Source organism: Arvicola amphibius, chromosome 5, assembly GCF_903992535.2.
Source record: "Arvicola amphibius chromosome 5, mArvAmp1.2, whole genome shotgun sequence".
Classification (NCBI taxonomy): domain Eukaryota; kingdom Metazoa; phylum Chordata; class Mammalia; order Rodentia; family Cricetidae; genus Arvicola; species Arvicola amphibius.
In genome coordinates this window covers 82,873,230-82,934,177 of record NC_052051.1, presented here as the reverse complement: position 1 = coordinate 82,934,177, position 60,948 = coordinate 82,873,230, and the positions used below count along the sequence as shown (strand labels likewise).

At 49.6% G+C, this 60,948-nt stretch overlaps 2 protein-coding genes across 9 annotated transcripts in view; both read right to left on the bottom strand.

Moving 5' to 3' along the window:
* Positions 1-10,848: 10,848 nt before the first annotated feature.
* On the bottom strand, positions 10,849-39,772 carry Cry2 (cryptochrome circadian regulator 2). 5 transcript variants are annotated; one of them, XR_005285393.1, is made up of 13 exons: positions 39,545-39,772; positions 31,858-31,966; positions 29,460-29,602; positions 27,838-28,022; positions 27,217-27,305; positions 21,571-21,711; positions 19,109-19,420; positions 18,777-18,928; positions 18,460-18,662; positions 18,176-18,268; positions 17,194-17,335; positions 15,482-15,642; positions 10,849-10,938 (listed from the first exon to the last, which is right to left on the bottom strand). XR_005285393.1 is itself a non-coding variant. In XM_038329888.1 (12 exons), exons 1-11 carry the CDS (start codon positions 39,754-39,756, stop codon positions 17,196-17,198), a joined length of 1,779 nt encoding a protein of 592 aa, XP_038185816.1. In that variant the 5' UTR covers positions 39,757-39,772; the 3' UTR covers positions 10,849-10,938; positions 17,194-17,195. The 5 variants fall into 5 exon arrangements, 3 of the variants coding, with proteins under 3 accessions (XP_038185816.1, XP_038185817.1, XP_038185819.1); XR_005285394.1 differs by having other exon boundaries at positions 10,854-10,934; XM_038329888.1 differs by lacking the exon at positions 15,482-15,642.
* Positions 39,773-48,941: 9,169 nt separating this feature from the next.
* Slc35c1 (solute carrier family 35 member C1) overlaps positions 48,942-60,948 on the bottom strand; it is a 24,326-nt gene continuing 12,319 nt past the window's right edge. For 3 of the 4 annotated variants that reach the window (XM_038330557.1, XM_038330558.1, XM_038330554.1), the window contains one exon: positions 48,942-49,679. In XM_038330557.1, the coding sequence (XP_038186485.1) occupies positions 49,534-49,679 (146 nt within the window). In that variant the 3' untranslated portion in view covers positions 48,942-49,533. Of the gene's footprint in view, positions 49,680-58,737; positions 59,380-60,948 lie in introns of those variants that run through there. The other variant, XM_038330556.1, reaches the window with a different exon arrangement.

The following is a 60,948-nucleotide window of genomic DNA, read 5'->3' as shown; positions in this document are numbered from 1 at the left end:
TGAAAGGTTTCATCCATTTAAAAACCTTGCTATCATTACCCTTGTCTTCCTTTGGGGTGATTCTTCTAAGCAGGGTGGGATGGCAGAATGACCCTACGTCAGGCCTGGTATTGAGAGCAAATCCTCCCTCGTCTTCCAAGGTGCCACCAATGGGGCCACCAACCTTGCTACATTTCTTTACCACCTTGGGATAGAGTTCCAGGCCATCTCATAGAGGAGGCCCCCTAAAGCACATGTGTAAGCTTCGGTTTCCTTTCTGCCTGCCACCTCAGGATGAGATGGAGTGCCTGAATTACAGAGTGCGGGGAGGAGGCCGCTACCAAAGGAGGAGAGGTAGGGCTGGCCAAGGGCTGCCCTCTGTTGGCACCAATGGTCTCAGTCTCCCCAGCAGAGCCAGGAGACACAGAACAGAAGCGGACTGGCAGCTCTGTGTTCAGGGACACCAATAGTGAGGCAGAGAAGGCTGGAAACAGGAGGTCCCTCATGACCTTGCCTAAGGCATTTTCTTGGGAATCAGCCATGGTCTGGGCAGTGGCACAGGAGAATAACAATCACGCAGCCCTGAGGGTTCTCAGCTTCTTCCCAGGGCTTGGACCTTGGGCAGCCTCCCAGGGTAGTAATCCTACTTGCCCGAGTTGTGTAGACACACAGCACAACCATGCTTGGTGGTCCTGTGGCCGAGTTTGGTCACTGGATGCTGCACTGACCTTGGCATCTGTCTTCCTGCAGTACAGACCCTCTTGCGTGTTGGCTCCCAGCAACACCTTGCACAGGTTCTGGCCATGACCACACCCCATACTCCCCACGCTGTCCTGGACTAGGCTGAGTTCTGCAATCCTGCTCGGAATTCTTATGTGGCTTCAGGCTGCCCTGCCACCTTGGTTCTCTTGTCTTAGTGTTCCTCTGTGCCACAGGTCCAGCTGGTCCTCACTTCCTCATTTTTGCAACCCAGGAACAGGCTGAGGCGCTGTACCCAGGAAGGGAGAGCCAAGTACAACACTGAACTTTCATTGACTAAGGCCAGGTGCCAGCTGTCAGAAGCCACACTTGAGCGTTGGTCTTCCAGCTTCCTATCTACGTAGAAGAGACTAGCTAAGGGACATTTGGCCCCAGTCATGGCGCCCCCACCGGCTTCTTGTGATAGAGTCCACCAGATATCCAGGGGTCCGGCCTGTTCTGGCAGCCATAAATCTTCCTGAGGGAACCCCACTGTCTAGCCTCCTGCCCTACCTCAACAGGGCACTCCACCTTCCTGGTAGCTCTTAGCCCTGCCCAGTGGCAGTTATGGAATGACTGAAGCTTTCCCTTTGGGTTGTACGACCCATGCAGGCCCCTCAAAGGGCAGCTGAGCAATACTGTAAGTTGTCACTGGGTCAGGGTTCCGAGTGTTGAACAAACTACAGTAATCCTGAGCCTTGACATTTTTGCCTTGCAAATGTCTAGGCGAGTTCCCTTTAGGATCCAACCTCCTGTGTTCTCAACAGAGCATCTAGGGCAGGCCATCTGGACCTCTGGGAACACAGCCCTGGCTGAATCTGGAAGGCAGGATAAGCCAGGTTCTCAGGGTACCCTCATCCCCATGGCCAGTGGACCAGTAGTCTGGCTGCTTCTTTATCTAGAATTAATTCCCTTCCATAGTGGAGTTACTACCACCACCACCAGCAGCAAAATGTCAGCCAGAGAAATGAGTTCTTCCACGGGACAGCCCCCACTCAGGGTTGACCTGCTAAATTTGTTCAAAGTGTTCAGAGATATGTGGCAAGGATTCTGTGAATAGTGGGGTGACTCAGCTTGGACAAAACACCCCCAAACATACAATTCCACATGTGGAAATCCCTTACACACAAAAAGTATATGATGTACGGGGTTGGTTCTGCGGACCCAATTTGTGGGACCCTTTAGGCACCAAGCTAGAACTGGGTTGCTAGAGCCATGGAGGAGAGTCTAGCCCAGAGTGAGGTCAGAAGAGCGGGTCAAGGCATTCCAGGTTATGCATCTTCTGAAATGAACATCATAGTGTCTGTGTGTGAATGTGGAGAGGGACGACCAATAAAATAAGCAGAAGGGTAGGCTGAGCCAAAGACAGCTCCACCCACAGAGCGCTGGCCTCACAGCAATGAGGTTCTGCGCTGGATCCCCAGCACATACCTGTAACCCCAGCACTGGGAAGGTGACAAGAAGAGGATCAGCAATTCAAGGCAAGTTCCAGGCCAGTCTGGGTGACATGAGTCACTGTCTTTTAAAAAGATGGGGGTTGGATCGGGGGAGGCAGGCTGGATGACCCATGGCTTCCCTGGGAAGACACAAGACCCACAGGGATGGGAGTTGTGGGGCAGGTGAAATCTGACGAGTTTGCCTTTGCTTGCTGGGCAAACTTCTGGCTATATCCCCCACATCCTAGCCCCAGACTCCTAGTCTCTCCACTGCCAGTTTCTTGAGGGTGAGGCCAGGAGCTAGCCTCAGTCTCCTGACCTCACCCCAGCCAATGCAAGCTATGCAGACACTAAATGAAGACCCTCAGATGACGGAGGGAGGCCTTGGCTGCCTGGTTAGGGAGGCCCCAACACAGCCAGCACCCAGTAGAATGTGAGCAAGGCCAGGGGACAAAAATGACATTCTAGAAGACCCCTGAGCAGGGGCCGGGGTGGTAACACAATTTATAGGAGTGTTTAGTTCCCAAGGCAGAATTAGACTGTGACATTTCCCAGGGATCCAGAGACCCAAAGGAGGGCTGGGATGTCAGAAGTCTGGAGTAGAACTCCCTCCCTGGCTACAGGTGGACTGTGTGAGGTTAGCCATCTCCTCTGGTCTATACCACAGGTTTACCAGAAGCTAGGCCAGAGGCAGCAACTGCCATTCTGCCTCCTACCCTCGCCATACATGGTCGGTGGTTCCCAGCCTGGCTGCTGGGCCACCTTGTTCTCCACCATCTCTGGGTGACAGCCATCTTCTCGAACACTTGCACTTCCAGGACCATGGTTCTAGCCCAGTACCACCTGTCCTCCCCCAAGCACACCCCAAGCCAACCACCCTCTTGACTCCACAAACTGGGTCACAGAGATCACCAGTCTGAAGTCTGGAAGATGCCAAGGGGACTGGACCACTGCCTGCCTAGCTCGCATCACCCAAGGAGCCCTGGCACCAGGTGATCACCACTGTGTCTTCTTCAACCTCCGACTAAATTCCTCCCTTCCAGTAGGAGGATCTGGTCTGTCCCATCCTCTATCCTGACCCCAGGCCTTCTCACCTGCCTGCAGGAAGAGCAGGATGGCTGGTTAGATCACTAGTCTCCCGGCCATCTCTTCACCCTGTCCTGCAGCCAGAGGGAGTGCAGAATACCCACCTAGGCCAGCAGGGACCGCTTATGGCTGAAGAGTCCAGCATCCTAACACAGCCTCCAGCTTCCTGCACAACTTTGCTCTCCACACTGCCAAACAGGTGTCACCCTGCATGCTGTCCTTCCCAGTGTACCTTCCTCCTCTGTGAGGATTGCTTGACCTTCTCCTGTGGGACCTGAACCTATAGACCACCACACTGTCTGTCTCTCCCTACATTGTTGCCTGCATGGGGATCAAACCCATGTCAGGACCTCCCCTACTGCCCTCCTGGTGAGCCTGGCCAATGAAGGTCATGCAGACAGCTCTGCACAGAGGTGATGAGCCCCTGCCATGAGCGTCTCTCACACTCAGGCAGTGCAGGAGGTCAGTACACACCATACAGGGACTCCGGGTCCTCTACTCCATCCCAACTGTCTCACTAACCTGCTGTGTGTTCTTGGGGAAGTCACTGGACCATTTTCCTTTTCTCATTTCATTTCCTTCCACAGTGGCAGAGTTGAAGTCGATGCCCCTCTAGCACACCAGGCAAGCACTCAGCACTCTATCATACCCCAGCCCTGAGGAGTCGATATGTGAGGTCTCCCTTCTCCACATGAATGCCCCTTTGTCCTGCCAGTCCTTCCACCCCTTCATTCCACACGCCCAATGGATCCATTGTGTTAGGCTCCAAATTCTTTCCCCTAAAGTTTCCTTTATGAAGAACATGGACCAGTTAAAAATATCTTTTTGCTATGCCGTAAGTAACTCAGTAACTTCTACACATACTAATCCAGACATAAAAAGCCAAATGGTACCCAAACAGGTAAAGCAAAAAACAAAAAAGTTCTCGCTCCACCCTGGATACAGACAAACCACTAGGGACCAGATGGAAGATTTCTATAATCAGAAAAACCACCCAGAACACACTCATTTAAATTAGCTTCCCACAGGCGCTCCCTCTTTCAAGTCCACACATGCTTACCCCTCCAAAGGTGCTCCCTAGTATCTCAGGGTGCTCTTGTTTGGTGGCAGGGCTGAAATCAGACCTTCTGGATTCACATCAGCTCCACTACCTTCTACGCCTTGGTTTCCTCATCTGAAAGCAGGGGCAACACTAGCCTGTCCACGTGGTTACAGGAAGACACACTCTTGTATACAAAGTTCTTAGTATGTTGCTTCCCTCAGGCCAGCATTCACAGTACTCTGCTCTCTGGGAGCAACATGACCAGGACACCCATCCTTAATTCACTAATACACCAGTGAGGCTGCTCTAGGAAGAGTAGTGGGGACAGCCAAGTGTAGACATGCAGCCCTTACACATTCCAGAAGCTCACAGTAGCCACACACACACACACACACACACACACACACACACACACACACACAGTTCTAGGACCATCCTGAGCAGAACCTAAAGAAGACATTTGGAAGAACAAAGACTCAAAGGACTTAAGGGCCCAGTCTTGGAGCACATGGCTAAAAAGAGCAGTTGAACCCAGAACCCTACCAAAGAATCATAAGACAGCTCAGGGTTGCATGGAGCTGGACCACTGGCTGCTTAGGTAGGACCGGAGAAAGGGCAATGGAGCTGCTTAAGTAGGCAACAGGCCATGCAGGGCCCAAGCACTGCCCAGTATTCTTCCCACGAGCTTGCTGTGTCTCACAGGCAGGCCAGTGTTCTGGAGGGCCAGCTCACTCCTCCACCTTTTGGTACACTGTTGTCCTCACTCCCCATAGTCCAGATTTGGTCGCAGAGTTCCTTGCTGGCATCCTCCTCCTCAGCTTCTCAGTTAGACCTGTGTACTAAAGAGTGGGGGTGTGATCCTGTCCTAAGCCAGAGGTAGGGCCTGTAGGGAGGGGGAACTGAGCAGGCTCAGACCTGGTCTCAGGGTCCAGTCCTAACCCAGTTTCACTTGTCTGTGGTCCTTAAGCTAGCCCCTCTGCCCTCCTTGTTTTCCAATGCCTCAGCAGGACAAAAAGCAGACCAAGGTCCGCCCTCAGGGTGGTTGTGAAGGCCCAGTGAACGACAATGGAGAAACACTTTGACAGAAACAAGGTGTGCAGGCCCCTGCCAGTGTGCACAGTTAATGCTGAACAGTGACTTCATATGTGCTATCATCTCCTTCCCAGGCTGGAATCAGTACTAATTTAGCCTACTCAACAGATGAGACCAAAGAAGGCAAAAGCATGCTTGGATCAGGCAGCGAGAAAACAGCAGAGCTAGGATTTGAACCCATGTCCCTCACAGTGAATTCTCTTGCCCTGCAAAGTTCTGACCTGCTTGGGGAATGGAATTCTTAGCCCAGAGGCTGCAGCCCTCCAGCCTTCCTTCAGGTCTGGAACCTTCCTCCAGCCCCCTCCTTCTGGTTCTCTCATCTGGGCTCAGAGCCTTCTTGGAGGACTCGGGCTGATTACACGGTTTGAGATCCCTGGGGGTCTCTGCCTACCTGAGGATCTGGGAGCCAGAGACCCCTTCGCAGATGATGAGTTGGCGCCAGAGCCCAGCTGGGGCCTGGCTGGGGCAAGGGCCCCAGGAGAGAGAAAGGCACCCTGCTCCTGATACGGGGAAACAATGAATATGTCTCAGCTGCTTTCTCCTAGATTCTGGAGCTGTGACATACACTCTTCTCTTCTTCCTCATTCACACTCTCTCCCTCACCCCCCACCTCCCCCACCTCTCTCTTTCTCCTTTCTCTGTCTCTGGCTTGCTCCTGTGTGTGTGTGTGTGTGTAAGCGAGAGTGTGTATACGTGTGTAAGAGAAGCCATCACTGACCCAACACATTACACCTTATGTCTCTGAAATTTACCTGGTCTGATACCAGATTTGAGAGTGGACAGAACCAGGTCAGTGTCCTCCGTATCTATTACAGTAGGGACCCCCAACGGTATCCTTGGATATTCACAGGCAGATTCCCCTCCCACAAGCAGGTTGATACCACTGGTTGAGGCCCATCCTTCTGCCTATACAACTGACCAGGTGGTAGCTGCCCAAATTCAGAAGACCTTGCCCACGAGAGCCTAGCAATCTGGCCAGGCAAGCTGGGGGAGGGGCTCATGACTCGCTCCTCTGGCCAGAGCATCAAGGTTGTTACTTGAAAGAACTGGGGCCCACGGACCCCAACCCCTAGTCTGCTCCCACCTTGGGTCAGAAACCTTGGGTAAAGTCTGGGCGGGTTGCTGCACCGGGAATTTCATCCAAACCCTAAGCCCATTCTCAGCGTCAAGGTAGAGGGGAAAGGCGACCTCTCCGGTCTCTGTTCCAGATCCATCCGAGCATCCCGCTCCAGGACATGGAACGGTGAAGGAAGATGCGGGGGAGGGTAGATACGCGGTGGCCACAGCCTGGACCAACCTGGGTTGCAGGGGTTGGTGGCTCGACCGGGAAGTGAAGTCGCCCTCGGGTCCCCCCACTGCCCCCCTCTCCCGGGATTCCGAGGCTCCAGGCCAAACCGAAGGGCGGGGCGCCCGCGGCCGCTATCCTCACCTGAAATTGGGAGGCGACGCGATGTGCAGTCCCAGGAATGGGGAGGCGGCTGGCGGGGACGCGGCGCCTCCGCCCAGGCCGCTCTCTCGCTCCGCCATTCCCGGGCGCAGCCCTGGCCATCCGGGCGGAGCGCGGCGCGGGAGGCAGCGGCGGCGGCGGCGGCGGCGGCGGCGACTGAGGAGGAGGCGCGGCGAGGAGGCCGCCGCCGCCGCGGGGCTCGGACTCTGCTGGGGCGGGCGCGGCTCCGGACCGCGCGCCCCCGCGAATGCGCCCCGCGCGCGCCCCCGGGCAGGCTGGGGTCTCGTGGCCCCGCCCCCGCCCCGCCCCCGAGCTCTCCGAGGTGCTGACGCTGGGTCCACCCGGCCACCCGCAACATCCCACCGGACTCTACAGGCACCCGCAAAGCTTTGCTCGCCAGAGAGCGGGACCTAGATCCAGGACATTAGGTGGCTAATGGTAGGGTCTTGCTCCCCAAGTCCGTTTTTGGCCTCCTCAGCAATGAGAGCGGGAAGGAGGGTTTCGGAAGATAAAGGAGAGAGGATAGTGGAATCCAAGAGTAGTCAGTCAGCTTTGCGGCCAGGTGGCCTAAGACCACAGTTTGGTTCCCCCAAGTAAACAGACAGCGGGGACTTGCATTGGTGACCTCACAGCTCGAACGAAGGCTTGTCTTTTCCACCTGTGAAACGGGGCATGATCCCTCCATGACTGTGGTGAGGAAGAAACAGAACAGAAATGCTTCTAGGAACACTGGGATCTAGTCTCACCGCTCCCAGGATTCTCCCTAAAGGGGCACCTCTGTCAAGACCCCCTTGAGCCTCATCTACCCCCGAAGTCTCTATGCCAGCACTCAGGTTGTCCCTGACTTTGAACCGGCAACAATCCTCTTGAGTGTCTTGCTAAGCCTGAGGATTAGCGTGAACTCCCGCGCCCAGTTCCAGTTCCCCAACACATGTCTTCACAGGCACACATTCCTGAGCTGGCTTCTCCCACCCTAAGGCCCAGGACCTTCCTCTTGCTCCCGGAGCTGGCTTCTTGGGGAGGGGGGGCTGTTGGTTGTTTCTGTTCCCCACACCCACTCTGGGTTGAGCTGTGATTTCTTCCTGGCCCTGTATTAGGTCTTCTCACACTCCACAGGCTGCCAAGGGCAGGGACCCAGCTTTGGCGTCTCCCACCCATCTTCACTATTTCTCTGGCCACAGACCGGCCCTTAAGATAGGTAGAGCAGGAGAAACTGGGAACATTGCTTCCTTTTTTTTTTTTTTTTTTTTTTTCTGGAAGAGGCTGCAGCCCTGAGAACATTCAGAGGCCTTGGCTGCCTCTCCCCTCCCTGCCATTGAGGCTTGAAGAGGTGGTTTGGCCACTTTAACTGCCTCTTCTGGCCCAGGCCTTTTACACTAGGCCCTACCCTAAAAGTCTGCTGTTATGGAGCCTTCCTTCTTCCCAGGAAAGCAGTCTTGCCTAGTTATTGTGGCTGGTGTGTGCTTGTTTCAGACGGGCAGCATCCCCAGGAGGTAAGAAGCATGAGTATGTAGGGCAGTTCTCTCTTCAAGAGACTTCTGTCAAGAACAAAGGTCTCTTAGCTTCTCCAGCCCAGTCAGAACTACATGAGAAGCCCAGAGAGGGAGGCCAGCCCTGGACTTGGTAGGAGCAGGCCAGCAGGCGCTGGAGGCAGAGCCAGGGATGAGAGGAGTACTGAGTAAAGCCCCTCTTCCGTCTGTAGAGCAGACTGTGGTTTTCTTTGGCTTTGCCTGAGCTCCTCTCCCACCGGGAACACCCATGTGCACAGCACTCTGGCCGGATAGTCCAAGATGGAGCCAGCATCCAGGCCTTGGCTTCCATAACTGTATCCAGAGGACACATATACCTTCTTAGAATATCATAAAGAACAGATGCCGGGCCAGTGTGAGGTGACGTTCAGGAGCCCGTCTCGTGCCCTGTATTGCTTCAGCTACCTGATTCTGACCAAGGTCAAGGGCTGTGCCAGCCTGCTACAGTAGCTTACACGGCCTCCTCTAAGGGGAAAGAGAGACTGGACTCCAAGAGAACCAGCTTAAAGCTTCACCAGGTTCAACCTCAGCAGCCGCAGGTCCCAGACCTCCCACAAGATCGACTACACAACACAGCTTTCTCAGACAGGATCAGATGTTTATAAAACGGGAATATTCACAAACAAACTGTGGGAGAAACACAACCTTCCCAACAACAGGGAACACTGTAAAGTGCTTCTTGCCTGCGACCATCTCTTCCCCATTCTAGGTCACAGGAGGACACAGGGTACTGCTCTGTGTGACAGCCTCAGAGCCACTCAGGCTAGGCATGGAGTCACCCCAGGGCTCCAGGCCACTCCATTCTGTAGCTCTGGAGTGGGTGGTCTGCTTCCTTCATTGGAAAGCTATCCTGAAAATGGGCCAGCATGTCAAGGCAGTGGAGGGGCAGGTGATCTTGTCAACTTGTACCTTGAGAAGAAAGCCATCCTCAAAAGAGAGGGCACTGTCCCCATAGCTGAAAGTGTTGCAAAATAAATCCTGGACCCAGACTAGCTTTCGACCCTCTCAGACCAGCTCTCCAGGCTCACTCTACTTCCCTCCAGCAAGATCCCTTGGCTCTTTCCTCTGAGCCTGGGGCTCAGGAGCAGGGAGGCCAAACCCCAGGGCTCTAAATACACATCACTTGTGCCGTTTCTCCACTCGATCATAGGTTGTTTATAGTCAGAATGATGGACTAAAGGCAGCTCTCTGCTGAGAAAACCTGAGGTCATCTCAAAAAGAAGCCTGTCAGATGTGCTGGACAGCAGACAGCTGGAGGAGAGGGGAGCCTGGCCCCAGGTTCTGGTCTGACACAGTGAAGGCCAGGGCCAAGGGCATCAACAACTCTGAGGCTTGGCAAGGTCACAGGGGAGGTAGAGAGGAAAGGGCACAGAGGCCAGCTTAATGATACATGTGAGGACAAAAATTCAAACAGACACACACACACACACACACACACACACACACTCACTCACTCATTCCACACGCATACACTGTGGCTCATGTGCATGCCACGGGGGTGGAAGGAAGACTTGCTCAGTTACCCACAATCCTTCTTTTCATAACTGCTTTCTCCACATGACCCAACAGCATCCCCAGGAGGTCAGAAACGTGAGTATGTAGGACAACATGGGAGAGGAGGCTCCCCTGGAACACAGGCCTGGCTTCTCTGGGCCAAACCTTCCACTGCCACTCTGGGAAAGGGGATGGTGTGCCAGGTGTCATCTCTATTTGACCTTTCACCAACTGCCTGTGGTAGTGCCCCAGCCCTCATGAGGTCCCTCTGTCTAAGTTCCTTGAAGCCCAGTCCTAAAGAGCTGACACAGCAGCATGGGTGCTGACTAGTCCAGGGTGGGCCCTGGAAGCCCGCAGAACACAAACTGGCCAGCTTGCCTGGCTGGGTAGCAGCAGTACTTGCTAGAGCATATGCCTGGGAATGTGGCCAGAGGAGCTACGGCCTTTAAGCCATGGGACCTGGTTTCCTCTACCAGCCCTGACCCTGGCCTGTCTACAGCTCCTGGGAGGCCGAGGCTGGGCCCTAGCAGCTAGGGAAAGAACAGAGGACTGGAGTCTAGTCCTCACTTGGCTTCTAGAAGGTCCTACGCAGACAGATGAGTGGCATGGGATTTAAAAGACTGGTCAGGCTACTCCAGCTTGCTCAGGTTCTAGTATCACAAGGTATGGATCTAAGCCAGTAGGACTCTGGCTACCTCTGGAAACTCACACTTTAGGTAAAAGTCAAAAAATGCGGTTCTCCAGCTATCTGAGGGGAGGAGGGAGAGTCTGGGGAGGCAGAGACCAGAATTCCAGCTAGGGTCCTACCACCACTTTCTACTGGGACAAGAAAGGGGTCTCCCAGGAACAGATCTGGGCTGAAGGTCACTGCTGTGGCTTCTAGTCCTGAGTCTGGAGATGAGGAAGCAGCTCTGGTGACAAGGATGATCCAGAGAGTCTTTCAGCGGAGGCAACATTCAGGATCATGAGAGTGTAAACAGATGCATGCACACGCAAACGGCACACCACTCGTCCGCTGTCTGTTGGTGACTGGGTTCTCTGTAGGCCGTGGCAGTTCAGGCACCCGGGCTTTGTCACGGAGTGATGACTCTCTGGCTGGAAGAGAAAAACACATGCAAAAAGGGTGCTCAGGAGGCTGCTTAGTCGCCAGGCACCACTCCTCTGGCTGCCTCCCTGGAGATTCCCAGCCGGCGAGTGGGACAACTCAGTGAACACGCTGCTTGGGCCACAGTCCCTAGGGCCAGGCTGTTGCTGAGCAACCATGGGGTAGCTGAATACTGGGTCTCTAAGCCCAGCACTATTGTTCCCTGCACACCTTTTACCAGGGATGAGAGCAGCAGAGGACAGGGCTACATGGCCACCACTGGACACCTTGAAGGATATTTGCTCACAAATGACAAGTACAGCCGCTGCTTCAAAGACGGAGGGCCAGGAAAGCAGCTGTGTGGGGAGTGTCCTGGCTCTGTGGTTTCTGAAGAATAAGGCGATGACTGGTTCAGAACCAGCAGTGCGAACTTCCACACACCAATCACAGAACCTGGCACAGGGCTATAACGGTGCGGGAATGGGCGAAGAAGAAAGGAACACACGATGACTCATTTTAAAGATTTGGAACATTCTGGATCTAGGGCAGAGAGAGATACCAGAGGATACGGTAAGCTCACTGTAATTACTGGGCTGTCTGTAGCAGCAGGCTGATGCAGTGGCATTTATGTGGCTCACGTCCTGACTCCCAGCACCTTAGGTTGTGACACTATTTAGGTAAAAATGAGATGACTAGGGTGACCTAAAATGGAAAAGGAACTTTGACCCAGACAAAACAGAGACCATGATCTTGAACTCCCGACTCCAGAACCAACGACTGCTTCTGTGGAGCTTTGCTCTGATGGCCCTCACAGACCCTCACAGGCCAAGACAACCTGCTATACCTCCATTTTCATAATGAGAAACTGAACTGACATGAGTGTCCACACAAGGTGCCAGGATAGGAACCCCAGGCTCTCAGGATGTGTGAATTTTGCCTGCATCTATGTCTGTGCACCACATGAGTACCTGGTGCCCCCAGCAGCCAGGATCCCTGGAGCTGGAGTCACAGACAGTTTTGAGTCACCATCTGGGTGCTGGGAATCGAACCCTGGGTTCTTTACAGGAGAAGCCGAGGCTTCTCTGAGCATCTCCTTCCGGCCCTTGTTGTTTGGATTTTAACCAGTAAGCGAACTTTGTATTATTCCTCACCAAGACTATTTATAAGATGTAAAAAGAAAGAAATTCAACACACTGGCATGGAGATTGATACTGACACAAAATAAAATGGAAGGTGTTAGAGATGAGCAAACACACTCTTAAAAGTCAGACGTATTTGCAGACATGAATTCAAACTCAGCCTTCTAGCACATTCCAGCCTATTTTGGGTATTTATCTTATGCAATTGAGGCAGCCTGGACTCCCGATCTTCCTGCTTCCACTTCCTAGGTATTAGGACTATGGGGGTTCAGAGCTCAGGCAGTTCTTTTAGGGCCACACACTCCATTGGAAGCCGCCTGCGTCTGGAGAGTGATACTCTGTCATATTCTCTGGATTAGAGAAGCTGGGCAGAAGCGGATACATGTGCGGGCAGTTCCCGGGGCCCTGTCCTTTAAACCAAGTGTAACTGCAGCCATCCACCTTCCCCTTGGAGAACATGCTGCAGCAGGCAGCCATGCTCTTCCGTTAGGTACACTGTGTTTATGGAAATACTTCTAAGTACAGTTTCCAAGCAGAGCAAGCCTGCTGTTAAACCTGAGATGAGCTTCCCCCGAAACACCAACTCCAGTGCCATCTCCATTTTGTTTCTTTTGCTCTCAACTCTTGGGGTTCACGGAACTATGGACATATCTTTTTAAAATTTAAATTCATTTTAAGTGATGCATAATGGCATATCATGTGATTTTTAAAAACTATTTTTTGCTCCTTCCCTCTTCATTCATAGACAGGAAGATTTCATATAATCAGGCTGGCCTTGAATTTGCTATGTAACTAAGAACCTTGGACTGCTGATCCTCCTTCCTTAGTCTTCTGAGTGCTGGGATTCCAGGCATGTGTCACTAGGCCTAGTTGACCCTGTGCTATTCTAACACATGTACACATTATGTATTCCTGAGATCAATTCAAACCTAGTTCCACCAACATTGATCATTTATGGAACACACTCAGCTCCTTTCTTATGGCTCATTTCCATGTCAGGAGCTAAGAACCAGAGCTTAGAAATACCTGAACATTCTCAAGCCATGAACACAGGCCTGGGAAGCAGAGCCAGGCTCTCTGGAGGGCTAGGCTACCTCCATCTTCACACTGGATAGGCTTGGAGTAAAACGGGGGATTCTGAAAGTTGCGGTCTAGGCAGTGAAACCTCAGCACTAACAAAACACAGGCCAGTGAGGGACGGCTCCGTGACTGGCCCTCTCTGCATGGGGGGCGCTCACTAGAGCGCTGCGCAGAGCTGGAGTGGGAAGCCCATGTGCAGTCCACTGTAAGATCATGGATGAAAGAGGAAGCAGTGCGGAACTGGACAGTGACGGAGCCGACCCTGTGTGTCAGCAGCCGGGGTCTCGTGACCTGCCGACATGACTGCTATTTGGAAGCTCACTGTTTTCTTTGTTCAGTTTAGTGAGCTTTGTAAAAACTATGTAGAACATTGGGCTGGTATGGAACCCAATGATCTTAGAGATGTTTTTCTACATGCTGACAGCAAGTGCCAGAGACAGCCAGGTCACAATGCCAATAGCACAGAGCTAAGAGACTAGAAGCAGGGAATGATTGCTCAGGCCTTGGCCTGCAGCCCAAGACATGTGACTAAAATGGACAGGGATGGGCAGGAAGGGTACATCTTCCCATTCACACAGCTCTGGCTGCACCTACAGCCTCCTCTCTGTGGCCCACCAGTCAGGTGATTAGAAGTCACCCGGAAGCACATGCAAAGACTGTGCCCGTCTCCGCCCGGTGTGCTCCACTCAGTCAGACCTTTCTCACAAAGGGTTTTATTTCCCTGACATACTGATATATGTGTCCCAGCAGCAGGGCAAGTGACAAGAGCTACCAAGCATTTCACAGCTGTGAGGGTTAATCTTGGTTGTCACCTTTCCCAGGGCAGCCCCTGCCAGCAGCAGCCCAGTGGAGGAGTCCCAGAGAAAGGCAGGCTATTCCTGTCTGTCTGCCTTCACTCCTTGCTGTTAGCGCATTTATCCTACTGCTGCTGCCCTTCTTCTTTGACATGAGAACCCTTCCTACCCTCCGACTCATACTGAGGAGCAGTGTTCTCCAGGAGTCCCTCTGGCCTTTAGCACCAGCCTTGCAGACTCTGCAGTTCCTGGGTTCTTAGCCTCTTTAGTGTGCAGATGGCCATTGCTGGAATACCTAGCCCACTATGAAGATAATCTACTACTTTCTTCTGTCAACATGAACATCCTGTAGGCTCTGTTCCTCCAGAGCACCTAACAAAACAGGTGAGGCCTAGACGCCCTAGCCTGCACACAGGAGGCACTTTTCTTTTGGGGTTTCCAAAAACATGGCGCTCCCACTCTGTGTCTTGGAAAGTGGTCTGTTCCTGTCACATCCTCTGACTTCCTGGCTCCTTTCCACCTTCAAGAGCTTTGCCTGGCTTAACTACCTAAATGAAGATGCAAGGCAAAGTCATTAAAAACAGCCCCCAAGATCTCCACAGGTGATACATGGGTACCTAAACTATAGGGCAAGAAAGGCACTCTGCATGGCTGGCATCACTTGGCATCAGCATCAGTCTCCCAAGTGGCTCTTGCGCACCTGATTCTCTGTTAGGGCCCCATCCAGTGTTTAGTTCTCCTCCAGATGCAAGGTAGACCATCCTATTCCATAGGAGGCTTCTCTCCCAGAACTCCCTCAAGGGGCCCCTCTGCTTCTAGGAGCATCAGACTGCACAGACAATAATCCCAATAATGCCCATCCCAGCAGGGAGTACCATGCTCCAGTGCTTCTGAGCTAGCCCAGGCTGTGAGGCCCCCACACTGTGTGACACTGCTGATGCCCACCAGGATCCATACTTCCTAGCTAACTGTGCCCCCGCGCAGGCCTCCGCCACAGGCCTGTTCTAGACACAGTCCAAGCCAGTGATCCTTAAAGCACAGCAACCCCTTCGTGTCCCTGCCTTCCTTTCTTTCTTCTCAGGCAGGAATTTTTTTTCTGTTTAACACTTATGGCCCCTTACTAAAACACCTCTGCTTCACTGTCTCCTCCAACCAATATCTCCCAAGGTGGAGGTGGGGCTGCCAGTCCAGTTCACAACACGCCCCGAATCTAGGGCCCATCGTGGGAACATGAATGTTTATTAACAGAGTGAGTGAGCACAGCCAACCCTGTCGTCCTGTCCCCGCCTTGAAGAGGCACTGACAGCTGAGTTGGAACAGCCATCTTCTACCTGCCAGACCACAACCCATAAGCCTCACCTTTGAGCCCCCTGGAAAGTAAGAAAAATGTTCCTATCTGTTTTAGCCAAGCAGGGGGCTTGGTATCACAAGCTGAATGTCCATTATCTGACTTTCTGAATTTAGGAATATCCGCACAGACTCCACTGCTGACACTCAGACAGCTATTTTGGATCTCGGTGCTTGGATTACAGGACGCTCACCTGCACCCGCACTTCCACACGTCCGTGACTGACCGACACCTGCATGCTTTCTTGGGAACAGCAACCACCGTCCGAGAGAGTAAGTCATTTGTATAAGATCGGGCAAACGCTGATGTTTCTGGTGTTCAAAACACCCCTGAATCCGGTTCTTCTCAGGTTCCCTGGGGTAGAGTTCAGTTTCACGTTCCTTGATCACACAGCCCCCTCCATAAGCTGAAGGTCTCACTGTTTCGTTCTGGGAACTATAGGCTGTTAGTCTTCCTCTCCTGAGCTGCTCTGCTGTGTTCCACACTAATATGACTTTACATGTCACTCTCCCCATATATCTGCACACAACAAGCCCATGTTGTACCATATGTCATCAGCTTACTGTGTAGTCTGGACGCACACACCTAACCTTTCTATTTGTTAATCTTTCCTCAAAATCAGGGCATTAACGAAGCAAGTTCACGAGCCATAACATGCTATGCTTAGCAGCACACACAGACAGCATGGCATCTATAGCTTAGCAGCACACACAGACAGCATGGCATCTATAGCTTAGCAGCACACACAGACAGCATGGCATCTATAGTGGGCAGCACAGCCTTGTCCTCCTCCTCGCAATGTCTAGAGGGAAAAGGCACCAAGTGCCTGCCATCTCACTGAGCACACAGACTGAGAGAGACACCCCACACAGACAGACCCAGAGAGGCCTTGAAGTGATTAGGACCAGAAAAAGAACCAGACAGCTCTACAGTGAAAAGCCCCCTCCAACCTACTGATGCAGATGTATGGAATAGCCTGACATAATGACTAAGGGGGGTGGCAAGCTACATTTCTCCAATATTGGCATACAGCCTTTCCTGCCTCAGGGAAGGAGGAACAAGGAGACAAATCTGTTTGTCAGTCTGTCTGATGTGAGCCCTGACTGGGCTGTGCAAAGCTACAAGGTCTGTGAGAAGACCAGAGACCCTGGAAGCAGAAGCAGAGAGACAGCTGGGCCCTCTGGTCCTTCCAGGGCTGAGCTCTTTCCTGGCGTCTGAAGCTCAGTGTTGCCCTCATCTGGCCTGACTACAGAACACAGCCTCCGCCTGCCAGCTTCACATCTGGGTATCAGATTTGACTCACATGAGCAAACAGAAAAGGCAAGCAAACAAACCAAAACAAAGCTAACCCCCTTTTCTTTTCCGCTAGTCAGAAAACAAAGGACTTAAACTTTTAAATTTCTTTCTTCTAAAATAAAATCTTCTTTCCTTAAAACATAATAATCTTCCTTTAAATTTTATGAAGAAAACTGGACATGCTGGCTCACATCTGAAATTCTGGCACTCAAGAGGATAAGGCAGGAGAATTGCTACAAGTTCAAGATTGTCCTTAGCCACACAGTGAGGCTCTATCTCAAACAATGGTTCTCAACCTATAGGTCTCGACTGCCTTGGGGTCACATATCAGACATCCTGCATATCAGATATTTACATTACAATCATAACAGTAGCAAAATTACAGTTATGAAGTAGCAATGAAAACAATTTTATGATTGGGGATCACCACACCCTGAGGGTTATTAAAGGGGCTTCAGCATTAGGAAGGCTGAGAAGAGAACCACTGGTTTAGAAGTTATGAAAGTCAGACCAGTGGGAAATCCTCCCCCTTAATCTGACTTGCCGTTTGAACCTCCAGTTGGCAAGCAACAGCTTTCCAATCACGTCACCTCCTTCTCAAGGACTCACCCTCAGGCATCCTTGCTTGGTGGCTCTTGGGCAGGCATCTCTGTCACCCTAGCCCGCTTGCTCAGTTCTTCACCGGGAGGCTCCTCAGCTGCTTCCAGCTTGCGTTTGGGGGAGGCTGGGCCACTGGCTATGGGTCTGGGGCCTGCGAAGAACCACAGAGTCAAGTATAGTTCCGCTTCACAATGGTGTCATGCTGTGCAATGCCTGCTCTTTAGAGACAGGGAGCCCTGCCCTAGCCTCCTTTTCAGCAGTGACCTCACTTGGGAGCGGTGTGAGGAGGGCCTAGCCTGGCCTGCTGGCAGCAGGGCCAACTTCTGGTCTTGAGTCCCTGGCGCCAGGCCAGAGACTAATGCGGCATATCTGCTGTCCTTGCTCTGAAGCCCTGGGAAAATCCCGGAGTTCTGGCCATTCCGCGTTATGGAGCATCACCAAGTCAATCAGCACCTTCACTCTCTCCCTGCTCCTCCTATCCAGACCCCGTGCCACCTTCTTCTGTGCCCCTATCCCTACACTGCTACTCCCTGTTCACTGATTATGCAGCGGGCAGTTTTAGAAGCTCAGTGCCCTGCCCTGCTGCCTCCCTTCAGTGCAGGAAGTCAGAGCAATGGGGAATATGAGCGTTCTGCTCCACTTGTGGCCTGCTCTGGCTTCCTTCAGTTCCTACAGTGGGCTCTGCTTGCTCCTGTATCTGGGACTTTTCTTGCTATTTCCTTCCCTAGTTCTTATAGGGACATTGCTAAACAATATTTACAGAGATGCCCTTGGCAGCTCCTATTTAAAGTGGTCCTAAAGATACCCTATTCTTAGCCCCACATCAAGCCATTCAATGCCCTCCAAACTTCTTATCTGAATGCTCGTATCTGATTGTCTTACAGCATGCTTCATCAGGCATATGCTCATTTTGGCCTTGGCCCTGAATGACTGAAGTGGTGGCACAGGTCACAGAAGGCCAGGGAGGTGAGAGGCCAGTGTAATAACTCACCTGTGTTGCTGATGCTCCCAGCCTGGCTAGAGCTGGGATCTGCCACTGGGTGACTGAGGTCTTCCACACAGGAAGGGACAGATGCTAGAAGACCTTGGAGACAAAGGGATGGTCAGATAAAGAGAGCTATAGACCATGAGAAACAGAGGGGCCAGGAGGGCAGGACCAGGGCACAGCCTCCACCTTTTCCCAGCACCCCAAGCTGGTCAGGGAGCCCAGTCTGGCCTAGTCTGCAGTGTCCTCCTCAGGGTGAGTGAGATGTCAGTGGGGTAGGAGCTCCTTACAGAGTCCCCGGTATCGTGACAGCTGCTGGTAGATCTGCTTCATGCGCTCGATGTTGAGCCGACTGGTCTCAGCATGGTTGACGATGGGTCGCGGGTAGTCTACGCCAATGATGCACTTGGCGGCCTTCTGAACCGACTCGGGGGCATTCCAGGGCTCGTAGATGTAGCGAGAGGGGAACCCTTTCAATTTGGGCAGGTATCGCCTGAAACACATACGGGGTGATGTGTCAGCACACTGTGGCTCTTCTTAAAAGGGTCCAGAGTACCAAAGGAGGTCACAGTGGTTCAAAGCCAGACAGTATGGCTTGCATCCTCACCGAATGTAGTCCCCACTGGGGTCTGTGCGTCGGCCGAAGCCCACAGGGCAGTAGCAATGGAAGAACTGCTGGAAGAAAGCACTGCAGGACAGCCACATCCAGCTGCCCGCATTCACGCTGAAATCTGCATCCAGGAGCAGTTCATCAAATACCTGGACAGGGGACAACCAGCCTCCTTGGAGACCTGACGCTCTGGGTCTTTCCAAGGAGCCAAAGTTCTTCTGCTGAGGACATAGGATCCTAGACCCAGGGATCCCACCCCAGCCCCCAGCCTAGAAGGGGGCTGACCTTGGCTAGGCCTGGTCACAGGGTACAGGCCAGCTTGCACTCACCCGGACCCCGCTCTCCCAGCTGACCCAGAGGTCCCCGCGGGTAAGGAAGCAGGCCACGGCGTGCCGGGCCAGGTGGTGGATCCAGCCCTCCTGCCTCAGTTGGGTCATGATGGCGTCAATCCAAGGGAAGCCTGTCTTGCCCTCGGCCCACTTGGCCAGGGCTTCAGGGTTGCGGTCCCAGGGGATCTGGATGCAGATGGGGTTCCCCTCCATTCGGTCAAACCTGGGGTTATTGGTGGCCGCCGTGTAGAAGAACTCTCGCCACAGGAGTTGTCCAAACAAGGAGAGGGGGGGTGTGCTGTTCTTCTTCACCTGAGGAAGGTGTGGGCATAGCACACAAAAGTGAGCACCTGCCTGGTTCTTAGTGCTCTGATGCTCAGGGCTCCTGCACAGAGCAAGTGCAGTGGTTCCCAGTCCCCTATGTGTGCAGAGGGACCAGAATCACAAGGCTCACAGTGTGTGACATGCAGGCCCTGCTCTGAGCACCAGGAATGGCTTCAGATGGCTAGCAGGATTCTGTGGCTCTGTCTTCTAGAAAGCTAAAGGGATTTTATACATCATCAATTAAAAAATGTGGTCTAAACACCTAAATATCACTGAACCCAGAGAAGTTGAGCTGGTACTTACCTAGGGCCTTCATCCCTACTGACTGGTTCATGGTACTGGAAGGTACTCTGTGCGCTACCAGAGGAGAACGGTAAACACCATCCCAGCTGCAAACTTCAGCCTACGATGGTGACCTGCCTGCAAGGTGTGCTAATGCAATAGTATCACAAAGCTTTGTGACAAACCAACCACTATGATTGGATTTAAGGCCCACGCCATGAGATGGAACCCTTCCCCAATTCTGCTCAGGTGGCCAATAACCTAAGAGAAGATATGCCAGGGACCTAGGGGGATGCCAAACACTACTGTTCTGCTGGAGGAACACAGCAATAAAATGCCCCCTAACAGCACTCTGCCATACTCATAGGTCAGTGTCTCACTCAGCCATCATCCGAGGAGCCGCCTCCTGCAGTATCTGGGAACTAACACAGAGACCCACAGCTGGACAGTGTGCGGAGTGAGACCTCAGACTATTTAGAGTCCTAAATAGTACGTCTCCATCAAACCTCTCATCAGGGCTTGGGAAGAGAAGGTAAAAAGGGTTTAAGAGCCAGTGGGATGGAGGACACCAAGGGAACAAAGCCTCTGGACACAACAGGACTGAAGCACGTATGAACTCACAGAGACTGTGGCAGCATGCACAGGGCTTGCAGGAGTCTGTACTGCATGGGGTCCCAGCTCTGAGAGAGGAAGTAGACACAAGCCCTCACCCCAACTCAGAAGTTACCTCTAATTGATAATCACTCACAAGGGAGAAACAGTTTTCTCCAATGGGGTCTCATTGGGTATACAAATCATACTTAAGGGCAGGCCCCATCCCCAGCAGTGGATGAGTAGATGGCCAATACAAAACAAACTCAATGGTTTTAGGAGGGTGCTCTGTTTTGTTTTTTTTGGTCTCATAATGCTTTGACTGGGCATTTCTTTTTTAAATTTAACCTTACAGATCTATTGCTTATATATTATGGTTTCCAGTTTTGTGTTTTTATGGGATTTTTGTGTACGTGAATGTATGTCTCTGTGTTAATAAAAGTAAAAGACTTTCTCTTTGCCCCCCCATTCATTTCTTTTGTTTATTCAGGTTTGTTTATTTTTATCTTATTTTTTTCCTTTTTTTTAAGATGGCTGTTTGTATTCTAATGAAAGAGAAAAAGAACGAGTGTGGATTTGAGTGGGTAGGGAAATGGGGAGGATCTAGATGGAATTGGAGGATAGGAAACTGTGGCCAGAATATACTATATGAAAAAAAATCTGTTTTCAATTGAAAAAAATTAATAAGTACCAAGTCTGGATTTTGGTTAAATAATATGTAAGCAAGAGTTAGAGGCATGAAAGTATTAGACGGGACACACAAACAATGATTTCTCCTCCATGATGACTTATCCACCAAACTGCCAAACTCCGCTCCATGAAGCTGCTGTCTGGGCAAAGTCACACTAGGACAATGGCACAGCACAACCCAGGAGCCTCTCTGTTAACAGGTCCTACCTGCAGCCCTCAGGCCAGCCTTCCACTACAGAGGACAGCAGCCACTCCTGACTTCCTTGACACTCTGCTGCCAGCCTCAGGGCCCACGTGCCCTTTTTGCTTAGGTCTGCTTCTGGCCTCAGAGCTCACTTCCACCCAGAGGTCCCAGCCTTCACTATCAAGCTGCTAAAACCCCTGAGGCCAGTTTTCTGTCTCTTCCTCAGAACCAGGAGAATCTGGGTTCATTTACATCAGTGACTCAGCTTAGCTGTCACCTCAGGAAACCATCTGACTTCTCTGGCTCTCACAGCCCAGCCCCAAGGGCCCTTTCTGGGGTGACTGGCAGTGAGTGTTGAGCCTGGGGACTGTGCAAGCTCCCTGCACCTCACCTTCTTATACAAGTCCCACAGGCGGTAGTAAAAGAGGCGGCAGGAGAGGCATCCGAAGCGCAGGTAGGGGCTGAGGCCTGTGGGGCTGGCCAGCAAGGAATTGGCATTCATCCGAGGTCTCTCATAGTTGGCAACCCAGGCCTGCAGAATAGAGAGGGACAGAAGACAGACCTAGGTGTTAAAGAGTGAGCATTCTTCACCTGAGGTCAAAGAACAAAGGCTCTGGAGCCAGGCTTTGAGCACAGCATGTATTCCACTCTCCTGCCTAGGGACCTAGAAAGGAAAGCAGTCCATGTTCCTGCCCTGACTTCCATGTTCGGTCTATGGGATGACTGAATGGCTTATTTACTACTTAGCTACTAAATAAGAACACTTACTGTCTCTGGGGATTAAATAAAGTAGGGAAGAACGCTGAAAGCATGGAACAAACTCTGTAATTATACAGAAGGGGGAAAGGCATCTGCTTTACAGTCCCTGAAGGGAGGCTGCCACCGCGAGTCCAAGGCACCCAGGGCTTTTCACCATCGTCAAACAGCCAGGAAAATAGGAAACTCCCAACCCATTTCCGGAGACCAACAGAGCCGTTAACTTCTGGGGCCTCTTGTCTAACATTACTGGCCTTGTTTTCTCATCCACAGCCCCTAGCACAGTGCTCTCCTTTTCCAGGACGATGCTCACTAGACCTTAACAATATTGGAGTATTCTGCTATTATCTTCTACAAACAGAGTAACCAGGCTCAAAACAAACAAAGAAAACCCAAACTGTGACTCTCTTGGGATTAGTGACTCTTGAGAGAGCCTGGGAGTATCACTTCAGACCGCAGTCTCCAGGTAGATAGTAGATCTCTCTGTTCCTGACAGCTTTTCCTGACCACTCTAATACCCTAGCAGCCTTCAGGTACCCTTCCTCCCTAAGGCAAGCAGGCAGGGGCAGCTTACGGGGGTTGGGGGGGGGAAGGAGGGTCCTCAGCCAGGTGGGGAAACAGCTCACTGTCAGGCACCCTCTTCCTCTCTGAAGGAAAGTGAGGGCAGGACTGCTCTGCTCCAAGGCACAGGTGAGGAGGGCTGCGGCTGCAGATGTGAGAGGAAGTTCAGTCAGGGGCATCCGGAAGGGTCCAGACTGAACAGGGCCAGGAGAGGAGAGAGGAGGGGAGACCAAGAGAGAAAGAGAGAGAAGAGACGGCAAGCAGACCAAAAGAATGCATATCCAAAGTGGCTGGTTTATAAAGAAATCAGAAGCTGGGGGAAGGGAAGCCCAGCCCCTGGGCTGGAGAGGTTTAGGGTGGGGGCGGGGTGAGAAGTGCTAGGAGGAGCCACAGGTTCTGAGTGAGACTTGTCCTGGTTTTTTTTTTTGGGACCAGACACTCTCCCCCACGATTTCCATGCCAAGAATGTGAAATAATGACCTCATTTCTCCTCTGAAAAGCAAACAAATAACCAACAAAGCAGAGGACTTGTGATAGCCATGGGCCTCTCGCACCAGGCCCTTCCCTCCACAGTCGACCTGTGTCCACTACCCATCCCCACCTGCACTTTCCAGCCGCCTGTCTACTCCTCCTGACTTCAGTGGTACCCACCAGCCTCCAACCACTCCCACACACTGAGTGCTCAGGCACTGCGGTCCGTGCATCCTGCTGCTCACTCCCCACCTCTGCCTTCCAATCAACACTCTATCATGACTCCGTGTTTTCACCTGGCTGGCTGCCAGCCACTCTAGGTACTTACTCTGTTAGTCCATCTCTTCTACATCCCTCAGTGCTGCAGCTCTGGGCTCCGCCTTTGCCCCTAGGCCCATCTCTTAGCAGGCACAGGTCTGCAGCTGTAGCCCAGCTGGTTCCACCACTGCCTTGTGCAGAACTCGTTCTTTTCCTTAAGTCCACACTTGCGCGGGGCTCTTTGCAGAGAAAGCAACTTTATCCACTTCACTCAAGAACAGACCTAGTCATTACCTTTCTTCAGGTCCTGGTACTGTTCTACCCAGACTTCTCAGATGTGTCCTGCTCTTTCCGACCACTGCTAAGATCAAATCTAGACTGAAATATGAAGACAAGCTCCTCCAGGGCGCTGGGGATGGTGCCGGCGCTGCTCAGAGGACTGAGAAGGGCACACAGCTCCGAAGCAGCCCAGGCTTCTCTGGCCTCTCCTTGCCTGTTCCTCAAACACTCGGCTGTCACCAGCAGTGGCAGATGTGGTTCCCACCTGGTGCCTATCGTCCCCTGCACTTTCACTTGGCTGCTTAAGTGTCTTTTAACAGAAACCGGATACTTCTGCCAGTGCATCTCCCAGTCCCCCGATCCTGCAGCTTCAATCCCTATCAAAATTTTCATTTGTTTATTTTGTGTATGTGCCTGTACATCCGTGCACTTGTATCAGGTGTGGAGGCTAGGAGGTGCTGGGTATCCTCCTCTACTGCTCTCTAGTGCATTTCAGTGAGACAGGTGCTCTCACTGAACTTGGAGCTTGTTTGTGTGGGTTCTTATTGGAAGGGGGCTAGACTGGTGGTTAGACAGTCCCAGCCATCGTCCCTGTAACTGGAGTTACAGGTGTGTGAGTCACAATCAGCCTTTTTTCTTCTTGTTCTGGCAGAAGTTAATTTTCCGACTACATGAGCAGCTGTGCATGTAGGTATTGGGGTCTGAGCTCCGTCTTCCTGCTTATGAAACAAACCCTCCCACCCCAAGCCACCTCTCCAGCCCTCAATCTTTTTATTTTAAATGAAACGTGCAGAGACCCACACAAACATGCGGCTTCGTGAATTCTTTTAAAGCAAGCATCCAAGTAATCACCAGCAAAGTTCTGGAAACAGGACCTTGCTAGTCACCCAGGAAGCTGGGCTCCTTCCCCTGCCCCAGCTTTTATAATTATCACTTCCTACATTTTTGAGATGTTTACATTTTTCTACTTTTGCGCAGAGTGCTTGGAACAGTTTTATTCTTGGGTTTTTAAGCAGCCACTGTCCCCCATCCATCTGTGCATCTGTCGGCCCTGTAGCTCAGTCTCAGCCATTAAAAAAGTAGTCACATCAAAGTTTCTTTTAAGCATATACTCTCTGCCACCCTTCCTTGTCCTGTTGATGTCTCTGTGGAAGGACAAGGGAGCCGCACTTGTGTGATTCTGATGCCTACATACCCATGGTACAGTCTGCCCTGTGCACTGCCTACAACTTGGCTGGTACCGGAGACTAGACTGAACTTGGGTGTAATCCTTGTGAAGTCTACAGCGGGGCACATGGTCTTGCCTGTCTCTCTGAAGGTGGCTGTGGATATTAGTGCAGTGTCATCAGAGGCTGCAGAACAGGGCACTCTAAGTCTACATCTCTTTTCAGTTAGTAATCAGAACACGGGAGCCCAGCCCTTAAGAGCACTGCTACTCTTCCAGAGACCCCAGAGCTCACATGGTGGCTCAAAGCTGACTGTAACTCTAGTTCCAGGGGATCTAATGCCCTCGTCCAGATTCTGTGGGCACCAGACACATATGTGGTACATAAACACACACGATGGCAAGACAGATACATAGAATTAAAATAAATCATTCTTTTTTGAAGAATCAGAATGTCGTTACAAAGAGCTCCACAGGTATAGAACATATAACCTGCACTGTCCCCCCTTTTGGTCAGAGCATCAAGTGTATTAGTGGAGCACCTGACTTCTCTAAATCTCAGTTCTACTGGGCAAGGCAGACCTAAGCCTACTTTCTGACTCTAGGAGTCGGCTCAGGACGTGAATGTGATCAGGGGACACCTCCATTCCTGGCCACAGTAACTGAGCCAGGGAAGGGCACATGACCCAAGCCAGGCCAATGAAAATACTTCTTTGGACTTTTACTGAAGCTTTTGAAAAAGAGGCAAGCTCCTTCCTCTGGTGAGCCAGCCAGCCAGAAGACAGGCCACGCTGACTACCTTCTCCACTGCTAAGGGAAGCCGACTTGCAAGGGGACTCTACAGAGGACAGCAAAGCCAAGATGACAGACATCTGCTCAGACATTCTTGGGATACCTGGATCTAGCTACACCTTTTAGTTACACCTTAGATTCCTCATTATATTAGTTTTAAAAACTCCTCTTCCAAAAGACAGCTGCAAGTGCAACACCTGACTGACTGATAATTAATCCTGATGCTCTTTGTTCCTGCAACCCTCTGAGCCCTGATGGTTTCCTAACCTTAGACCATCTGTAACTACATAGGATGTTCATCTGGAAGCTTCTTGTGTCTGTTCTGCTCATCAGTCTTTCTGGCTCCTAGAACATCCTGATAGAAATGGCTTCTCCTTTCAGATCTAAAGAAGCAAAAAGGTTCATTCCTTCAACTCAACACCTCTGGGTCTCCCCAGTGAGTTGAGCAGCATTCAGGGGTGTGTGGAAAATGGGCTTCTGACATGGTTTGAGAGCAGTCCTCTACAAAATACATTTTAAGTTAATAAGAACGAAAATCTATGAGGCCATAGGTTAACTCTGTATACTCGAGTCCTGCTCTTCCTGCCACTTCCTTTGTCACCTCCATCCCTTCTCCTGACTCTCTGGGCACAGAGTTTTGTTTTCCCTTTCACCTAGTGCTAGGATGGAATGGGGGCTTGAGCATGTCTGGAACACTCTGCCACCAAGCTACAACTTGGTCCTGGGCAAAACTCTTAATGTAGACATAGAAAGTTGGTCCCTTGTAGCTACTGACTCAAATCGGAGGAACTTGTTTTTAGCCTCAGCTGAGAGAAACATCAGAATGGGAATATTAGGTCTGCTGATTTGAGAAAGATCAAGACCATCAGTACTGCCTTTGGTGCTGGCTGGGCACTCCTGAGCCTAAGAGAGCATCCTTCCTAAGCAGGCTGCCATGGGCCCTTGCTCGATTGCTATCATCTAGCTGCCGGCAAAATGCCTTGTCATTCAGTGGGGACAGAAAAAGCTGTGCTTTTAAGGGTCGGACTACAGAGCCTGCAGGGTCAGGGAGCTAGGAGCAAGAGTCCTCAGTCTGTGAGGAGCCTGCTCTGCTCCTCTGCTCACAGGCAGGTGAGGAACTTAGCCACCGTGGAACAGAACCTCCGGGGCCTCAGACTCCCTCCTTCCTCTTGCTGAGCTCACATAAGAGCACCAGTTCTATAAGCAAATGGAAGTAAACCTGTGGAGGAAACAAGCAAAGATGGGGCGGGCGATCTGACACCAAATGATGGGCACTGTGGGCTTTACCAACAGAACAGCTCTAGGATTTGGTTCTTTTGAGACAGTCTGCAGCCCAGTCTGGCTGGAACCTAATGCAATCCTTCTGCATCAGCCCTCTTTAATGCTAGGATTGTTGGCATGCCTTTTCAGCAAGCGGAACCTGTCCACAGAAGAAAGTTAATGTTGTGAGTGTGTGGAACTCTGCCTCCCTATGCTACCTACCAATGGTGTGACTCGACCTCTTTGAGCCTAGCTTTGTAATCTGTCAGACAGAAAGCCTAATGCCACCTGTGGGATGGTTGGACAGATGAAGGGGGACATCGCATCAGGTAGTTAAGCCAGTGGTCAGCACAGCGACGGACTCTCTAACCAGGAGCTGACATTAATTTTGCCATCAAAGAGTTTTCAACCACTTGGAGATTTGAGGCTCTAGGGACATAAACCTGATCCACACCTTTTGCGCCTGAAGTTCTGGGCTCAGAAACAGGGTCATACCTTCCGTTCCAAATGCTTATCCAGGCGGGCCAGAGCTTCTGTCTCTCCTCCTTGCCAGACAGCTGGGCCAAGTCCTTCCGTGGGGAACCCTACAAAAGGAACAGCAGGCCAGAGCATTGCAGGTCAGGTCATCTGATTTACAATTATGAAAATGATAATTTGCACTATTCATACTAATCTGTTCTTTAGATGAAACCACAGACCTTGGACTTGATGCTACTGGGACTGAGAAAGCCCTTATAGTAAAGAAGGCCAGCTTTATTCAGACTAGAAGATGGAAGGAAGGTGGAGAAGCCCAATGACTAGCACCAGACAGCGCCTCTACTGTTGGAGAAGGGGAACTACACAAAGAGGCTCCAGCTAGAAAAAGCAGTCTGGCAGGGCATATATGGGTCTTGGGGGTCAAACAATGGTCTTGGGGGTCGAGATAGTTAATAGCAACTTTTTCTGGTTTTTGTTTGTTTTTTAGGCAAGTTCTCCGGTGGCTCAGGCTGGTCTGTTTCCTCTGTCTCTGTCTCCCAGGTTCTGAGATTACAGGCATGTGCCAGTAGGCCAGTATTTTCTAACTTTGACAGACAGAAACAGGAAAGCATATCCCATACAGGAAGCAGCAGCACGTACCCAGCTCCTCCAGGGAAGGCACACCATAGGTGTCATCGTGGTTCTCCCGGATCTCGGCTCTACAGCTCTCCATCTGCTGGCTACTCACAGTGCCGACGGGCTTCTTGGGCAGCTCCATGCGGCTGATGATGGCCTGAAAGCGCTTGTAGGTAAGGGGTGGTTTCTGCCCATTCAGGTCGATGATTCTGGGGAGTCCAAAGCACATCTAAAGTCACTCCTGAGGTCTTTTATTTTGGGGTCCCTGACCACCCAAAAAAGAGCCCCAACTCAGAAGCTGAGGTTCACTCTTTTGTAGAAAGGGGGGGCGGGCGGGGGAGGCTGCATCTCCATTTTACCGAGAGGGAAAATGAAGCCCAGAGAGCTGGAGCAGGTGCCTCAGGGAATGGAGCAAAGCAGGGTCAAAGCTGGGACTCAGTTCCAGGTTCCCTGGTGTCCACGCGGAGCCGCCTAGAGACAGAGACTGACCATACCTCTCTAATCAGACAGAAAGTCCCCCATGGGCCTTCCGGGCACATACGTGACCACACCAAGGGCCTCTCTCTACCCAGTTTTGAACACATATGATGAGGGCTGTGACATACTCCTTGCCTGGAGGATCAGCCTCCTGTAAGCCCTGTTTACTAGAGCAGAGATGTAGAGGCCAACTAAGGCTCCTTAAATCAGAGGCTGTGGTAAACAGCAACACCATACAGAGTTTTGAAGTGTGCCAAGTATTTTTTACAAGCAAGAAGGAACGGCACGAGGGTTGAAGAAAGAACACCACTGCTTCTATAAGCATAGACTTGGATGGGTCTTGCTGCCTGAGAAGGAGCTTATGCAAGACCTGCCTGTGGGTGAGTTCATTTCCCTATTTGCTCTCCCTGCGCTGCCCCCATTAGCCCACATAGAAGCTGGCTGCTACCTCTGCAGTCCCGCCCCTCTTCTGCACGTTGCAGGGGAAGGGCTCCACGCCAAGCCTCTCCTTCTGAGGGCTTGGCTCACGTGCACAGCTGTGTGACCCAGCCTTCTGGCAGTCAGCCCTGGATTGGGGGAAGAGGGCGGGAGCAGCAGCAACAACAGAAGGGTGACATCTCCAGCAGGCAGTCTGGGGACAGAATGGGGGGGGGGGGATAGACGCATAGGGACTGGTCACTGGGGAGGGAGACCCTGCTGTGGTTACCAGCAACCTGCAGGGGTCTCTAGAGTCCTCAAACAGCATCAAATGCATGGCCTGGAAACCCAGATAGGCTGAACAGACCTGGCAATCATCCCAGGGCTGGGAACTAGGTCTGTGGGAGTAGAGACCTGTTGGGAGGAGTGACAGATGGGGTCTGTCAAGGTCAGGACACTGCGGAGTGGGGAGCATGACGCACAGGGAGATAGCTTTAGCTAGATTTACTAAGATTCTGTGTGGAGACTCCCTTCTTCACAGCTTGGGTCTAACCAAGTCTTTGTAATCCAAATTTGGTAACCTGTTAGTGACTTCTTTAACCCCCAATTCTGGCCTTATTCTTGTCCAATTCTAGAAAGTACCATACCTTACGAGCCAGGTGGCCCTCTTGCTGAACTGGTCTATTCCACTTAGGAGGGGCCCAAATCACCAATCCTCACAGGCAACCTTACCAAGAACCACCATGTCTCACCTGTCCAAGTCATAGAGGGTGTGAGAGTTCTCAGTCACCACCTCCACACCAGCCTCCTTGGCCATCTTCATAATAGCCGCATCCCGTTCTTTCCCAAAGGGTTCAGAGTCATATTCAAAGGTCAAGCGGGTCACCCCCCATTCCTGTGGGGAGATAATCTGTTATGCTCAGTACTGTCTGAGAAGTGAGACCTAGGCACTCAGCTCCTCTTTGGGAGTGAACAGGGCCAATCTTGGCTATGTTACAAGGGCTACAGAACAAACCAAGGGCATCAGACTATGGCTTAAATTTAAAGCAAAGATCCTGAGGCTCAGAAAGTGTGAAGTAGGCAGTCAGGAGGGTCAGGCCAATAGCACTGCTGTGGCAGAGTCAGTGGGAGGGCTCTGTGCTCTCACTGTGGCTTTGAAGGGGGAGAATGAAGCTATAAATACAATGTTCCCAGGGAGCCCCTAGCCCACAGAGAGGCACTGACTCACAGTGGAAACGGTGGGAGAGACACATACAGCATCACTACCGCCTGACTGCTCTGTAGCTTTCCCCAGACCTCCTCAGAGTCTAACTTGTGGCCTAGTTTTCTTGGCCGACTTGTGCTATGTAAAGTGTCTTAATGGTTTCCACAGCAACAGTCCCAAGGCCAGAAGCAAACAGAGCTAATAGCTCTCAGAGCTGGAGAAGGAGCAATCCTTAGTCCAGGAGAAAACAAACTGGAGGGGCTACAAGTTGTGAGAGGGGAATTCTTTTCTGAGCTTTCTGTCACTTCTGGTAGGAATTGCCTGGTCTCCTAGCAACACCATGAGAAAGCTGCCCCAGTGAAAGTTATCCAGACAAGTCACAGAAAGCCCTACAGCATGTAACTACAAGAAGCAAACAATCTAACCAGTCCGTGGTCACAGGCCTTCAAAGCAAATGTCCTACTAATTCAATTCTGTCCACGGGAGTCAGCGATTGCTTAGCAGGGTGGATACCAGGCTCCTCAGAGCACAAATGCACTCAACGTTTATTTAGCCCTTACTATACTAAGTGGTTTGCACAGATGACGTCATTACATGGTCACAAAACCCTGTGACTAAGGAGATTCTCATTAAATGATAGCCCCACTCCTTCAGGAGGACTCTCCTGTGTCTCTGTCCCATTTCTACCACAGCATTTGTCACAGGCAATCAAGTTGCCCTTTACCTGCCTGTTTTGCCCATCGTCGTGTGAACTCAGAGCAGAAATCGGGCTGCGCTGTGCATCCACCACGCTCATCTTATCAGCCAGGGCGGGGCCTGAGCTAGCAGCCCAATAAATGCATGATCCGTGACTCAATGACAACAGATCTATGCTGAGCAACAGCTTGCTAGGCCTCTGAGCTGCTGGGAGACAGAGGAGCAATGTGGAGGGATTTAGGACAGAAAGTTTTCTGTTCTTGGTCTTGCTGTACTTTGGGACGGAACCCAGGGCCTCATGCACATTAGGCAAGTGCTCTGGCACTGAGCCGCAGCCGCAGACTAACAAAAGCATGTGTGTGGTATGGCGGGTAAACACCAGCTCTGTGTCAGAGAGCCTGAGACCATTTCCTGGCCAGGCGGCATGTTCTTTCCTCACCTATGAAGCTGGGACAGCAGAACCTACCTGTCAGGGCTGCTGTGGGGTAGGCATTAGCGCGTTAGCAGTTGGAACAGGACTCACAGTCAGCCCTCAGAGAATGCTGGCAACCAGTGTCCAGTGACTCATAGGTGTGTACAAAATTATGGAGGGAGGGAGAACAGATACACACTGTGAAGCTATTTTCTTTGACATCAGATTTCTCCCCAGCACAGAGTGCTATTGTGGATGAAAGAGAATGCTCTAGAATGCTCTATCCATGAGAATTTTTGCCTCTGCTTGGACCTTAAAACATGCATTTTAAAGGGGCTGAGAGGAAATAAATGGGCTTGCTTCCAATATGGCCCCCAAATGAAGATTTTATTAATTGCGTACCACAGAGAAACAGTGATGATCTCTCAAATGCTGGCTGATGTTTTTCCTAATAAGCAGGACAAGCTGAGGTGGGCAGCACCCCTTGTTAGACAGGAAACCCCACCCTCACAGTCTTGGCAGGAACAAACCCTAATAAATACTGACTTGAGCCAAGGAAACATAAGGAAGCCAGCGACGGTGGGGTGGAAGGGCTTAGCAAACCGCATGTCTGGGCTGAGTGAGGATCCTTCCAATACAACACTGGTTTTACAGTTTCCCCCTTACCAGTTTCCGCCCTGCTAGCAAACTGACCTGCTATCTCTGCTTCTGACCTCGCTAGCAGCCATTTTAGTGGCCAGACAGGCACCAATATTTCCACTTTGCCAGCCAGAATAGCATTTCACTCTGTGGTGAGATGCCAGGCAGCAGACTCTCCCTCTCAGCCCTACACACTCACCTTGAAAAGCCTCGGGAACACATCAGCTGGCTGGCCCCGGACTACAAACAGACGGGAGTTCAGCTTTCTTAAGCTTGTGTCCAGATCTTCCAGAGACTGCAGTAGGAACCTGCAGAACCCACAAAGGCCTTGTTAGTAACATGGGGGTGGGGGGAATGGAGGTGGTGAATGACAGGACACGAGACACACACACACACACACACACACACACACACACCTTCCTAAGAACCCAGCCACTGCACATGCCAATCAAGTTGGTATGATATATGTAGGGCTGGAGGCCGGCCTGAGCTCAGACCAGGAGTGATGGGGTTAACTTCTAGCTTACTTCATAGCTATGTGGTAATGAAGCATAGCTTTAACCTTTTTAGCTGTTTTCTCATCCGTGGTTTGGAAATAACAGTAAAGCCTATAGACCTGCTAAGATGTTAGTTAGTACTCGTGGAATCAGATAATGCAAGGAAACCCTCAGACACAGGGCCTGGTCTGCTAAATACTAAAGCCACCTCCACAAGCTGGGCTGTCTCTGAGGCTTTGTTTGCTAGGTGGCTCACTTTCCAGGCCACTCTATGCCCCACAGTCCCTTGAGCCTCAAGCACAGTGGACTTGTATTGTCTGTGTAGTTAAGGCTGATCTTGAATTTGCCATCCTCCTGCCTCAGCCTCTCAAGTGTTGGGATTACAGGCATGAGACACCATGCACGGCTTGGGCTGCAGGTATTTCTGATACTTCAGGCCCGCACATGGACTAGGTTGTTCCTGGAACTTTGTTTGGCAAACTGCTTACTCTTCTGGTCTCTCTGTTACTCTAGAAACTAGGTTCTCATCAGGAGAGGCAAGGGCTTAAAGGTGTTCTGGCTAGATACTGTGGCGTGTTTGGGTATATGACAAGAGACGCACAAATCAAAAGCCTGTGTTAGAGTACTGGGTCACTAAGGGACAGGAAAGGAAATGAACCTTTGCTGAGTCCATCAGTGTGTTGTTTTAAATTAAATTAACATTTTAACCAGGTAACTATTGATGTGGTTCACAATCCCAGTGATGAGTGGGTACAGCCAAGACTAGCAGTCTGATTATGAATCTGTTACGCTTTGTAAGTATTTTCTTAATTTGACCGCTCAGCACATTTTGAAGGAAACTGAACTATCCCCATTTTGTAGACAAACAAAAAGACAAGAGAGATTAGGGAATTTACCAAAACTGATAGCTCTTAAGTGACTGAGCTGGCTTAGTTTAATTATCGGTCCCGTCCCTTTAAGAGACAAGCCATGCCCACCCCCACCCACCTCTGTGGCTGAGGCAAGTTGATCTTCAGCTTCCAGCCTGAGTCTCTCTCCCCAAGAGGCCTTCCCCCCTCATTCTATCTCCCTCTGCTTTTCTCACCTTCTCCCTTTCCCCTCCATAACCCACTAAATAAATATCCAACCTCACTCTGCATGGCATACCTATCCATCTGGTTCCCTGCTCTGGACCAGCCGCCTTCAGAGACCTGCAGCATGGTCTCATGGCATGCCTATCTGTCTCTCCTTGTGGCCTGCTGCAGCGACTTAGGAACCTGCACCAGTCCCTGCCTAGGACTGGCTGCTTTTGGGACCAGCTGCCCACTGCTGTCGGGGGACTTGCAGTGTTTCTGTTGCTGCAGCCACTGGGGATCCAAGGATCCTGCAGCATTTTTAATTAATCCATTTCAATAGTGACCCAGGCTAATCAGACTCTGAAAGCCATTTTTCTTCTCAATGGCCCATTTCTAAACACTTCAGTCAAGCAAGCTCTGCTCCAGGGCTGAAAGTCTCCTGAGCCTGGAATTCCTCTTTCTGAAGACACAAGCCTCATGCAGGCAGTCCATCCACAGGCCTATCTTCCTCCTTAGGACCCAAGCCTGAATAGGCCAGCTTCTATGTCATTGTCCCTCCAAAGAACCTGCTGTAGATCCCCCGCTGGGAATTTCTGACTTAAAAATCTGGCACCCTTTGAATGCTAAGTGATCTGCAAGCCTGCTCGATTGTTCTCCCTGGGGGCCTTGCTGCTTCCCACTGACACACACACACACACACACACACACACACACACACACACACACACACACACAGTAAGTAAAAATAAAAATAAGAAAGGCTCAGGGGAGCACCTGAAACAGAAGGTTTTGCTAGGCACAGGGCAGGGCACAATTCCACACCTCAGGAGGGTGGAGGTTCTTCTATTAGAAGCCCCCAAGATGTCCCAGCCATACACTTTAAGGGTCTCTATCTTCACAGCTCACCACACCTCAGAGAACGTCAACCTGCAGCTATTCAGAATGAAATGCACAGGAAATATAGGTTCTAGAGTATGATGCAACCTGTTTCCCATACGGCTTTATTTTTAGGGCTCATTTGCTAAAAGAAGAGCTTCCTGCAGCATCTCTACAGCATGAGTACCCTTGTCTTCTCTGACAGGAAGCAGCCGCAAAGTCTGCAGCTGGCAACAAAACAATGGTGCAATTCACAATGGCAACAGCTACATTTATGGAGCACTCCCAGAGCAAGGCTCTAATCCTACTTGCTTTATAACGTGTTATTTAATTTCAGACAATCCTGTGAGGCAGGTGCTATTATTGTGCCCATTTTGCAGCCGAGAAAATGGGCATTAAAAGATTAAGTAACTTCCCAACACGATATACCTAGTAACTACCAGGTTCCTAGGCCTCAGCAGTGAGCACGTCCACTGCTTGGAGCAATGCACTCTGAGATGGGTGGTACTGCCTAGGGCTCAGCCCTTAGGGAGCATGGAGCTCAACTCACAGCCAACACCTTTTCTGCAGATCCTTTCTCCCCAAAGTGTGGTATGAGGCACCTAGCACTAGCTGTGCATGACCAGACTCGCTAGAACACACACACTCTTGGGCTCCATCGGAGACTGCCACCATTGGAATTTGCCCTTCCATATGATTGTCTTCCCACACTAATCCCTGGACAATCACTTGTCCGTGAAAACTGAAGAAGCTCCGCTGTGGAAAGCGCTTCACTTTGGCCTTGATGTACTGAGCTCCCACCCCGACCAGATCACATTTTCCTTTCAGACTATTTAGCCCTTAAGAAATGCTTAACTAGCCGGCCGTGGTGACGCATGCCTTTAATCCCAGCACTTGGGAGGCAGAGGCAGGCGGATCTCTGTGAGTTCGAGGCCAGCCTGGGCTACAAAACCTAGTTCCAGGACAGGTTCCAAAGCTACAGAGAAACCCTGTCTTGAAAAACAAAAACAAAAACAAAAAGAGAAAAGAAAAGAAAAGAAAAGAAAAGAAAAGAAAAGAAAAGGGAAAAAAAAGAAATGCTTAACTACATCCACCATCCCTCCTCCCCAGGATGAACTCAGAACAGCATCCCAGGAGGCGCTAGGAAGGAGACACAGGGAGGACTCTGTGTAGCTTCCAGCCTTCAGGCAGCCAGGGACAGGCAAGCCACCACCGTGGTATCACCTTTCGGATCTGCCTGGTGACAACTCTGCAGAGCACCAAAGGAACTGGAGCAAGCTGCTCCTGAAGAAAGGCCACCAGACAGGTCTAGGTTTTCTCAACCAGGGAAAACCAGGGCCTTTCCTCGGTGCTCCCTTCAAACCCTCTCTGCATCTGCGCACTTCTTTTTACTTGCAGACAACCACACCAAAAAACCACCTGAGTACTGGAATGGGTGGTGCTGGGGGTTGAACCTCACCCTTGCTCCAAGTGCCACACGGCAAGCACACAACCCTTGAGGGAGCATTTCAACAGATGTGCCCCAGAATTACATAGGTTCCATGGAGCCAGGGCAGACAGAACTGGAGAAAACCAAACTGGGATTTCCAAAAATACAGAGAAAACTATCACCCAAGAACTGCAGGAGGCTACCTCTTCAGAACAGGTCAGTTACACATTTCTACTCAGGGACGATGGCTATGCTGAGAACAGTTTATCTGCTAACACAGAGGACAGGGTGACAGTGAATTTTTCTTTTGGGTTTAGACCGTCTGGCTTCAAGCAAACTTACCTCACCATAACAATGATATTATGGGCTGAATAGGATATTAATAGACAGAAATTCACTTCTAAGAAATTAGGAGAGTTTAAACCCCACAAAAAGGATAATCTAACCCAACAGCCTGTGGCAGAGACTGCTTCCTGAGTCTCATTCAGATAAAAATGTAGGTTTTTCTTTCGAGAGTGCTCAATTTTAAAGAGCTTCATCAAAATTTTCAACCCTTTTGGGCAAATGGAAACATGCCCTTGGCTTCCAGAACAGTGAAGTCCCTTGCCAGAGTCGCACTGTGACTAGCTCAGGGAACACAGACTGCTCTGCTAGCAAGCACAGCCCCTACCTTCCCAGGCTGCCCACTTTACAGCCTGCTGTTCAGCTGTACCCACTTCACAGCCCGCTGTGCAGCTGTCCACGCTTCACAGCCCGCTGTCAGCTGTACCCGCTTCAAAGCCCGGTGTCAGCTGTACCCGCTTCAAAGCCCGCTGTCAGCTGTACCCGCTTCACAGCCCTCTGTCAGCTGCACCTGCTTTACAGCCGCTGTCGGCTGCACTCAGCCCCTGCACTCGGGAAGGGACAGCTCAGAGAGAGCATCTCCACTAACCCTCTGTTCTGGAAGCTCCTGAGAGGTGCAGAGCAGAGCCAGGGACAAACTTACTTCAACAGAGTGGGAGGAGCATCTAAGCTAGGGCAGGGAAAGGAAGGTAATTAAAAATGGATCTCATCTGACCCATTTTTAAAATCTAGAAGCCACTCACAGCTGCCTTTTGTTTTGGTTCTTGCCTGTAGTACCCTCTTCCTAGATATAGCAAATTTGGGGAAGGAAGGACAGAGGAAAATGGCAAATTAGTGCTAGAAAAACATTCCTGGGCCGGGCGATGGTGGCACAAGTCTTTAATCCCAGCACTCAGGAGTCAGAGGCAGGCGGATCTCTGTGTGTCTGAAGCCAACCTGGTCAACAAGAACTAGTTCCAGGACAGTTAGGGTTACAAAGAGAAACCCTGTCATGAAAAAAGAAAGAAAGAAAGAAAACCATCCCTGGGAGTCACAGAGCTAGAACGGCTCCCATAGACTTCCTACTATCACCAAGGCAATGAGTATGGCAGTCTTCTTTTTCTATGCTAGCAGAATATACAGGTATGTATATTGTTGGCATAGAGGAGGCGCGCGCACACACACGCATGCACACGTGCGCACGCACATACATTCTGGCTGCCTTTCTCTTTAACTGATGCTATGGCTATTTAAATCCCTCCATCTGCAGGAAGCACACACACACACACACACACACACACACACACACACACACACACATTCCGGCTGCCTTTCTCTTTAACTGATGCTCTGGCTATTTTAATCCCTCCATCTGCAGGAAGGAATCAGTCTAAGGACAGATTCTGATCTCCCACTTCTGTCAGATGGACCCCACCCTTCTACGGAGACTTTTCAGCACAGGGCTGTTATATTGCAGCCACATTCTCTTAGACTACTCCCAAGTTCCAGAAGATTACACACACTGCAGTTATGCAGAGGTGCAGCTGGAGTGGGAGGGGGCAACTCCTTGCCTCCAACCCTGTGCACCAAACAGCATTCAGCCCTGCTCTCAGCAAGGGCAAAGATGGGGCTTCTGGAGTGTGTGTGCCTGCTGGCTCAGGAGCAGTTACCATATTCGATCTGTTTGGTGTTATTTCACCTCGTTCTCCTGAAATGCCAAAGCTAATCAGTCTTCCGGTCAATGCACTGAAGCAACACACTCCCCAGGCTGCCTGTGGTTAGTTAGTGCAGCACTCCTGACACTTGGCTGTAACAAAAAAAAAAAAAAAAAAAAAAAAAAAAAAAAAAAAAGCAACCCAGGCAGGACAACTGAATCATAATGGGAGAGGGTGTCAAGGAAGCTTTCAAAGATCCTTAAGTGATTTCGATTCCAATATTAAAAATGTATCTGCAGTTTGTCCCCATTTTATTGTGTTTATGGCATTTGGGCTCCTCCATCAGGTTGTTTACTTGTCTTTCTCTTCTAGAATGTAGGTTCTGGACGCTGTGGGAACTCCCCCAAACCTGCTTGTTCACGGCCGTGCTTAGCAGCTGCCTGCCAGCTACAACTCACAAAATAACCTTTCAATTAATATCTACATTTCCACACGATTTTAAGATTTCACCCAGGCATCTGAGCTGCCTCATTCTTTCCTGCTTCATTCTCTTGAAAGAGCAACCAAAAAAAGGTGACACACAAAAACCCATAAAACCAAGTTCCTAGTACATTAGATTCCAACCAGTTTGTGGTTCCGTCATCTCCACTACCACAAAGGAATGGGCAATGCTCCTTAAAATACCAGTAAAAGAAAAAAAAACCTTCATGAAAACATAACAGTCAGATTCTATCCACTAGTTAGATTGGCACACTGCCAAAAGGAAGGGGAGGGCAAAGTCTGAGGCTTGGTTTAACGTCCACAGAAGAGCCGGTCATTTGCCGGTGTTTGTCAAACTCAACCTCCTAGCTATGGAAACTGGAGCAATCCAGAGCAGTAGCGCAGCCTGAACCAGTGTGGGCTGGCTCTCCACAGGACTGTCTTTAGTTGTTCCCGCTGCATAAACGGGCAGCAAGGGGCATTTAATACACATGCTACTATACTAGAAGCACTTGCTCTCCTAGCAGGGCAAACCCCTCTTGGAGTGGAAAGAATAGGGGGGCTGAGAGCCACTGCCTCTTGGGAATTCCCTTGCTCATCTGTGCAACAAGGCCATAAGCAAACAAACCAGGCAACGGCTAGGCAGCATTGAAAGAGTGATGGGTACTGGATGTCTCAGAACTTGCTTTTGAATACTGGCTACAGAGAAAATACATTAGCTACTGTGTCACACAATGTGGGAAAGGACCCAACCTCCTGGGAGTTGTCAGGGGCTCCTGACATTGTAGTTTTGTGGTTCCTAAAAAATCTCATCTATAATGATCCAACTGTCCTCTAAAAATCGTATCATGACAATTGGAGGAAGAGCTGATAGTGACGCCATCCTCTCTGAATATTTTCCTAGCGAATTATAACTACAGAAGGGATCCTCTCGGATGAGTTAAGGGGGCCTGGAAACTAGCTCTGCGGGTAAAGGCACCTGCCTCCAGGCCTGACTAGCTAAGTTTGATCCCTGGAACCATATGGTGAACGAGAACCTACAAGTTGTCCCCTTAACTCTCTATACACCGCCATAGCAAGTCCTTTCCCAATAAATGTTAAAAATTATAATAATTGTATTGGGTTAAGAACTGCTCTGGAGGTCAAGACACAAAGTGGTCTACCCGAAGATGCCCTTGGTTAAGGCTGAGCTAGGGTCCCTAATCACCACCAGGGTAAATGTGTAGGAAGGTTAGTCAGGATGGTGGTGGTGGGGGGCAAATCCGAGGCTTAGGGAAGCCCTGGGGGGGGGCGGGGCTCAGCGAGGGTTTTTCCCTGAAGATGCTTTTCGTCACCCCCCTCACGGTACACCCCTAAAAGCCCAAGACCAGAATGTCCCCATTCTGTCAGGAACTGGCTGCAAGTAGACCACACGTTTCTGATGAGGGTTTCGTCAGCACAGAGGGGTCATGACCTCTGTCCCCCAGCTTGACGTGGAGTTCAGAGGGGGCCGCGGAAGAAACCGCTGTGTCAGAGGTGGCCGCAGGCCAGAGTCCGCTCGCTGTTCCCACCCCGCAGTGTAGGGTCCCCTCACCTCCACCGGTTGATGCCCACAGACGAGGAGGCCGCAAACCACGGGTCGAGGATGTAGACGCAGCGTACACAGCGCGCCCCGCGCACGGCCGCTAGCAGCGCGGGGTTGTCGTGGAGCCGCAGCCCTTTGCGGAACCAATGCACGGAAGATGCGCCGTCCGCGCCCGTTGTCGGTGCGGGGACTGTCGCTGCCACCACAGCGGCCGCCGCCATCGCCTCCCCGACTGGGCCCCGGGCTGCCGCTCCGCCCTTGACCATACAGCAGGCCCGTTTAGCGCCCGCCCAGCGACCAATGAAACCTCTGACCTCCGACATGGCTCCGCCCCCTGTGGCCTGGGACGCCTCTGTGATTGGATGGTACTCCCCTCCGCTCTATTGGCCGGCACCGCCTGCGCAGGCCCCGCCCCCTCACGTTCTCACCATGTGTGGTCCCCGCCCCGTAGCCACTCACCAGTGACGCAGGCTGGCCCTGCCGCCGGCCCCGCGTGGGCTGAGTCTGGAGGGACCCCGGATCTCCTACGCGTTTCGCGTTCTTCGCCTGCTTCTGGGAAGGACAGGGGTTGCAATGACTCCTGCCGGTGGCTGACTGATCTGTCACCAGGCTCTTACTTGCGGTTCATTATACTGTTCATATGCCAAGCTGAACGGGTGTTAGCCTTACACAAACTGTCCTATTTTCTACTCTCATCTCATCTCATCTTATCCCAGTTACGTTCATTCCACAAACCCGGTTGAAACAGATGCTTGTTAGTCTTATTCTGCAGATGAGGCAGGCTTAGGGCGCCCCAGTTTGAATGACTTGCGCAATTCCGCGAATCCAGTAAGATTCTGCTCTGAAATTTTCAATTTCTGCTTTTAACCCACTTCCTCGCAGAGAATCTTGGTATTTGCATGTAGCAAGGCATAAGGATGAAGGAGAAGTCCTTGTAGGCGACAGAAGTGAGTTTGAGAGAAAGGGCAGGGATTGCAGAGAATGGGTTGAGGCAGTAATTGTGCCCTCGGATAAATTTATTTTCACTTACTTTCTGTTTAGTAGACACAGTGCAGTTATTGTGCACAGCTCCGAACTGAATTCCATGTAGGAATCAGAGATGTAGAGGGCACTATCCCCTACCTCTTCTTTGGAAGCCCCATGATTCTTTGCAGTTCCTCCTCCCCCCCCCCCCCCCCCCCAAGGTTTCTCTGTAGCCTTAAGAACCTGTCCTGGAACTAGCTCCAGGCTGGCCTTAAAATCACAGAGATCCACCTGCCTCTGCCGCCCAAGTGCTGGGATTAAAAGCTTACACCGTCACTGCCTGGTTTTCTTTGTAGTTTTTAGCACAGTATCTGGGGACAGATCGCTTACAGCACATGTTGCACGCGCAGGAAGCTGGCCTAGCTGGGCTGGAGGGCTGGAGCTATTAAGCGAACTGTTTCAATGTGCCCTTGCCTTGATCCCATGCTTAGAGCCCTTTCCTAACTCAGGAATGCGCAATGATGGAATCTAGAATTTAGTCAGCAATTAGTGTTAATTGGCACCATTGTCTAACCAGAGATCACTGTGATCCTTATTTCCAGGGCTTCGTACATGTTGTTCCTTCACATAAATCACAGGCCCCAGCCCACGGTCTTTGTGTCTCCTGTGTTCTTTGTGGACCCAGGCTGCATAATGCCTCGTCTCATTTGGTGCTTTGTTTGATCACTGGCCTTAGGTCACACTAGTGAAATTTCTTAGCGCCATCATACTATAAGCCCAGACATGCAGGGACCTTGGCTAAGTTACAGTCAGTGACATTTCCCAGGTATACCTCAGTACTTGGAACTGAATGACCATATGACTCGAAAGGAAGAGGCTCAGACTGGCCAGTGCCTTAAAGTCTTTCCCAGTGTCTGCCTGACCCTCACCTTTTTAAATCTGTTCTGCAAGTACTTGCGGAGGGAATTAAGGTCCCACATTAATTTTAAAAATGCTTCTCATTATGTTTAATTTCATGTTTAACCGTGTGTCTGTGTATGAGTATGTGTCGTTGAGTGCAGGCACCCAAGGGAATCTAGACCAGAGTGTTTCCTGGGACTGGGATTACAGGTTATTGCCGGCCTCCCAGTGTGGGTGCTGAGGACCATCCGCAAGTCCTGAGGACTTGCAAGAACATGGGGCCACCTCCCTAGCCCCTCATTCTTTTTATTTTGAGGCTTTATACTCCTTTCTCCTTTGCCTCCTCAGGTCTGCACAACACTGAGGGGCTGCCAGGAAGAGAATGGGGAAACGAGGAGGGAGGGTTCTTTCGCAGCCTGCCTTTCAGGGAGTTAATTATTGAGGAGGGGGGTTCTTTCACAACCTGCCTTTCAGGGAATTAATTATTGAGGAGGGGGTTCTTTCACAGCCTGCCTTTCAGGGAGTTAATTATTGAGGAGGGGGTTCTTTCACAACCTGCCTTTCAGGGAGTTAATTATTGAGGAGGGGGTTCTTTCACAACCTGCCTTTCAGGGAGTTAATTATTGAGAGGGGGTTCTTTCACAGCCTGCCTTTCAGGGAGTTAATTATTCTTTTTTCTCTTTTAGACTCCCACAATGCCATGCCTATAGGCTGTGAGCCTCTGCTGTCAGTGATTGCCCTGTCTTATTTACAGAGAGCTGAACTCAGATTTCACTTGCTTTTCTTCTGTATGGCCCTGCACAAGCAAGCTGATTTCTCTGTTAGTTGTTATTGAATAGTTTACTTTCATTATTTTATTTCTGTGTATGTTTGTCATGTCTAATGCCATGTGGATGTAGATGTCAGTGAGGACAGAAGAGAGAGAGCACTGGATCCCTTGGGGCTGGAGCTATAGGAGCTTCTGAACCACCTGCTGTGGGTGCTGGGAATCAGACTGTTCTGGAAGATCAGCGGCTTAGTTACTTTTCTAGTGCTGTGACAAGACACCACAACCAAGAGTCTACTTTGGAGGTTTACAGTTCCAGAGCTAGAATCCTGCCCATCACGATGAGGAGGATGGCAGCAGGCAACAGACAGAGTGCTGGGCAATAGCTGAGCGTCTGCCCCGCAGCACGGGTCCAAGAAGGCCAACTGGGAATGGCTTCAGCTTTTGAGACATCGAAGCCCACTTCCAGTGCCACACCTTCTCCCATGGGGCTACAGCTCCCAATCCTTCCCAGACAGTCCCTCCAGCTGTGCACCAAGCATTCAAATGTTTGAGCCTATGGAGGGCATTCTCATGCAAACCACCACAAACAAGCAAGTTCTTCTACCACTGAGCCATCTCTCCAACCCTTGTCATTTTCATAATAGGTACAGCAGGGTGTGTAATAGTTCCTTGGGCACACTGAAAAGCTGCTATTATGGAGACCTGGTTTCTCATCTAATTTTGCCTTGCAATTTCTACGCCTTTTCTTCCACATACCATGTGTTCCATAAGTGACCAAGCGAATGAGACTTTTATTAATAAAAAACCCTCAAAATTGCAGCAATAATGAAAAACGAAGATAAGCCTAACAACTCATCAATTTCTTATGGACACTCTCGGTAAACATCGGAGCCAAGAGGGAGGGGCAGTGTGGTCTCAGTATCTTGCTGTGTCACCCTCTTTGTTCTGCGTGGCTGTATTCAAGTTGATAAGAATGACTCATTCCACGGAATGGCTGCCTAGTGCTTGGGTCAATTACCCAGGCTACATTCAAGACCAGGAAGTCAGTCTGGAACCTAAAAGGATACTGGAGGACCAAGTCCACTTTGGAATTTTCTACTGTAAAGTGACTCTACTTCACCAGAGTGAAGGCAAACAAGCCTGAACATGGCTAAAGAAGCGAACATTTGAATTCTGTTTCTGCTACCTCAGAACTCCCCACCTTCCTGTTCACAAGGGCAAGAAACAGCTGCCCCAGCTCCCACTAAAGGCCGGAGAGGAGGAGTGAAGGGAACCTCGGTACAGGCCAGCCAGAAAGTGTCTTCCCTGGAGATCTTTGAAACAAATCAGTCCTGTTTTATTTGTTTCCTTTGGTCAAAGTCCTCTGTGGAGACGGTGTGTGGCAACTTTCGGTTTTGGACCTGCCCTTTGTATAAGAGAGGTGACCACGCAGAGGGCGGGACATGCTTGGAGGTGCTCAAGCCCTCTAGTGGTCGTACTTGGAAAGCTCGAGTCCATGCGGCTCCTGTCTTTAGAGCAGCTTCCAATACACCCAAACCTAGTGACAAAAACAGTCGTCCTTTCAACTATTCGATTTGAGAAGCCGCTAAGCTTTCTGAAAGCACGGAGTATAACGTCAGACTCTCTCAGTTCGGTTTGCCGCTCCACCATTAATTAGCGTATTTACTCGGACAAGTTTCTTAATTTCTTCATGCCCCGGTTTCTACTTGAAAAGCAGAGACGAGAATGGCAGGTGCGTGACAGCAAGGTAAACAGACAGATGGCTCAAAATCGAGAATGCAGGAAAAAACATTGAGAATGCAGAAGCAGAACCATAAGACTCAGTGGACAGGGGCTGAAGAGTTGACTCAGCCGTTAAGAGCGGTTGTTGCTCTTGCAGGGAGCTCAGGTTTAGTTCTCAACACCCACACGTGGTTCGCAGATGTTTGTAATTCCAGTTCCAGAGGATCTATGCCCTCTCTGGTTTCTGTGGGCACCAGGCACATATGTAGTGCATAAACATACAGGCTGCCAAAACAGTCACACAAAATAAAAAATAAAAATGGTTTTTCTTATAGCGGTAGTGGGTCAACAAGGTGCCCTACTGCAGAATGTCAAAAACCAAAAGGAGAAACTCGACCGCATCAACACTTACAAAACGACTCCATACTTAATGAGCAAACTAAAGCAGCAAATTTCTCCACCTTTTGGTGTTGCGAATAATAATTTCTTGAACAAGACATGAAAAACATCCATTCAGCCAGGTGGTGGTGGCGGCACACACTTTTAATCCCAATACTTGAGAAGCAGAGGCAGGTAGAGTTCTGTGGGTTCAAGGCCAGCCTGGTCTACAAAGGGAATTCCAGGACGTCCAGAGCTGTTACACGGAGAAACCCTCTTGAAAAACCAAATCAAACAAACAAAACAACAGCAAAAAAAAAAAAAAAAACCCACATCCATCAGGGTAAATTGGAATTTGAAGCTGCATTAAATTTAAGATCATCTGCTTACCAAAAACAATAATAAAGTTGGAAAACAAACCACAGACTAGAGGAAGATATGGTGGCCCTAGTAAACCCTAAGGAGCTTAAGTCTAAAGCTGGGAGCTGGAAGCCTAGAGCATGGAGGCCAAGGCAGAAGCACTCCAAGGCCCAGGCTAGCCTGGGCTACATCGCAAGAGTCTGTCTCAGAAAGCAAAAACTCACAGTGAATGAAAGAGCTCGAATCCAGACTGTTGACAGAATTCTCACAAACAAAAAAGAGGCACACAGGGAGCCCCTTTGAACCCCTCCTCATTAGGAGGCTGGAACATGCTTCCACACACTACCAGCCTGGAGGACAGATGTGGGAGCATGGAAAGAGGCTCACCTCTATTCGTGCGCTGGAAACACAAAGAGCTACTGTGATGGGCACACCAGGGAGAGCAAAGCTGAAGAACTGATAAAGTGAAGTGCTGGGGACAGCAAGGGGCTGGCACAGTGACGTCACAACACTTCCCAGAGTAGGCGTTACAGTCTGAACCTGACAACCAAACACCCTACAGTAAACAGTCTCGTAACAGGCCCCTAGACCTTAGTAAGCCCACAGACCTTAGCACGACTGACTCCATGGTGGAAGTACCATTCAGGCCATAAAACTCTCAGGCAGACAGTCCCACCATCCAAAACGAGAACAAAGACCTAATCCATCAAAGTCCATAGTTCTGGGAAAGCCTCTAAATGTGCTAACCTGGCTTTGGGGCTTCTGTAATTCACTTCAGGCTGTTTTTACTAACTGGTGTTAATTCTGGATATGGTTTTTATTTTTAAAAACTTACCCTGAGAAAGGCTTGGGGCTACAGTGTAGTTACCAGCTGGCTAGTGAAGAATTTCTATTGGCTTTTTTGTTTTGTTTTCGAGACAAGGTTTCTCTGTAGCTTTGGAGCCTGTCCTGGAACTAGCTCTTGTAGACCAGGCTGGCCTCGAACTCACAGAGATCCACCTGCCTCTGCCTCCCGAGTGCTGGGATTAAAGGCGTGCCTGTTGGCCTAAATCTCTGTCGAGCAGTCTTCTCTTGTGGATGCTCCAAAACGGTGCACACTGTAACCCCGGAACTTAACTCCTAGCACACACAAAGTGAAAGCACATGTGCACAGAAAGACACGCACAGTGTCTTCACAAGAGTGTTAGCAATGACAGCTCTACACATACAGTGTCTTCACAAGAGTGTTAGCGATGACAGTTCAAATAGAAGACATGTACAGGTGTCTTCACAAGAGTGTTAGCAATGACAGCTCTACACGCACAGTGTCTTCACAAGAGTGTTAGCGATGACAGTTCAAATAGAAGACATGTACAGGTGTCTTCACAAGAGTGTTAGCAATAACAGTTCAAACAGAAAGCAGTGCAAATGCCCATAGTGGATGAATGGGTAAACACAGTTACCATACCCTACCAGATGAATACTACACAGGAGTAAAAACCAATAACCTATAGTTAGAAATGGAGACAATGATGAACCTCATAAAAGAAAGAAGCCAGACAAAAAAGAGTTAATTTAAAATGTACATATCTACCATGTGAAGCTTACAACCAGGTAAGTAATGTTTGGTGCTAATAGTCAAAGAGGAAATAACTCCAATGTCCATCATTCAATTGATGAATAAATAAAATATGTTATATCCATGTAAAGAAATAAAATTAATCTCTAAAAGGGAAGTTCTGACATAAACTACAACATGGATGAATCTTGAAAATATATTATGTAGCCAGTACCAAAAGATCATGTCAGAATTCCACTTATGTAGAATGTTCAAAATGGGCAAATCTATAGAGGTAGAAAATATTTTCTGGGGTTAGGAGGGCTGGAGATGTAGTATTAGTTCCTTAAAAGGCTAAGCCAAGACCACCACAAGTTCAAGGTCTGCCTGAGCTACAGAGTGAGCTCAAGGCCACCCAGGGCAGCCCAAACAAAAGGCGCTAAGAGGATTGAGGGCGACTCTGAAGAAGGGAGTGTTCTAAAGCGGGTTGTGATGATGGCATAGAAAGCTAAGTCACTCAAGTGTGTCCTGTGTGGGGGTGTGGTTTATGGAATGTGAACCGCATCTCAACAAATCTGCTGGCAGAAAAAAAATTACAGAGCATTACCACAGAAAAGTAAAATAAACTTTAGCTCAACACAGGACTCCAGGGGAAAACTTTCCACTCGAATTCTAAAAGCCATTAACACTGTTCCCCTCAATTTTCCTTGTTTGTTTGGTTGTTTTTTCCAAAATTGGTTTTCTGTTGCTGTATGAGGCTCTTTATTTACCTGAATTATGTGACTGGTTTTAATACTTTTGTTTGTTTTTGAGACAGGGTCTCATTGTGCAGCCCTGGCTGGCGTGGAACTTGCTACATAGATCAGACTGACCCTTCGGCTCACAGAGCCTGCCCAAGTCTAGGGTTACAGGCCTGTGCTGCCACAACTACCTAGTTTACGAGAATTTTCATTTGTTTGTTTGTTTGCTTGTTTGTTTTTCCAGACACGTTTTCTCTCTGTAGCTTTGGAGCCTGTCCTGGAACTAGCTTTTAGACCAGGCTGGGCTCGAACTCACAGAGATCTGCCTGCCTCTGCCTCCCAAGTGCTGGGATTAAAGGTGTGTGCCACCACCACCTGGGTATGAGAATTTAAACAAGCAGGTCCATTGTTGTTGCGGGAGCTCCTTCTGCTCCTTCAGCCAATAGCTGCTGAGATACCAGCCCATTGAGGCGTGATCTCTCCTTCTTTAAAAAAGCAGCAACTGCCTCCACTAATACATCTCTGTTATTGACATGGTTGGCTGTGTGAATTAACCAATGAAATATTAGTCTACTAAGGCCCTAAAGATATATAGAGTTCTTCCTGCTTTCTATAGTCTCTCTCTCTCTCTCTCTGGAGGCAGAGGCAGGTGGATCTCAATGGGCTGGTATCTCAGCAGCTATTGGCTGAAGGAGCGGAAGGAGCTCCCGCAACACATTGTGTCCATACTGAAGTGGCCTAAGTTTGTAAGTTAAAAACAAGGGTAAAAAGCCATTGATGACGTTAGATGTCTGGACAGTGGTGGTCACTTACTCAGAGGGTCGGAGGGTGCATCTATGAAAGTGTCCGGAACAGGTTAGAGTTCTACATCTAGCTGATGTTCATTCTATCGTTCCACTGGAATGTATTTGATTTCTATGTATATTTATGATTAATCCCTGTGTTTGTACATTTGGTGGCTTGAATAAGGTACTCCTAATTGGGGTGACACTGTTGGGGTAGTGGTGCGGGACAACTCTGTATTCTGTCAATTACATTTTAAATAAACTCTGATTGGCCGATAGCCAGGCAGGAAGTATAGATGGGAAAACCAAACAGGAAGTAGAGGTGAAGCAATGAGAACAGGAGTATTCTGGGAAGAAGGAAGCTCTTCCCCCAGTCCTGCCCAGACCACAGAAGAAGCAGGATGCCTACCCTGCTGAAAAAGGTACTGAGCCATGTGGCTAACATAGATACGAATAATGGATTAATATAAACTACAAGAGCTAATAAGAAGCCTGAGCTAATTAGGGCCAATCTGTTTATAATCTTATGGAGACTATGTGATTTTCTCTGGGACTAAAACAGCTGGGGGACCAGGCGGGACAGAAACCCCAACAAGCAGCCCATCCTGCTACAGGGTAGGTTTAGGAGGTGTGACCTTGCTAGAAGACCTGTGTCACTGGGGGTGGGCTTTCAAGTTTCAAACGTCCTGCCCTGTGTCCTGTGTGCTCTCTCTGCTTCCTGCCGTTGGTTTGGGATGTGGACCCTCAGCTTTGGCTGTGAGCTCCAGTCTCCATGTGTGCCTGCTGCCATGCTTCCCTGCCAACCGCAAGCCCCGGAGTTGCCTGGTCATGGTGTTTATCACAGCAACAGAAAGGTGACAGTATCCATGCTGGGCTTTTGTTCAGAGGCTTAAGAAAAAGTGCTGCTGTAGCTGGGACTGGTGTAATGGTTCAGATGCCACCTATCTGTCCCTGTCCCCGTCCTTTTCTTCCTTTTTTTTTTTTTTTTTTTTTTTTTTTTTTTTTTTGAGTTTTTTGGTTTGTGTAGCTCTGGCTCTCCCGGAACTAGCTCTGTAGACCAGACTGTCCTCAAACTCACAGAGATCTTCCTACCTCTGCCTCCCAAGTACTGGGATTAAAGGTGTGCACCACCACCCCATCCCCCCAGCTGTACTGTCCTTTTGAATAGGTTTCTCTGCTGAAGCAGTGGGCCAGATTGAACCACATTTAAAAAGTATAACAGCAGGTTTATTTGAGCAAAGCAACTCCCAGGTGAGTTCTCCAGTCACAGAGAGCGAGGCCTCGGAAGCCAGGTTCCCGAACTAAAGCGGGGAGACTTTAGAGGTTGTAGGTGAGGGGTGATGACATATGGGCCACAAACTGAGTCTGTGTCCAAGTATGGTCCAAAGCTGAGCGGTTAGGTGGGGATTTGGGCTGCTGGAGGCAGCAGGGGAGGAAGCTGCTGTAGTTGCTAAGCATGTGCACTGGGCTTTCTGACACCTTTTTTGGTTTGGGGGCTCTCTGAGCAGGCAGGGTTTGGAGAGAGATGAGAATGGGGCTTTCCGGATCATTCAGGGACCAGACGGAAGTTCCTACCTAGCACCCCAACCTTTTGGGGCATATGGGCCCTGTCAAATCTGGATACTTTATGTTGCCATGGGAGGACACTGGGAACGGGAGTCGGGAGTTGGTGGGCTCATGCCCAGTGGGAGGTATGGGTGAGGAAGCATTTGGTTAACCACCACACTGGAGACCTTGCAAATCTGTTCTTGGAGGCAGTGGGGAAAGCAAGGTACTAGGAGAAAAAAATAGATTATTACGAATGGCCCTATAAATGGGGCTAGCCAAGGCAAGAGTGAAGACTGTCAGAAAGAATGGACTAGAGATGAGCCTGGATTGTACTGGAGAAGTTCTTCAGACAGACAGCTTGGTATTGGTTTCCGCCAGGCCAGATTTGTTGATGCAGTAGCGGCGCTTTTTCCCCAGGAACATGCAGGTGTCTGTAAAACAGCTGGAACATATTTACCCTTGGTGTCATAACAAAGGCTATGGCTTTGGGTTAAAGTCTGGTTTCGGTCTGATAAAATGCACCTTTAGGTCTATCCTTAGAAAGCAACCAAAGGAATTTAAAGTCTTGAACTCATGACTGAATAGTAAGTAGTCAGTGCTCCGTCAATTACCAGAACTCCTTCTATCAATGCTAAAACTCGGATCCTCCGATATCCCAACGGACCAACAACATAGAAAGGGGACAGATGCCCAAAACTTTTTTACACTTGGGCAGTGGGCCTCTGTGGGTGTCTGTTACTGCGGAGTGGTGACATTTCTGACTGCCCATCCCTACAAAACCCAGCTTGGGTTCTTTTGTTTGTTTTGAGATAGTGTCTCTCCATGTAGACCAGGCTGGCCTTGAATTCACAGAACCCATGCTCCTGCTCCCAGGTGCTGGAATCACAGACTTGGAATTGTATCTGATGAGCCCAGGTTCTTACACTGTGCATCAGGACGTGGGGACCAGCAAACAATTCCTGAATGCACCAGCAAAAGGTTTCTGATTAGTTGAATGTGTTGCTCACCATGGAGTTCACCGTGATGCTGACTGTGATGCTTACTGTGATGCTGACTGTGATGCTGACTGTGGTGCTGACTGTGATGCAGACTGTGATGCTGACTGTAATGCTGACTGTGGTGCTGACTGTGATGTTGACTGTGATGCTGACTGTGATGTTGACTGTGGTACTCACTGTGATGCTGACTGTGATGCTGACTGTGGTGCTCACCGTGATGCTCAACGTGATGTTGACTGTGGTACTCACTGTGATGCTGACTGTGATGCTGACTGTGGTGCTGACTGTGATGTTGACTGTGATGCTGACTGTGATGCTGACTGTGATGCTCACTGTGATGCTGACTGTAGTACTCACCTGTGATGCTGACTGTGATGCTGACTGTGATGCTCACCGTGATGCTGACTGTGGTGTTGACTGTGATGCTGACTGTGATGCTGACTGTAGTACTCACCTGTGATGCTGACTGGGATGCTCATTGTGATGCTGACTGTGGTGCTGACTGTTTTGCTCACTGTGATGCTGACTGTGATGCTCACTGTGATGCTCACTGTGATGCTGACTGTGGTGCTCACCGTGATGCTGACTGTGATGCTGACTGTGATGCTGACTATGGTTCTCACCTGTGGTGTTCACAATGATGTTCACTGGTGGCACTCACTGTTAGCATCCAGGTGAACCTGGCCCTCTCCCTTGAGGACTGGACAGAGTGCCCCACATGATGCCCTGCATCCTGCCTGCATGCAGGCCAGGCAGTGTCCTGTCTCTTTAAAAGGCGAAACTCCATCTACTTCTCTCTCTTCTTTCTCTTCCTCTTCCCCTTTCCTTCCCTCCTTCCTTCCCTCCCTCCCTTCTTCCCTTCTTTCTCTCTCCCCTCCTCCTCCTTCCCTCACTTTCTTTATCTCAATAAATAATAATCCCAGCACTCAGGAGGCAGGCGGATCTCTATGAATTTGAGGCCAGCCTGGTCTACAAGAGCTAGTTTCAAGAAAGGCTCCATAGCTATAGAGAAACCCTGTCTTGAAAAAACAACAACAACAACAACCCCCCCCAAAACAAAACCAAAACCAAAAACCCTCCCCACATAAGCTCCATCTGTATGGCGTATTTGTCACTCATCTGCCACTCTCCTCCAAGATCCCTCTTGTGATGCTCACGTGTGGTGGTCACCCAGATCTGTCCTGTGACTTCACTGCAGCCTGGTTCTGAACACACAGCATCTGCCCTCTGCACCGTGCACGCTGCAGGTCACACAACACCAAGGAACTCTGCCTGTAACACCTCAGCACACTATGAATTGGAGTACTTTCAGCAAACAGATAAAACTTCTGCTCTTCTAAAGCCATAATGGACTGGTGGTGGTGGCTCACACCTTTAATCCCAGCACTTGGGAGGCAGAGGCAGGCGGATCTCTGTGAGTTCGAGGCCAGCCTGGTCTACAAGAGCTAGTTCCAGGACAGGCTCTAAAAAAAAGCTACAGAGAAACCCTGTCTCGAAAAACCAAAAAAAGAAAAGAGAAAAAAAAAAAGAAAAGGTCAGAAGAAAACTGAAAAAAATTTTATCTACTAGTATTCTATTAAGAATGAGACAAAGCCAGGCGGTGGTGGCGCACGCCTTTAATCCCAGCACTTGGGAGGCAGAGGCAGGCGGATCTCTGAGTTCGAGGCCAGCCTGGTCTACAAGAGCTAGTTCCAGGACAGGCTCCAAAGCTACAGAGAAACCTTGTCTTGAAAATCAAAATCAAAACAAAACAAAACAAAAAACCCACAATTGTTAATTATAGGAACCAAGGACTTTAATACTTCCTCGTGACTATCTCTCAGCATGCAAGTATCCCATTAGTGGCATTTGGACTGTGTTATGTTTGAATGTTTAATCTTAAAAGCTGTTGTTTAAGCTGTTGGCCTGTGCTTCACAGAAAATCAGATTTGCGCTGATGAGATGGCTCATTGGGTAAAAAGATTGTGCTAAGAGGCCTGATGACCAGAGCTAAACTCCTGGGATCCACTTCTGTAAGTGTATAGAAGGAGAGAAGCAACTTCTGCATGTCCTCTGACCTCCACATGTGCACTTTGGTACACACACCCACAACCACACAAATGAATAAAATCTAACAAATACTACAATAATCATATCGATTTTGGCTTGGATTAGAACAGAATTTCAGTTAACTCTGAAAATGCTCGTGTCATCCTGCAGTGTCAAATACTCAGCCAAGATCGAATTCTTTCTATAAAAATAAACAAACACATCCTTTTTATTAGCATGCAAATTTCCTTTCATTGCTAATGAATGGCTAAAATTATATGTATATAAAAGAATTGTTTTGAAATAAATTTCTTTATTATTTATTATTAGTAATATCTGATATGCATATGTATTTTCAATATTTTATTTATTATTATTGTGTGTGTGTTCACACAAATGCACGCTAGTATGTGTATGAAGTTCTAACACAGTCCAAAGGGCACTAATGCCATCCTCGCATGCTGAAGAACGGCCACAGGAAAGTATTACAGTCTTTGTCTCCTATAATTAACCGCTATGGTCTTAGAAGAGTGGAAATTTTATCTGCCTGCTAAAAGCATACTTTTCATATTTAAATGGGTCCTGGGGATTGAAATCAGGTCACCAGGTTTGTGTGGCAAGCACCTTTACTGCTGAGCCATCTTATTGGCTCTGCATGCCTATTTTATATTGGTAGATAGCCAGTGTTGTGTAAACCTTCTCACTGAGCAATGACTCTTGACTGGAAAGGTCTGAGAGCCTGCTGTAGGTTCAGGGTGTCCTGGGGTCTCCCTAGGAACCGATGAGGACTGCTGTGCCGACCACAGGAGTTGAGCTTGGCTGCTGGCAGTACCTGGGCTTCTGTAGACAGGATTTCACCCCAGCAGAAAGTGGCCGGCTGCCTTGTAGTCAGGCCTTCCTAGGTGCTGACCACACTGGCTGCCCTGGGAGGAGGCCACAGTGAGTGAGATTGGCTCTGACTTCTTGCCAGGCAACCTCAGTCTCTGCTGACCCGAGTTAAGGACAACTTTCTGATCTTTGCCACACCTAAGATGTGCCCTTCCAGCCTAGGTGTGGCCAGGGAGGGGGTGGGATGCTGTGTTCAGAACCCTTGCGACTGAGCCATGGGTCACCTCTAGCTCTCAGTTCCTGCCCCGGTGACAAGGAGCATGCCAAGACAGTGGATCCTTCATTCACAAAGAGCTAATGCAGCAGAGAAAAACCATGAACTAAAAACAGCCTGTAGCCTTGCTCCTGCTAAACCAGAAATTTCATGGCTTGTTGCCAACGAAAGAAGACTAACTTGTGCTTAAGCTCAAGGAAGGAAAGTGTGCGTGTGTGTGCATGTGCGTGTGTGCGTGTGTGCGTGTGTGTGTGTGTGTATGTGCGCGAGCGTGCGCGTGTGTGCGTGTCTGCGTGCGTGCGTGTGTGTGTGTTGCCTTTCCAACTCTGAACCTTGCTGGATGACTTGGGGCAAGGCCCTTATCTCTCCAGCTGCAGCTCCCATCGCTATAAAGCAGAGTTCATGGGGTTGGAGAGATGACTGAGTGGTTTCTCACATGTACGGCTCTTCCAGAGGACCCGAGTTCAATTTCTAGCCCCTCCATCAGTTGGCTCACAACAGCCTGTACCTCCAGATCCAGAAGAATCTGCACCCCTGGCCTCTGTGGGCACCACATTCATGTGCACATACCCCTCACAGACACACATGTATCATTCAAAATTAATAAAAGTAAAAAAGAAGGCAGCTCATAACCTTACCTCCCTCCTAGGCTATTGCAAAGATTATGTTTACTAAATTGTGTAGTACACCCTGCCCTGCGTGTTGAGCAGTGCAGTTAGAATTATTATGATAATTGGTTATTAGGACTATTATGTCACCTTGGGTGCGTGGTTTTCTAACACTGGTATTGTTTTATGCCTTTATTATTTCATGTGTATAGTGCTTTGCCTGCATGTATGTCCGTAAACCATGTGCATGCGTGGTTCCCAGTGAGACCAAAAGAAGGCACTGGATCCCGTGGACCTGGAGTTCTGGTGTTGTTACTGGCTTTGGGTCCTGAGAACTGAACTAGGTCTTTTGGAAGAACAGCCAGTGCTCTTAACTGTCGAGCCATCATTTTAGCCCTAATTGATTCATTTTTGAGAGAACACCTCTCTACCCAGCTCAGGCTAGATTTGAACTTGCAGAATCCTCCTGCCTCAGCCTCCTAAGGGCTAGGATTATAGATGTATACCATCACACCTGGCACAACTTCCCTACTTTGGACCAGGTAGTTCTTTGTCATTTGGGGGTATTTTAACTACTGTGTTTAGCAGAATTTCTACCCCTACCCAGCAGATATCATAACAACCTCTCAAGCTGTGACAATTAATGCTTCTAATTGAGAACTGAGCTAGAAGGTAAAGGCCGGAGGGACCGAGGGAGCAGCCACAGACACGGGAGCCAAGGAAAAGGAGATGCTAGGGCTAGGGAGCAGAATGAATAGTGACCCCTGAGCACTGGCTGACGAACCTCGGAGATGCTAGGGCTAGTTGTTAAAACTGATGGATGTTTGTATGTGTTTTTCTTTTGTTTTTGAGGCATGGCCTTACCGTGGAGCCTACGCTGGCTCTAACCTGAGATCCTTTTGCCCCGGGCTCCCAAATGCTGGGATTATAAGCAGATGCCACCTGTTTCTTTGTTTAATGGGATTTTGCATTCAGTGAATAAAATAGCATAGGTCTTGGGATGCAGCTCAGTTCATAGATAGAGTGCTTGTTTGTAGTCACACAACCCTGGTCCCATCTGTACTGTAGAAACCGGCATATACCTCTAACCCTAGCACAGGGGAGATAGAAGCAGGAGTTTCAAGTCTGTCTTTAGCTATATATCCAATTTAAGGTCAGCCTGGGCCACAAGAGACCTTATTTCAAAATAAATAAACGAAAGTGTAAACTTATTTTAGACAATCTAGGATTTTTAATGAAGTACTCATTAGAAAATAAAAGTGTTTTTATACTAAATGTTAATGTGACAGCACTGGGCTAAGCTCACGAGGCCCCAAATGTAGATAAATAGTAAACAGGAACCAACACCCTAGTTAATACTGGAAGTTAACGCTGAGTTCAGTGGATCGATCCGTGCTGTCTGCTCACCAGACATTGCTTGCATGTTCACCGTGTGCAGGCTCTGTGCAGGTACCTGGGGCTCTCTGGAGTCTATGTGAGTAGGGAGCTATGGGGGGATGGGGAGCTGGGGAGTGGTTCACAGATCCCATACCCCGGGCCTAAGTGAGCAGCTTCAGCCACAGGCCAGCACAGAATGTGCAGTGTTGTGCAGACAGCAGCTCTTATCCTAGGGTCACCTAGGGTCACTGATGGTATTTTGCCCTCTCCTCTGAGGCTCTGTGCAGCTGTCTCTTGACCTCACTTTCTGCACGCTGGCCACTCTTGTGCGTCCCCCATCTGATCTCATTTTCTTTTCTTCTCTTTTTCTAGTTGTCGGCTTGTTGAGTTTTTGAGAAAGTCTCATATAGACTAGAGACTGATCTTGTTTAAATAAAAACCACTTACTATTATTTTTATGTGTATGTGTATGCGCCTGTGTAAGACTGTATATACCACATGCAATCAAGCCTACAGATGCCAGAAGAGGGTGTCAGATTCTCTGGAACTGGAGTTAGAGGCAGTTGTGGGCTGCCATTTGGGTGTTGGGTACTGAACCTGGGTCCTCTGCAAGAGCTGAGCAAATTCTCCAGCTCTAGTCTGGCCTTGAACTCAGTAAGCTTTGGATGATGACTTCCAATCCTCCTGCCTCCACCCCCCTAATGCTGGGTTTACAGGTGTGCACCACCACAGCCAGTTTTTTTTAATACGATGTTGGGGTAGAACCCAGGGCTTTGTGCATGCCAGGCAAGTACTCTACCAAAGAGCTATGTCCCCAGCCCCTCCCCATTTTTGTGTATGAGTTATTTTACTGTTGTAAAGTACCCACAACACAAATTAACCATTCTAACCATGTTGCATTATCCCACACAAACAGCAGGCCACCATTCTCCCCTTTCTCTGCTCTGGTGCCAGCTCCTGAAAACCCAACCCCCATCGCATAAATGTCCCTTTGTGTCTGGTTTCTCCCACCTAGGATGTCTCCAAGTCTCAGCCATGGGTTTACTTTTGTAAGTGGACAGATAATACAGCCCCGTGCCACACAAAGAAGGACGGGCTAGCATCAGCTCTCACCGTGGTCATCCCAGGAGACTATAACGAAGTTCCTGCCAGCCAGTGCGCTCCTGCCAGCCAGTGAGCTGTGATGTTCCTCACACAGAAGCACAAGGCATTTGGTGCTGCTGATTTAAGCAAACCACCGTGCCCCAGTCACAAAAGTATAGAGTATGACATGGGCTAATGATGGTGAATGACCGTGATGGTCTCTGTGTCTTCTGTACTACACTTTGGACTGTGGGTTTGGGCGCGTAATCAACTTCCATACAGAAGGGGGTCTTGGCCTCACACACCTGGTGCATCAGGAGGCCTTCAGCTTTCTATAAGTGATGAGATTACCCAGTGGGGTTGTTTTTTTTTTCTAGAACAAACTATCGTCAAGCACTGCATGAGTGGGGTCTGCTATATGTGCACATCACGTGCAGCGTGATGTTTGAAGTTTGGCTCCGTCAGTCATCTGCTCACAGAGACCTTGCTGTGTTCACTTTGGGATTTTGTGTGTAACGCCTCTGTGGACATGAGCACCCTCCTTTCCAGGTGGTTCTATTGAAAAATAGCATCTATGTCAAAAAGCGCACCCACTTAAATGTACAAGTCAATGCTTCTATTACAGCCCGAGCTGTGCAGCCGCCTCCACCATAATTTTAGAGCATCTCGTCTCTCATCTCAGAGGGGGGGTGCAGACTGAGGCAGTCAGCTATCTATTTCCTGTCTCTAGAGGTTTGCCAGTTCTAGGCATGTCCCATAAACACAATCGCATACCCTGGCCACTCTTTCATGGTTGTCTTTTGTTTTTTGAGACAGGATCTCACATAGCCTAAGCTGGCATCACGCTTGCTGTGTAGCTCAGGATGACCTTGGACTGCTGTTCATCTTGCCTCTGCTTCCTGAGAGTGATAATTGCAGATGTGGACCACAGCATGATTTTATACAGTGCAAACCCCGGGCTTCCTGCATGCTAGAAGAGCATTTTACCAACTGAGCCACATACTCAGCCCCCACCATCTTTATTATCACAACATCTGAAGGCTGATATATTGCTTCTTGTTTATGTCCTGGCCAACTGGCTCAATGTGGGGGCAAGGATTTTCCCAGGCTCTCAGCAAACTCTGGCAGGCCAGAGTATTGTTTGTGGTTTGTGTGGCTGCATTCTTCAAAACAAAACAAAAACACTTACTAAGAGCCTCCCATATTAGCCCCTTAGCCAGTACTGGCTAAGTGATGAAACATATTGGATATGGCGACATGCACTTGTAGTCCCAGCAGTCAGGAGGTGGAGACAGGAGGGTCAGAAGTTCAAAGTCATGCTCAGCTACACAGGAAATTTGAGGCCAACCTTGGATCCATGAGACCCTGTGCAAGGTCACAGACCTGGCAGGTGGCGGACCCGAGATTCAATCCCAGGCAGTCTGGCCACAGAGGCAGAGCTGCAGAGAGAGGTTTTCTCAGAGAGCGTGCTGTTGACCAGTGTGCACAGTACCCTCTTCTTGAGCAAACCTGGCTCTAGCTTCTGTCTTCGCTGCAGGTCTGTAGGAGAACAGAAGCTGCCTCTCCTTACCAGCTGCCTGTCTGGCCACCCAAGAATAGACACCACTCATTTCTTCAGGCCTTTCTATTGCCTGTTAGAGAAAATTCATTTCCATTTTAAGGCCAGGGCAGCCTTCCTATTGTCCCTACCTACCTTCCTTCCTTTTGTGGCTTTATTGAGTTATAATTGGCAAGTAAAAATTTTTATATGTTAAAGGCATATAAAGAAATATTCTGATGTCTGAATATGGTGTGAGATGATTGTTGTAATCAAACTAAGTAACCTATATATCACATCAGGTATTAATCCTTTTATTAGTGGTATGGATATTTAAAATTTACTCTTAGCAAATTACAGCATACAGTGTTATATTTTTAATTATAGTCACCATTTCAAAGTCTTTATTTCTTACCAAATTCTCTCCCTAAGTCTATGTTTATTTTTATTTGACAGTTTGATCTGAGATCAGAGATCAGAAAGGACAGTGGGTACTAAATAGATGCAGAAAGGAGAAATACCGCAGATAGAGGGTGTAGTAGGAGGTCACTTGTTCGTTTCCCGGCTGCCAAGACTCCCGAAATAACCCCACAGGAACTGTATTAATTAAATCACTGCTTGGCCAATTATTTAAGCATATTGCTAGCTAGCTCTTACATCTAGAATTAACCCATATCAATTATTTTATATTTTACTACGAGGCTTGTGGCCTACTGGCAAGGTTTCAGTGTGTCTGTCTTTGGTGGTAGCACTATGGCTTCCCTGACTCTGCCTTCTTTCTCCCAGCATTCAGTTTAGTTTTCCCTGCCTAGCTAAGTTCTGTCCAAAGCGGTTTCTTTATTCACCAATGGTATTCACAGCATACAGAGGGAATCCCACATTAAGAGCGAGTAGCATGGACTAAGGTTATGAGGTAGGTGGGGAAATTGAGAACATGGATGCCAGAAGGCTAGCGTGCCTAATGAAATAAGTACCTGTAAAGCACCCAGTTTCCTCCTGCCTCTTTGTGCATCCATTTTCATCGGAGCTGCCACTTTTACAGCAGCAAAATGACCAATCGGATGCCTCTCCGCCATGATGCCTCCCCCTCAGCTCGCTTTGACCTGAGCTGCACGCTCACCACTATTCAGGGGTTATTGATGCGATCCAACTGGGCTGGTGCAGGGCCCCGTTGCAGGGAGGTGTGAGAGGTACTTTCTCAGCGGGAAGAGGGAATTGTGGGTAGACTGCAGTGCTGAGTCTCTTCACTCGCGCGCCCCCTGCTAGCGTTTTTCAGGACAACAACCAGCCTTGTTGTCCCCTGCTAGTGTTATTCGGGACAACAGCCAGCCTTGCTGCCAGTCCTCGTGCCAGTCCTCCGTTCACTCTTTTGTCATCAAAGTCGCAACACCAACCATAGAACTCCTCTCCTGTCAAGGAGCAAGAAGACATAAGGAAGGCTGTTGAACATCCCAGCCCCCTACACACCCCCCCACAGACACATACAGACACACAGACATACACACAGACACCCGCCCACACCCATACACACCTACACACACACACACAGAGACACACACACAGTCACGCACACACCTACACAGATACCCCCCCACAAACACACACCTACACAGACACACACACACCCACAGACACCCACCCACACCCATACACAAACACACAGACACATACACACACAGACACCCACTTACACACCTACACAGACACCCACACCCCACAGAAACAGGCACACACCTACACACACACAGACACACACATACCTACAAAGACAGCCACCCCACACAGACACACACCTACATAGACACACACCTACACAGACAAACACACAGAAACACACACAAGACACACCCCTACACAGACACCCACACACCCACATCCCCCGCCCCCAGACACACACCTACACAGACACAAACACACAAACAGAGACACACACCTACACAGACACAGACACACAGTCCAGTGTTGCAGGATATTTGAACAGACGCAAAGATGTGTCGCTGTTTTACCTTGCCTGCCCAAGGCACCTGATTGGTTTAATAAAGAGCTGAATGGCCAATAGCTAGGTAGGAGAGGATAGGCAGGATTGGAGGGGAGAAATCTGAGGTATATGGAGAGATGCCAGCAAGATATGGAGAGAGTCTGACATACAAAATGGAGGAGAGGTTAAAAAAAAAACCCACATGGCAGAACATAGATTAATAGAAGCAGGCTAATTTAATGTTGGGGGTTGTGGACCCCCAGACCCTGAATTTCCTGTAAACAACTTGCTTGCAGCTGCTCTGAGCAAAACAACTTGTTTTCCTGAGTTTGCAGCTGCTCTGAGCACAGACAGGGAAGTGGGTTCTGGTGTCTGCAGCTGAAAGATCCCGAGAGCTGGGGCGTGGCCAGAGCACTATATAAGCTGCCCCTGAACACAATAAAGTTGGCATTCTTGTTTCATTGATGACCCATGTCCCTGTGTCTCTGTCTGTCTGTGTGCATATGTGTTTAAATCTCCAGGTCCCTTTCCTGGCTCACGTCCAGTCCTGTATTACAGGTGAAGGCTACAATTTAAGTTATAATATATAGTTGGGAACATGCCTAAGCTAAAGGTCAAGCTTTCATAATTAAAACTACATCTCCATGTCATTATTTGGGGCTGAAGGTCCCCAAGAAAGTCTGACAAGAAAGGCTCACTACAGTCCAGAGTTGTTTAGTGCTGTAGAAAGTGGTGGGAGCCGCCAGAAAGATCTTTCTGAAAGCTATCTCTTGAGGAGGGGGAGAAAGAAGTGCATTTACGCCAGGGCATGGCAACCCTCAGTTATAAACTCGCTGCCATCTTTGCCCCATGGGTCCTGTGTGTTGCTCACCTTCTCACAGATGTGGCAAGCTTTCAAAGAATTGAAATGCCAAGAAAGCCGCACATGGGGACCCTGGGCTGCAGCCAGCATGCATGTTTGCCACCCAGTCCACAGAGTATCTTACAACCTGAATTTCCT

Bases quoted from the DNA above. Each gene is read 5' to 3' on its own strand.
- Cry2 (XM_038329888.1), bottom strand. From the start codon at position 39,756: ATGGCGGCGGCCGCTGTGGTGGCAGCGACAGTCCCCGCACCGACAACG. The intron at 27,306-27,837 runs GTACGTGCTGCT...TTCCTTTTGTAG, and splicing joins GCCTTCCCTGGAGGAGCTGG to GGTTCCCCACGGAAGGACTT. The intron at 21,712-27,216 runs GTATGACCCTGT...TCTATTCTGCAG, and splicing joins ATAAGCATTTGGAACGGAAG to GCCTGGGTTGCCAACTATGA.